Consider the following 72,089-nt stretch of genomic DNA (forward strand, 5'->3'; position numbering starts at 1 on the left):
ACCATTTTGACACTTTTTTTTAATCAATTTCAATATTTTCTTCATGATTCAATAGAAACAACTCTGGTGGATTCACTCGTGGATTTAGGTCTCTTGAGAGACTGAACCACGTTATCTATCATACTCTACCATAAAGAGTATACCACTTAGAATCAATCATTCTAAGATTTTTTTTTCCCGGCACATGTCGAACATATCCACTGAAAATTATGGTGCAATTCTCATGCTTGGTTTCCCTAAGAATTCTTCAGCCATGACATAACTTTTCCACACACACCTTGCATTTGACGAGATGTAGTTCAATCAAAGCTCTACAAAGTAAAACTCTTTTTGAACTAATTCATTGTGATATTTGGGGTCCTTTTTCAACTGCTAGTTCTTCAGGTGATTATTATTTTTTAACTATTGTTGACGATTATACTAGATGCACTTGGTTATATTTAATTAAAACAAAACCTAAAATGAAAATGCACCTTTGCTTTTTTATGGTTTAGTTAAAAATTAATTTAATGCTAACATTAAAATGGTGCGTTTTGATAATGGGACTGAATTCCTTGTTAAAGATTTGCAACATTTTTTTATGAATAAAGAAATTATTCATCAAAGAAGTTGTGTAGGGGACAACATACCAAAATAGAGTCGTAGAACATAAGCATTGTCATCTCTTTAAAGTTGCACAAGGTCTATGTTTTCAAACCAATTTGCCCATAAAATTCTCGGGTGAATATGTCCTTACAGCAGTATATTTAATAAATAAATTGTCTAGCAAAGTATTACAAGGTAAATCCCCACGTGAAATACTTTTTGGTGTAGTACCTGATTTATCTAGGTTAAAGGTTTTTCGTTGTTTGTGTTTTGCAAAAAAAATTGCATATTAAGAATAAATTTGATCAATGTGCAAGGGCTGGAATCTTTATTGGGTATCCTTTTAGGCCGAAAGGATATCATATATATGATATTGAATCTAAAACCATTTATGTGTCACATGATGCTATTTTTTTTAGAATATTTTTCCCTATAAGAATGATACATTGTCAAGTATTTCAACACCTTTTACACATGTGGGAGATAATTTATTTTTAGATGATAATTCCTTTTAGTAGTATGATATTTTGCCTGTTAATCCAAGCACTGATCCATTTATTGTTTCTAAAGAAAGTGACCTACAACAGCTAGCCATAGATCAATCCACGGAAAATGCCCATTCCCATTTTATCGAATCCACTTTGGATCCACCAACACAACTTGTACCTTAAACATTAGATGATCTACCGCATGAAACTCAATCAGCCATAGAACCAGAATTACAGCCACCCATAGAGCATTTACGAGAAAGTTGACCTTCAACTCATCTGTAGGACTATTGCACCTCAGCTGCTCATGCTTTTACACCTGCCAATCTTGTTTCTTCCTTACTAGGTAAGAAATATCCTCTCCAAAATTTTCTTTCATATCACAGTTTCATAAAAGCATATAAGTACTTTTAATCTACTATTACCTCTATGATAGAACCCAATTCCTTTTTTAAGGTAGTTAAATTGATAGAACCCAATTCCTTTTTAAGGTAGTTAAATTGATAGAACCCAATTCCTTTTATAAGGTAGTTAAATTACCTGAATGGTGCAAGGCAATAAAGGATGACATACAGGCTCTTGAGAAAATAAACACTTGGACGCTTACTCATTTGCTGATAGGTAAAAAGGCTAGAAGTCGAAGGGTTTACAAGATAAAATATCGAGTAGATGGCAACATTAAGTGCTATAAGACGTGTTTACTAGTCCTATAGCTAAACTTGTGATAGTACGAGCTATGCTTTCTCTCGTTGCTTTTAATGGTTGGATTTTAGAATAATTAGATGTTAGTAATGCTTCTCTGCAAGGTGATTTAAAAGAGGAAGTTTACATGTAAATTCCGCAGGGTTCTTTCAAATAGAGAGAGCATTTGTTTTACAATAAGTCCATTTATGGTTTTAAACAGGCTTCTAGAAGTTGGTTTTCCAAATTCTCAGCTACTATTCAAACACGCAGGTTTCTGTCAATCCAAGCCAAATTACTCTTTATTCATGAAAATCAATGGTGTTTCTGTTAGGGTGCTGTAATTGGAGTCAATCTTGTACTTAACTGGCATAATATTCTTGTGATATTCTCTCTTCCATTCTTGGTATGTAAATCAATTAGTTTAGGAAGGTTGATTGATTATAGGAGGTCTAGCTTGATTTGTGGAGAATACTCGAAATATAATCTTGTATATATATGTATAGGATGGAATAACAGAGCAGGGTTTTTCACACCAAAATTAGTTTGTTCATGGTATCAGAGCTTTGCCATGGAGACCAAATCAGACACATCAAAGGTGAGTGATGAACATGTGAAAAATCAGATTTCACCATATTACCTCTCGGCAAGTGATAATCCTGGGAATATTATCACACAAGTTCAACTAAAGGGAGACAATTACGATGAATGGGCACGAGCGATAAGAACGGCGCTATGAGCTAAAAAGAAATTCGGCTTTGTTGACGGAAGCATGAAAGAACCTGCGAAGGAACCTGAGCTAGACGATTGGTGGACAGTCAATTCCATGATAGTGTCATGGATCTTGAACACAATCGAACCAACCTTGCGCTCCACCATAACCCACATGGAAGTGGCGAAGAAGTTATGGGATGATATAAAAGAGCGGTTCTCGGTTGGAAACAGACCACGTGTTCATCAACTCAAATCTGAACTGGCTGAATGTAAGCAACGAGGAATGACCATCTTGAGTTATTATGGCAAGCTGAAACTAATTTGGGAGGAATTGGCAAATTATGAACAATATCCGATATGTAGCTGTGGAGGATGTACATGTGAATTGGAAGCCAAGCTTAACAAGAAATGTGAAGAAGAGAGGCTTCATCAGTTTTTAATGGGCCTGGACGATACAATATATGGGTCCGTTCGTTCTAATATTTTAAGCACCGATCCCCTACCGCCATTAAACAGAGCATATTCCTTGGTTGTTCAAGAGGAGAGGGTGCAGACCATAACTCGGGGAAAGGAAGGACGTGGAGAACCAGTAGCATTTGCTGTTCAAGGAGGAGTGAAAGGGCAAATAGAGATCAGAGAAAAATCTAGTGTAATCTGTAAACACTGTAGAAAAACGGGGCATGATGCGGATTCGTGCTTCCAATTGATTGGGTATCCAGAATGGTGGGGAGATCGATCACGGACTGGTGGGCGTGGAGCAGGTCGTGGTCAAGGTGGACAACATCAGGGCATAGCACAAGGAGGAAAAGGGAGAGGAAGTCAGATTAAAGCCAATGCAGCCCACGTGACAAGTGAAGGAAGTGGCATACAGGGCCATGTCTTAGATGCAGATAAAACTGGACTCAAGGGGCTGAGTAACGAGCAATGGAGTATGCTTCTTAATCTTTTGAACTCACAGACGGAAAAGAATCAAGAAAAACTAAATGGTAAGTATAATATGAGAGCTTGGATAATTGATACCGGAGCCTCTCATCATATGACAGGGAGCCTCAAATTGCTATGTGACGTGAAGACTGTAATCGCATACCCAGTTGGTCTACCAGATGGGAAAGAAGTAATGGCAGAGAAGAAAGGGAACATTGTCCTTGATGGACGTCTAAAATTAACCAATGTGTTATATGTGCCTAGTTTGAATTGTAATCTGATTTCAGTGTCGCAATTGGTCGAAGAATCAAATTGTATTATCCAGTTCACTAATAAATTTTGTGTTATACAGGACCACACTTCGAGGATGCTGATTGGTGCGGGTGAACAACGCGGGGGGCTCTACTACTTCCGAGAAATTGAATCTACAAGAGCATTGCAGACTGTTGCAAAAGGGACAGTTGATCTTTGGCATCAGAGGTTGGGCCACCCTTCTGAAAAAGTTATTAAATTGTTGCCAATGGTTGATACTACGAAAAATAAGGCATATCCCAAGAATTGTGATGTTTGTTTACGTGCAAAACAATGTCGTAATAAATTTATTTCTAGTAATAATAAAGCTTCTGCTATTCTGGAAATGATTCACTGTGATTTATGGGGTCCATATAGGACGCCAACTTTTTGTGGTGCTTATTATTTTCTGACTATTGTGGATGATTTTTCGAGAGGATTGTGGGTTTATTTGGTAAATAACAAATCAGATGTGGGACGAATCATTCGCAATTTCTTGGTTATGGTGGAAAGACAATTTAATGCTTTTGTGAAAATAGTTCGTAGCGATAATGGCACTGAGTTCACTTGCTTAGATGGATTTTTTGCTACCCATGGGATAATTCATCAAACCTCATGTGTCGGAACACCCCAACAGAATGGAAGAGTTGAACGGAAACATCGTCATATTCTTAATATTGCTAGAGCACTTCGTTTCCAGGCAAACTTGCCACTTGAGTTTTGGGGAGAGTGTATATTGACAGCAAGTTATTTGATAAATAGAACTCCAACTCTTATTTTAGAACGAAAGACACCGTATGAAGTTTTATTTAGGAAGACACCTTCATATGACAATTTGCGAGTGTTTGGTTGTTTGGCTTACGCTCATAACCGTGGGAATAGAGGAGACAAATTCGATAGTCGAAGCCGAAAATGTATCTTTGTTGGGTACCCTTTTGGGAAAAAATGGTGGACCATGTATGACCTGGAGACAAAAGAGTTTTTTGTCTCTCGGGATGTGGTATTTGTGGAGCATGAGTTTCCTTATATGAAGGATGTAATTTGTGATGAAGAAACAAGGAATATGACGGGATCTAATGATGTTTTTGTAGACGATGTAGAATGTAGAGCATATGTAGGTGAGCAACCTGTTAGGGAGGAAAATAGCATAAATGGACAAATAGAGGAAACAAGGGAGGAGCTTGTTGATGGTGTGGCTCCTGAGGCAAGGGGGGTTGCTGGTACAGAACCACAATTGGGACGAGGACATCGACAACGCCAATTGTCTACAAGGCTGAAGGACTATGTGATCCACACCACACAGGTGTTGCACCCCTCTATTCGGCCCCCTGCATGTTCACTTGGCCATATGCAATCCTCAGGTAGCCTCTATCCCATAGCACGTTATGTGAACTGTGATAAATTTTCTTTGCGACATTGTGCTTTCTTGGCAGCTATAACTGCAGGTGTTGAACCCAACTCATTTGCTGAGGCAGTCAAAGATAAGAAATGGAGGGAAGCAATGCAACAGGAGATACATGCACTAGAAAATAATGGCACATGGATAATGGAACCATTGCCAGTTGGGAAACGAGCTATTGGGTGTAAATGGGTGTTTAAGATCAAGTATCAAGCTGATGGGACGGTTGAACGTTACAAGGCTCGTTTGGTGATACTTGGCAACAAGCAAGTTGAGGGAATTGATTATAAGGAGATGTTTGCACCCGTGGCCAAATTGGTGACTGTTCGAACCTTCCTCGCAGTAGCTGCAGCTCGAAAATGGGAACTTCATCAAATGGATGTACATAATGCTTTCTTACATGGTGATTTGAATGAAGAGGTGTACATGCGTATGCCTCCTGGCTTTCATTCTCAGCAACGAGGAATGGTGTGTCGCTTACGAAAGTCATTATATGGTCTTAGACAAGCTCCTCGATGTTGGTTCGCTAAGTTAGCTGCTGCGCTGAAAAATTATGGCTTTTCACAATCATATTCCGACTACTCTCTCTTTACTCTTCGTCAGCATGAGCGGCAGATTCATGTTCTTGTCTACGTTGATGATATCATTGTAACGGGAAATGATCATGCTATTATTCAGAACTTTAAAACATACTTGAGTGATTGTTTTCATATGAAGGATTTGGGGGTGCTGAAATATTTTCTTGGGATTGAGGTGGCTCGAGGTCCAGATGGGATTTTTCTCTGTCAACGCAAATATGCTTTAGACATCATTACTGAAACTGGTTTGCTCGGGGCAAAACCTGTTTCCTTTCCATTAGAGCAAAATCACAATCTCGCTTTGACAGATGGACCTTTTCTTGATGATCCTGAGCGCTACCGGCGTCTGGTGGGTAGGTTGATTTATCTTTCAGCAACTCATCCGGAATTGTCCTATGTTGTGCATGTGTTGGCTCAATTCATGCAACAGCCACGAGAAGCTCACTGGGATGCCGCATTACGGGTTGTACGGTATTTAAAAGGAAATCCTGGGCAAGGTATTTTGTTAAGGACTGATTGTGACTTGACCTTGTATGGTTGGTGTGACTCAGATTGGGCGAGCTGTCCGTTGACACGTCGATCCTTGACTGGATGGCTTGTTATGCTTGGTCATTCTCCTATCTCCTGGAAGACTAAGAAACAACACACTGTCTCCCGGTCATTAGCAGAAGCGGAGTATCGTTCTATGGCTACCACTACATGTGAGTTAAAGTGGTTGAAAGGATTGTTAATGTCGTTGGGTGTGCATCATACCACTCCAATGAGACTTTATTGTGATAGTCATGCAGCCTTGCATCTTGCTGCCAATCCCGTGTTCCATGAGCGAACAAAGCACATAGAAGTTGATTGTCATTTTGTTCGCGATGAGATTCAAAATGATTCCGTTCGCCCATCCTATGTTCCTACTCAATCTCAATTGGCCGACATCTTCACTAAAGCATTGGGTGGTCGACACTTTGATTCATTTCTTCGCAAGTTAGGCATACGAAACTTGCATGCTCCAACTTGAGGGGGGGTGTTAGGGTGCTGTAATTGGAGTCAATCTTGTACTTAACTGGCATAATATTCTTGTGATATTCTCTCTTCCATTCTTGGTATGTAAATCAATTAGTTTAGGAAGGTTGATTGATTATAGGAGGTCTAGCTTGATTTGTGGAGAATACTCGAAATATAATCTTGTATATATATGTATAGGATGGAATAACAGAGCAGGGTTTTTCACACCAAAATCAGTTTGTTCAGTTTCTTCCACTTTTGTATTTGTTTGTGTAGATAACATTGTTGTAGATGGGAATGATTCAGTTGAAGTTAGCAATGTTAAAGTTTTCCTAGCACAAAAATTCTACATCAAAGCTTTAGGCACTCTTAAATATTTTTTGGGTATTGAAGTGGCACTGTCATTTCATGCGATATTCTTATGTCAAACAAAATATGCCTTGGGGATTTTGAAAGATGCTTGACTACTTGACTTTCATCCTGCGCCATTTCGATAGCACAACAATTGTGTCTTTGGCCTCTAGATGGGGATTCTTTACCTAATCCTTTGAGTTACTGACACCTTGTTGGGAGGTTGACCTATCTAACCATTACAAGACCTGATATAGTTATTTCTGTGCATGTGTTAAGTTGTTTTATGCATGAACCATGCACATTGCATATGGATGCAGCATTAAGGGTGCTTCGATATTTAAAAGGATCACCAGGAAAAGGTATCTTGTTGTCTTCCACTAGTGATTTGCGTATCTGATTGGGGTACTTGTCCTATTACTCGTCGATCTGAATATTGTACTTTTCTTGGAAACAGTTCTATTTCTTGGAAAACAAAGAAATCGAATGTTGTTTCTCGCTCTACAGCTGAAGCTAATTATTGTTCCATGGCCGACCTTTCATGTGAGTTACAATGGCTTAAGGTTTTGTTCGCTGATCTTTGGTTATCTCATGCTGCTCTTATGTATGTTTATTGTGAAAATCAATCAGCATTATACATTGCTGAGAATCCAGTCTTTCATAAGCATACAAAACATATTGAGTTAGATTGTCATTTTGTGTGGGAACGAGTGCAATCCAAATTGTTGCTGCCCTTGCACATTAACACTTTATGTAGATTGTAGACATCTTCACCAAACCACTTGGTAATGATCTTTCTCTTCATCATGTGCGCAAGTTGGGCGTTGTTGTTCTTCACGCTCTAACTTAAGGGGGAGTACTAACGATCATATCTTTTTCCATATGTAGATAAATATAGATTCTTCTTTTTTTAGTTTTGATACTCCTTTTTCCAGAAGTTTTGTGTTTGTATATATAAGTACCATTGTTAATGCCAATGCCCATTGATTATAGAATTTGCTGGGGTTTCTTCCATCTAATGTGAGTCTAATTTCACGAAATGTTTATGGTACATGTGCTTTTAGCTTAGGGTTTGTATTTTCTTATATAAATTTTATTTTTATTTAATTTATTTTTAAAAAATATACAAATTCGGACATCTGATTTTCAACATGCACATGAATCCTAATTCATGTGGATCTTCAATTTCTACGTTTAGATCCTTTTTTTTTTATATATTATGATTCAGATTTTTTCAATCTGAATTTTTCAAATCTCTGCGGATGCAGTCCGGATTTGGATTTATTTGCCATCTCTAGATCTGCTTAGTTGGGGATTAGAAATTCTCTCAATTTATTTTTTCAACACTATATCAAATTGTTGCCTGTCGTAGATCCCCATTACAGCAACTAAATTCACAAGGTTTCAGCTTCTAAATATCAATGTAGTATTAATATTATTGCACGAAGATGTAATACAAAAACCCTTGTATCTTATGAGAGCCTTTAAATGAGAATAATTTGCAAACCCCAAACTCAGAAAGTCTTGCAACTTTAATCAGCCACCACTTATTTTTTCAAACCTGTGTGTGTAAGTGTTCACAGCCAAGGAGAATTGAAAATGGGAGTCACAACGGACTTGACCTGCAGATAGTTATGTAGAGATTCCAGTCCACAGTCTCTACCAAATCCACTCATCTTGTATCCTCCGTAAGGGCAGTCGCTGTCAAAAGCAAAATAACAATTGATCCATATAATGCCTGCTCGAATTGATCTAGAGACGGTATTAGCCACATTCAAGTCCTTTGTCATAATGCCTGCTGCTAGGCCATATCTGGTATTATTTGCACTCTTAATTGCCTCCTCAACAGTCCTGCAATCGCTCGTCAAGAAATGTTCATGATATCCTATTTTCTGTTTTTGAGAAGACGGTCATGTAAATACGTATGTGGAAGAAGAAAAGACTAGCGACTGATACTCACTTGAATTTCATCAATGCCATCACAGGTCCGAAAATTTCATTCTTTGCTATCAGCATGTCTTCCTGTAAAAGTTGTAAGATTAATAACCAAAGAAAAAAAAATTCAACTATGACAATGCAATCAAGATTCTCCAATACTTGTTAGAAAGGTTTACCGTAACATTTGTGAAAATTGTAGGCTCAATATAATACCCCTTCTTGCCGATAGGCTTACCCCCTGTTAACAATGTGGCTCCTTCCCTCTTGCCATGCTCAATGTACGAAAGAATTCTATCGAACTGCTTCTTATCGACCTGTTTCATATGGTCGAATCGATATAGAGATTATGTTCTACACGACTAGTTCTTTGTTTTCACAAAGTTGATTACAAATGACTTTTGAATGTTTGTGAGGCATTGCATTTATGGTGTTCTACTGACTTATTTTGAGGTTCATTTTGACATTGAGGTGTTTGAAACTTAAAACTGTTGTGAAAAAAAGAAAAAATCAATAAAGTTGATAGTGTGTGGTGACTATGATTTTTATATAATAAATTTAACAAAAATATAGTGATATTATGGGATTTTAATAGTATAAATATGGGAAAAATCAACTTAACCTTTAAACTAATAAAAATTATTTGCCAAACACATTAGCATGGTAGCAAACTATACTTTTTCAATCCCAATATCAAAGAGGGTCAAAGACCAAAGTCTTAAGCTTTAACAAATTAATACCTGGGGTCCTTGACGAACTGCAGGATCAAAAGGATCACCAACTACCCAAGCTTTTGCCTTTTCGACCAACTTCTTTTCAAATTCATCATAAATTCCTTCCTGGACAAAACACGAGAACTTGCCACACAAATTTCTCCCTGAAAATTAGCATAAAGAATGTTAGAACATACTGGATTATGGATCCAAATAGTTAATCGTAAGAATTGAACCACGAAAAAAAAAAGTGATATTTCACCTTGTTAAACAGGATGCCCAGAAGCGCCATGTCTGCAGCTGTGTTTACATCAACATCATCAAAAATCAAGAGAGGTGACTTGCCACCTAATTCTAGTGAAACTGGCTTCAAGTTGCTTGTTGCTGCGGCCTGCATCACTTGACGTCCGACATCCGTAGACCCTGTAAAACTAACCTGAAAAAGCCCAAGACCGCAGAATTGGACATCCAATAGTCACATGAACTTATTGAAGCTAGCAGTTTGTGCAATATACTCTTTTTAATTGGATGTTACTTTATCAATGTCCATATGGGAGGCGATGGCAGCACCAGCAGTTGGTCCAAATCCAGGTACAACATTAAGCACTCCATCAGGTACTCCAGCCTGAGTGATATGATTAGCCATAAGTGTCAATGGCATTTAGAGTTTATTGATCAATGTATCTGAATGAATCGAAGGCACTTACCAGCTTGGCAAGATGGGCAAAATAAAGAGCAATAAGGGGAGTTTGCTCAGCAGGCTTGACAATCATTGTGCACCCAGCGGCTAACGCAGGGCTAACCTTCATGAAAAACATGGTGGTAGGAAAATTCCAGGGAATGATGTGTCCAACAACGCCAATTGGCTCACGCAACGTGTAGCCCTGTAACGCCCGAGACATTTTTAGAACCTCTCCGTGTATTTTATCAGCTGCACCAGCATAGTAACGAAGGGTATTAGCAGCTCCTGGAATGTCGCCCATTTTGGCCCAACTGTGCAATTTGCCAGCATCAAGAGCTTCCAGCACCGCTAATACCTCTGCGTGTTCTTCAATTAAGTCCGCAAACTTCAACATTATCCCTCTCCTTTCCTGATCAATATTATGAAGTGGGTATAAATTAACTAATAAGCATGCAGTGGCATTGTTCTAACAGCAATTTTGAAATTGTTGAACAATAGAAAGTACTCACGGCTCCAGAAAAACGTGGCCATGGACCGTGATCAAACGCCTGACGTGCTGCCTTGACGGCAAGATCAACATCCTCCTTGTCTCCTTCAGCAATTCTTGCTATTGCTTCTCCTGTCCTTGGATCAATTGTTTCAAACGTTTTCCCTATTTGAAAAATAGAAATTAATTGTTTGCACCTCAAAATTATTTGTTTATAATTTAGAAATAATTAAATCAAGCAAAATAAAATATGTAAATATATATTTGAATGATGATGACGTATTTATTACATATGGTGTGTCAATTCATCCATATTTATAATCTAGTCAATTATTATCACGCATGCATTCATTTTGAAATCGTCAAAGAAAACTGCCAGTGACCTTTCAATAAGTAGAATATAGCATTATTTTTTATGAATAGTGCTTTTCTTGACCCCGACGGCAGAGCAATTAAGCAATTACTATTACCTAGAAGGACAATGATCAAGTGTTGATTTTTTGTCCAGCGCTGAACCAATAATTTTTAGCCGAGAAAAATGAAAAATTTTAAATAAAAATCAAATCATGATTATCGATTTAGTATTCAGTACAAAATTAGCTCAATATTTGATTGTAATACTATTTAAATTGGGTTAGTTCACTCAAAAATATAATTTTTACATTTAAACTCACTCAAAAGTGCGATTTTTACATTTAGACGTCATAAATCTAACATTATTCAAGAAAAAGATGTATGAGAAAGTGAATTGCAGTGAAACCCATTTTTTTTAAAGAATAATTCTTTTATAAAATAAAGAAGTTAAATCTTACATATATACTATTAATAAAAAAATAAATGACAAGAGATATTTAAAAGTTTAGTAGATGTCAGAGAGAATCTGATTGACTTAAAACATAAAATCATACAAATAATTCATGAAAGTCAAATAGTATGTTTTCCGGATAAATAGTGGAAGCTAAAACACAAATAAAATGTTGAAGGCACTAATTGCATTTGCAAAATATAATTAAAATTTTGAAAAAATCAAAAGGGAACAATTATGAAAGCTGATTTTCCAACTTAAATTTTTTCTAAAAATATTTTAAGAAATTTTTTTTTTTTTTTTGAAATCCTAAGTGGCTTCCTCCGTCTAATAGGGTAGGGGTTGATACTTTTTGTTACAAACATGGATAATGCAAATATATATCTCTCGAGTATTAGTACAATAAATATAACTTAATACAAAAACGGAAACCTAAATTATATCGTAATAGAATTAATTTAAGCTAATCCCTAAGTACTATAAATTATAAATATCTGTAGATCTTGATTGTGATATTGGCACTAAAAAAATACAAAGACAGTTCTCGGGCTTAGATGGGCTTTCCCTTGAAAAGACCAAAAAGGCAAATGCGTTAATTGAAAAAAGTTAAAGCTATAGGCCCTTTCATGATTGGGAAAAAAACAAAAAAAAAAAAAGAGAAAGAAAACAGAAAAGAAAAGAGTTGTGAGCCAAAATTGCGTCCTACAATTTAACTCCTAAAGATGTGACAGACTGACAGGTGACCCTGATTGTGATTTGCGAGGTCGTGTAGAAATGAGGTCAATATAAGTAAATAATCTCCAGGAATTCCGACAATTATCGTTTTAATTATTGAAGCAAGGGAAAATAAATAAATAAAGAGCGAATGAGCAAAGAGAGAGAGAGAGAGAGCAGTTGAGCTGAAAATTCCAAATGGACGAACGTCTTAGGAAACCGTCTTTTTCTTTCCATTCAAACAGTAATAGTAACAGAAACATAACGCGCAGGCAGTAAAAGAATCCAAAGAAAAAAAGGCGTTCTAGTCGTAAATAATAATGCTATATTTTTTAAGTAATATCCCTAAGAGATCTACAACTAATAGGGGGATTCCACTAATTAAATTAATTAAATATCCAATGAATAAATGAAAATTTCGAACTGATGATTTCTTAAAAGTTGTAGCCTTGTTCATGTCAATTTTTTTATGGATTTATTTTTTATTATAGAAAACTACGTCTCAATAATAAAACGATCAAATTTTTTTATATGCAACAACCAATAAGGTACAAACTGAGCTAACAACTCATTGTTTAAAAATTTAAAGTAAGAGTAATGCTACACATTCTAAATTTTTTATTTTAAAAAATTGTCTCAAATGATGTGTTATTTATCAATTAATTAGTGAGATAATATAATTAATTTACTTATATCTTATAAAAAAATTATCAATCACTCAATTAATGACACATCATTTAAGATAATTTTTTAAGATAAAAAATTTGAGATGTGTACCACTACTGTTGAAGTAATTATAACAACAATTATGTTGACCATGTATTACTTTTCTCCAACTTATTTCTTCATGTCAGGTATGCAGCAGACTCAATACATGCAAGGGTATTTTGTACAACTGTTTACGCTTGTATTATTATTGTTGTAGAAGATTATCTAATTAGTCAAGTGGGAAGAGTTGATTTAGATGAAGCAAAAAGAGGGGAAAAAAATATTATAAAATATCTTCTAGAACAGTAATGATAATTCCCAAGTCCAGAGAAGCCGGCAGGGGACCGGCCTTATAAACTCCCCACAAACTTTATGTTGCACTCACAAACTTGTAAACAGTAATTAAAAATTTAAAAAATCAAAAAAAAAAAAGAGAGAGAGATCGTAACAGGGGAGTTAATGCAGACAGACGCTGCTAAAAGTGAAGATGACAGTGCCTGTAATTTTTTATTTGGGTTTATCGCTCAAATAATGAGTGAATGTAAAAAAGAAACCCGACAGATGTGTATATATATATATATATATGTGTGTGTGTGTGTGTATTCGTGGCACATGTGAAAGCTACAAATTGATATTGATATTGATATTACTAACAAAATATCTCCGAACTAGACGACTGTGGCGGTCGGCCCGGCGGCGGTGGTTGCGGAAGGAAAATAATTTAAATCAAACTAAGCAAATTAAGTGAAGCTATGGAACAAACGATTAATAAATTAAGAGTTGAATATGGAACAAAAGATTAATAAATTAAGAGTTCAAGATGAGTGAGAAGTTAAAAACCTGAAACAGAATCAACAAATTCTCCGTTAATGAACAGCTTCGTGAACTTGATCTCCGGCATCTTGAATAAAGACTTGCAGCTTCCATTGCTAAGACTGCCCTCCATCTCTCTCTATCTTTCTCTATCTTTGTGGTATTATCTAAACTCTCTGGGTCCTTATGCTTTGTCTTTTATGTGTGTGTATCTGTGTCTCTATATATATATGTATGGAAAAACGATGACTAGACCTTTACGATGTGGGAAAATAATCACGAAAGTTGTTAAATTTTTAATAAAAGAAATTAAGAATTCTCTTTTTATCACAATACTTCTTTATTCTGCTAACTCAAAAACATTGACTCTAATACTTTATAAATAAATAAAAATATAATATTCAAATAAATAGAATAACATAAACATTTTAAAAATAATTTTAATATTTAAAAAATATTGTACTTGTTACAATTTATTAGACATATTTTTAAAGTAAATGTAATAATAAATAGAAACATAACATTGAAATAAATATATTAAAATTTAAATTATTTTGAATATTAAATAAAATAATAATTTTAATAGTAGTAATACGTGAGATATTGTGTTAAGTGTGAAATTTATTTAACCGAAAGATTTATTTAAAGTCTTTATAATAAATACAAATATATTATTAAAATAAATACAATAATGTACGTATTTAAAATTATTCAATATTATTTGTCCAATAGGCGTATTATATTATTTGTATGATATTTGTATTTATTAAAAAAATTTAAACTTAGTTTTTTATTTATTATATTTAAAGGATATTATGATAAAACTTGGGAGTTTACTTGACAATTTCTCTAAATTTTAGGGGTATGTGTGTGTTTGTGTATATATATATATATATATATATATGAGCTAAAAGAAAAACAAAAGTATATTTCAATGCAGTGCATTTTGTCTTCTAATGTATTAAAATATGCGTGTTCTTTTAGCTCATCTATAACTTTAATATGATCAAAGATCCTTGATTGAAAGCCCACTTTGTATATATATATATAATAATTCTCAGGTGCGGGTGCTTGAATATAGATTTCACGTAAATTCACTATTGCACTATATAGTGTTATAATGTTTTTATTTAATTAATCATAACACCATATGATGTAGTAGCGAATATGCACAAAATTCACATTTTGTCATCCACACTTGTGAAGCATTATATTTACAATGAAGATTTTTCAACTCGGAAATTATGGGCTTTATTAAAGTATAGGAGGTGTATTAGTAAAATTAAAAAAATATATATATAGTTTGCAATGTTATAAATACGTGCAAGACTTTTTTGAAGCTGACTTTAGGACAGAAGTGCCTTTAAATATACATATATATTGTTAAATACTAGAGCAGTAGTTTCTCGGTGAGATTTAAAAAGTTATTATGATAATTATATATTTCTTGTCTCCGAGTCATAGTTGAGGATGATTTCCATAAACGACATTTTATATATGTATCATTGTATGTAATTATTATATAAGTGAGTGTGTGTGTGTGTACATATAGGTAATTAAATTTTATCAGTACATTTTTATCAATGCACGCGAAGAAGAAGATAATAAAAAAATAAATCAAAAAATTATTTTATATATATATAATAATTTTCAATAAGAGATAGTTAAAAGACAAACTTACATAAACTCCAATACAATGTATTTTATCTTATAATGTAGTGAAATATGTATTATTTTCTTATTTTTTAGCTCATCCATAATTTAAATATGATTAAGGATCTTTGATTAGAAGCCCACTTTATAAATATATAATAATTCCTAAGCGGGGATGACTAGATTCAGATTTCATGTGAATTCGCTATTATACTGTATAGTGTTATTGTTGTGCAAATTTTAATGTACTCGCAAGCGCACGAATCTATTGTAGTGTAGATCAATGGTGACGAGTGTCGATCCCACGAGGAGGTGGATTTTAATTATATGTAGAATTAATTTTGTAAATGGGTGGTTGGAATTGTGGTGGAAGTGATTTAAATTATTCTAAAATTGGAATTGAAATGGCGATAATAAATTCTAAAATTTGACTTGCAATGGCGAGAATAGATTGAAGATAATTCTATTGAAATGACGTACTTGGGTATTCGGATCCGCATCAACATGCATCATGGGCTAAATATTCCTTATTCTTCCCCTCTAGTTTTTGTGGATGTTTTGACTTCTCGTCGACAAATAATACTAATCTTGTCTAGTACCGCCTTGGTTTCACCGGCCAACCTTATACTAGAGGGCCGGTGAAACCAAGGCGGTACTAGACAAGATTAGTATTATTTGTCGACGAGAAGTCAAAACATTCCCCCCTCATGATTTAATTGGCATTAATAAGGAATATTTAGCCCATGACACATGTTGAGACTTCACCTTCAACCCAAGCTTGAAAGAAAATTAGCCACTCATAATTGAACTAGGGGCAAAAAGGGAATTTATTAAAATACAAAGAAAATACAAGATGGAGAAGGAATTACAGAAAATGGATCCCAAAAATGGATTCAGAGATATCAAATTAGGGGGGGAGGCCCCCTTTTTATAGATACATGGAGTAAATCATGGCCATCGGATTAAAAACAGTTTGGACGCTCAGGATTGCGCCACGTCATCAGTCAACAGTCCACGGTTTGACCACGCGGATGAACAGTAACACGGTTTGACCCGACTTTGAACAGTAACGCGGTTTGACCCGGATGAACAGTAACGCGGTTTGGTTGAAAATAATCCTGTGTGATGCATGCACCGTACGCGAGATTTTTCGTCCACTGATATGCTGCCACGTCACCATCAACAGTACATAAGAATTTTAGTCCAACAGGATCGTGACACCTCATCAGTCAATGCCACATCATCGGTCAATGCCACATCATCATCCGTCTATGTGAACAGTGTCGTGAACAGTAACGTATACAGTACCGTACACGTGAATAGTACCGTACATGTGAATAGTGCTATTTTTCCTTTTATGCTCCTCCTAAGGTTTTCGACCGTCCTGAGTTCAAAAGTGATGTCCGTTTTGCCGTCTGATCTCTCCTTTATTGTGAAATGACTATAATGCCCCTAAAATACATAAAATACTTAATTAAAATAAAACACATGTAATTAAATCACAAGAAGGTTAAATATATAAAAGTAAGGGTTGTTAGTAAGACTTAAAATGTAAAAAGACGGTTTTCTCCTTTATAAATATGCATTTTCTAATACTCAACACATCCCCCAACCAGCTTATTGCTAGTCCCTAGCAAATAAAGCGAAAACAAAATTCAAATTCAAAATAATTTTTTTTTTGTTTTAATAGAAACACTCGTATTTATTCCATCAGATTAATGATAACACTCAAATAAAAGTATAAGCATTATCTCCAGTCTAAAGCAACATCACACCCACATCAACCATCCACATGAATCAATCCAGTAGACGTTGTTATAGCTACTTTCAAGAATGACATGTCAAACCCCAAAATCTCACTGGAAGTAGTGACACTCTTACAAAGAAATTAAACCCAATAAAAATAGTCACTCCAATGAATGGTAATTGAGAGAAAATAATGAAGAAGTGATATCACATGCTCTCACCAAGATGAAATAAATATGCCCTCAGCTTAAAAATAATACGATCTCAAGTCAAATAAAAACTGTTAGTCAACCCAATTTATTTATTTATTTTTTTATATGCACCACTACATCTTTTTAGCCCATATAACTAGCTTCTACTTCAGATTATAGTTCCTTAAAATCAGGAAGGACTTTTATTAGGATGTAACGTAGGCTAGGGACATGGTTAACAAAGAAAGGAAATAGAGAAAACAAAGTGTATGTTTGAGAAAAATGCAGAGAATTTTTTTTTTTTTTTTAGAAGTTGCAAGGTGGATTTCACCTATTATTGTTATTTTAATTCTTTTGAAACAACAACTTTTGTTTTTTTTTTTTTTTATTTTTTGGCATAACTTCACTGAACAACATAATTATTTACATTTTCTCAAACATAAATAGGTGATGGAACTTATAAGACATCGGGTAATACTCCAAATCGGAGTGGGTCAAGATGATAAGTTGACAAAGAAAATGTTTTTTTTTTTTTTTTAAAGGCTCAAAAGGGTTAACTATGGATATTTAATAAAAGGGATGGCTAGAAAGGCTCAAACGGATCAAAGATGGTCTTTCCATCGTCTTTTAGGGCTCTGAATAACCTTCCATATCTACTAGTTAGATGGGCCTCCAAATGTAGCAACACACATTTTTTTTCTTTTTTTTTTTTTTTACCATTTTTTTTAAAGGGTTAACTCAAAAGAAATGTAGAGATCGTGTATAAAATAATAAACTGCTAAGCTGTATAGAGAATGGGCAAAAGGGTTACTCTCCAAGAAAATGATAGGCTCAACAACTCACTTGGCACTTATTTATGACATGTTCATTCCTTCAAGCAACTCATATTTGTCTCCGACATCAACATGTAAAGTAGCAAACATAGCGTAACATCACTTAAGACCAAAGATAATACAAATAATAAAATTTGAAATTAATCATGTCATCCAATGTTAAAACAAATAACACAAATTTTTTTTAACAACATTCTACCCCCCAACCTATTCTAAACATGAAAGAAAAATATGCATGCAGAAATGTGAAAATGATGTAGAAAAATTTATTAGAAAAAGAAATTTTTTTTTTTTTTTAACTAAGAAGATGCGTTTCTAGAGGCACGACACTCCATATTCAGCCATCTTCGACTCAAAAATTGGAAAATATATATTTATAAAGGAGAAAGAGGAAGAAAACAATTTTTTTTTTTTTAAAACGATGAAGATGCGTTTCTAGAGTAACTACACTCCATATTCAGCCATCTTCAACACAAAACGTTAGCAACAGTTAGTTTCTACAACAAAAAAAATAGTAAAAACTTAACCAAGATTCCACAATTGTCGACTATTCCCTCCCCCCAACCAGAACGAAACATTGTCCTCAATGTTTTAAAGGAAAGAAGTAGAGTTTAGAAGACATCACCTGGGTGGTGCAACACAGAAGAAAATATTTACAGGCGGAGAGTTAAATCTAATTTGTACTTCTTACTGCGGCTACTGTTACCATCATTATTTGGTCGCTCCAACACAAAGGTCCAGGGGTCTGGCTCCGGTTTATAAGCTTGTAACATATCAAGTAGCTCATTAGCAGTGTGAGCACAAATAAAGAGTTTTTTCACATTAGCGGGAATGAAATAGTTTTTTATTGCATGGTTAAGAAATGCGATAAAGCTATCATAAAAGTTATTGACATTAACAAACCGATGGGTTTCTGGTGGATGTGCAGATGGGCCCAAGATGCTAGTGTCATAAGTGCCTCTAGTGTTGCAAGATCTCCTGGAAGGAAAACAAAAGCATCAGCATAATTAAGCATTTCAGTTATTCTTTCTTGCATACCTGAGACGACTAACTCTTCTCCAGTTGATGAATCAGACGAACTGCCCAATGGTTTTAGGACTCTTGGGATGATGCCTAACACTTGACTTCCTCTGATAAAAGCTGCTTCTGAGACCATTTTTGATAACCCTCGATTACCTCCTCCATACACCAAGTGTAAATTTCTCGCTGCTATGCTTCGACCAAGATCTATGGCTGCCTCAACGAACTCTTTATGTTTGCCATAGGTAAATCCAGAAAGCACACAAATGTTCTTGAATTGTCTATTGGGAGTAGCTGCCATTGGAATATTTCTCAAAAACAATTTGTGAGTGTTTGACAAAAGAAATCACATTTAAGAGTCTTGGTGATAGTGGGTCACAGCTGTGAATGAGGTAACATGTTAGTGTCAAATAACGCATGAAGCACATGGCTCGCGAGTCAAAAAGAAAACAGTAAAAAGGAAAAAGCAAACAGTAATAAAATTATAAAAGACAATAATGCAAACAATAAAACAACAGTAAAATAAAATAAAATAACAGTAAAGTAAAAGGATATTTACACGTAGTTGCGACTGTGGCTCACATCTTCCTCTGGTTTTACGTCCAGAAACGGCTTGAACGCCCTCTATGGGTCGAGGATAGGCTTCCCATCCAGTTTTCTTATAAACAGGCAAACAGGGTCGTTTATAGTCAGATTCCCGAGACTATATCGTGCATGCTCTTTCTGGAATAATGGCCATAACTGGAGAATCGCTCCTTGCACATATCCACTGGGATGCGTTTCAAGAGACAAAAGGATATCATCCAATGACTCCTTATTCAAGCCATCCCTAATGAATTGAATCTTATCTTCCCTGTTATCAGACATCATTCCTAAAGAACATGGGTTTTTATTGCAACTCATTCTGGCACACTTATGACAAGCAACAGAAATTCTTCGAGCTCGTCGTTTTCTTGCATAATTTCCTTTACCACAACCAGGCATGTATGCAATAAATTTTAGAGGTAACTCACCTGCCGATCGTACTTTAGCCTCGATTAACCAACGGATGTCAGCAGGTATGTTATTCCTCATGAGTAATCGCATGCGTTCGGACCGAGCTTTATAGATCGTAAGGAGGGCATTCTGAGGAAGTGAAGGGAATCGCTTGTGAAGCTTTGCTAGAATCTCGTTTCTGTCCATACCTTCGCCTCAGAATATCAGTTATTATGGGAAACTGAAGTAACCGACTTGATTGTCACGGAGTACCGTTATCCGCCACTTCACCGGGGTAACAAACTAAAGCACACAAACAGAAAAACAAATTAAAACACACAAAGAAAATTAAAATCGTCCTCTTATTGAATTTACCTCAAGCTCCAACTGGATGTCGTAAACACTTCTCTCAATGTCTCTGAGTTGGCTTTCTAAACCCTCAACACAGGCTACTAACTCTGGTGGTTGTAGAGTCCAAATGCGTTGTGTTTTACAAAATTGAATCTGTCTTTTGAGATGAGTTTTGACACGTTGAAGTGGTTTAAGAATGTTCAGGAGGAACGGTCTAAGTATGAGACTCATGATTAAAAATGATAAGAGAAAACTTAATGGTAAAATAAACACACTTATGCAAAAACAATTTCAATTAGCAAAAGAATAATAATAAAAAGAAAGAAAGAAAAATCAAATCAACGAAAAGAAAAAAAAAATCAATTCAAATTTGGTGGGTCACTCAAATTTATTTCGGTGTCTTCTTCATGTGGTTGGTACTCTAGATATGGCTTTAATCTTTGACCATTAACTTTAAACGTGACACCGTTCTTTGGGTCCTTAATTTCAATTGCCCCATGTGGAAAAACAGTATGAACAATAAATGGGCCAGACCAACGAGAGCGTAACTTACCTGGGAATAGGTGCAAGCGAGAATTGAACAAAAGCACTTTCTGACCTGGAGTGAACGATTTTCTCATAATTTGCTTATCATGGAAGACTTTCATTCGTTGCTTGTAAATCTTGGCATTTTCGTATGCATCATTGCGAATTTCTTCAAGTTCTGCCAGTTGTAATCGTCTTTCTGAGCTGGCATGCTGCATGTCAAAATTGAATTTCTTGATGGCCCAATATGCACGATGCTCGAGTTCCACAGGTAGGTGGCAAGCTTTTCCATACACTAGCCTGTAGGGTGACATCCCAATCGGGGTCTTGAAAGCCGTTCTATATGCCCATAAGGCATCATCAAGTCTTAATGACCAATCTTTTCTGTCCGGCCTCACCGTTTTTTCTAATATGTGCTTTATTTCTCGATTGGAGATCTCAACTTGGCCACTGGTTTGCGGATGATACGGGGTCGCCACTTTGTGTGTGATTGAATACTTTGTCAAAAGAGTTTTGAATGCTTTGTTACAAAAGTGGGCACCACCATCACTGATTATCGCTCGTGGGAATCCAAAGCGTGAAACAATGTTGCTTTTCAAAAATGCTATCACCACCTTGTGATCATTGGTCCTACATGGAATTGCTTCTACCCATTTTGAGACGTAGTCAACACCAACCAATATGTATTGATGGCCAAAAGAAGGGGGAAAGGGTCCCATGAAGTCGATACCCCATACGTCAAAAATCTCAACCACTAAAATTGGATTTAGTGGCATCATGTTCCTTCGTGTAATGCTCCCCATTCGTTGACACCTATCACATGAAGAACAGAAAGTGTAAGCGTCTCGAAATATAGATGGCCAATAGAAACCACATTGTAAAACTTTAGTCGCTGTTTTCTTAGCACTGAAATGGCCTCCACAAGCTTGTTCATGGCAGAATGAAAGGATATTCTGAATTTCATTTTCTGGGACACATCGTCTAACAATTTGGTCTGCACAATACTTGAACAAATACGGGTCATCCCAAAAGAAATTCTTTATTTCCGCAAAGAATTTGATCTTGTCTTGCTTGGTCCAATGCTCTGGAAGTTTACCTGTAACAAGATAATTAACTATATCAGCATACCAAGGTAATACTTCCACACTCATTAATTGTTCATCTGGAAATGACTCATTCAATGGTAATGATTCTGTAATTGTGTCAAAATGGAGACGAGAGAGGTGGTCCGCCACAACATTTTCTGTCCCTTTTTTATCTTTGAATTCCAAGTCAAATTCCTGCAAAAGTAACACCCAACGAATTAGTCTGGCTTTTGCATCTTTCTTTGTGAGAAGATATTTAAGAGCAGCATGATCTGTGAATATAATTATTTTACAACCAATGAGATAAGATCGAAATTTTTCTAATGCAAACACTACTGCTAGCATTTCTTTTTCAGTAGTTGAATAGTTCAACTGTGCATCATTTAATGTCATACTAGCATAATAAATAACATGGGGAATTCGATCAACTCTTTGTCCTAATACTGCTCCTACTGCATAATCAGATGCATCACACATTAGCTCAAATGGTAAGCTCCAGTTTGGGGCCTGAATGATGGGTGATGATGTCAACAATTGTTTTAATTTTTCAAACGCCATGAGACATGAATTATTAAAGATAAAAGGTACATCCTTAGCAAGTAAATTGCATAAGGGTCTAGAAACTTTGCTAAAATCTTTAATGAAACGTCTATAGAAACCAGCATGCCCAAGGAAAGATCTTACTTCTCTGACTGTTTTGGGTGGAGGAAGATTAGAAATGAGATCCACCTTGGCTTTGTCAACCTCAATACCTTTGCTCGAAATGATGTGACCGAGAACAATACCTTGTTTTACCATAAAATGACATTTCTCCCAATTTAAGATCAAGTTCTTCTCGATACATCTCTGCAGAACTAGTGTTAGATGATGTAAACATTGATCAAACGAGTTGCCAAAGACAGAAAAGTCATCCATAAAGACTTCAAGGAATCGTTCAACCATATCAGAAAAAATGCTCAACATGCATCGTTGAAATGTAGCAGGTGCATTGCATAATCCAAATGGCATTCTCTTATATGCAAATGTGCCAAAAGGGCAAGTGAAAGTAGTTTTCTCCTGATCTTTTGGTGCTATGGGGATCTGATTGTATCCTGAGTAGCCATCTAGAAAGCAATAAAATTCATGACCTGCTAATCTATCAAGCATTTGATCAATAAATGGTAAAGGGAAATGGTCTTTACGTGTGACAGAATTCAACTTCCTATAATCAATGCATACACGCCATCCTGTAGTCACTCTAGTGGGTATCAATTCATTATCGGCATTGGTAACTACAGTGACTCCTGACTTTTTGGGGACAACTTGTACAGGACTGACCCATGAACTATCAGAAATTGGGTAAATGATACCTGCATCTAATAGCTTAAGGACCTCAGTTCTAACAACTTCTTTCATGTTAGGATTTAACCGACGTTGCATCTCCCTAGTAGTTTTAGCATTTTCATCAAGGTGAATGTAATGCATGCAATCTACTGGGTTTATACCTTTAATATCTGCTATGGTCCATCCTAATGCTTCTTTGTGCTCTTTTAAAACATCCAACAACTTACCTTTTTGTTCGTCATTTAGGGATGATGAGATGATTACCGGCAGAGTACTTTCTTCTCCCAAAAACGCATATTCCAAAGTGTTGGGCAATGGTTTGAGCTCGAGTTTCGGTGGTGATTCTGATGATGGGATGAGTTTCTTCTCTGATGGTGCTAGTTGTTCAACTCTTGACTTCCATTTATTAGTGTCCATAGATGGTGCTGAGTCAAGTAGGGCATTGACCTCTTCGACCGATCTGTCAATATCAAAATCAAAACCAAAGTGAGTTAAACATGTTTGTAAAGGATCATCACTAAGGTTTGAAAGAAAAGTGTCATCAACTAATGCTTCGATTAAATCCACATCAACAATTCCATCATCTGCACTGTGAGGTTGTTTGGCAATGTTGAAGATGTTCAACTCCATAGTCATGTTGCCGAAGGACAATTGCATATTTCCGGTCCTACATTGAATGTGAGCATCCGCAGTTGCCAAGAAAGGTCGGCCTAGAATAATGGGGATGTGCTTCCTTGAATCCTGTATTGGTTGAGTGTCAATTACAATGAAATCAACAGGAAAATAAAACTTGTCTACCTGGATAAGCACGTCCTCCACAATACCACGAGGTATTTTCGTGGACCGATCTGCAAGTTGTAACACCACTGGAGTTGGGTGTAATTCTCCCAGTCCAAGTTTCACAAACACAGAGTAAGGCAATAAATTTACACTAGCTCCTAAATCCAACAAAGCATTCTCAATTGTGTGGTTCCCTATACTACATGAGATAGTGGGGGAGCCTGGGTCTTTGCATTTTAAAGGAATTTTATGTTGGAGTATAGAACTAACGTTTTCTGTTAAAAATGCCTTCTTTTGAACATGCATGTTTCTCTTTTTAGTACATAAATCTTTAAGAAACTTGGCATAAGATGGAACTTGCTTTATAGCATCAAGTAAAGGGATGTTAACACTTACCTGTTTGAAGATTTCGAGAATCTCACCTGTAGATTTTCCCTTTTTTCCTTTCGCTAACCTCTGAGGAAATGGAGCTTTGGGAACGTATTCTCGTGGGTTGGCTTCTTCTCTCTCCTCCGGTGGTGAGTCCTCAACGTTCACAGGTACAATTTGATTTTCCTTTGTCACCGGCATCTCCACTTTGTTGTCGATTTCTTTTCCTTTTCGCAAGGTCATAACTGCTTTGACCTCTCCATGCTGCTGTGGTGAACTGGTACTTGCTTCATGTACTCCTTTAGGATTAGGCACTGATTGACTTGGAAACTTGCCTTTCTCAACAGTCATTGCCAAGGTCTGAACTGAAGAAGCAAGTTGTCCCACCATCTTCTCGAGGCTTGAAACCGATTGAGCTTGTGAGTTGAAGCCTGCTCTCAACTCATTTCGTAGTCCATCAATGGTGCGGTTCTGTTGCTCAATCGTGGAGTGAGTAACATTCCTGAAATTCTGGAATGCATCCTCCCATGGTCTAGGTTGAGAGTGGTTCTGGTTTTGATTGAATGGTCTAAATGGGGGCTGAGAGGCTTGAGGATTTTGTGGAATTGGTGGAGCTGGAGCTGTTGGTCCATTCTGTTGGAATCCTTGAGACCATGAAAAATTGGGGTGGTCTCTCCATCCAGGGTTATATGTGTTGGAGTATGGGTTGTAATTTGATGGCTTTCTCATTACACCTATGGCATTGGCTTGATCTGAGTATGAGTCATGGTCATGTGGCTCTGTTGATTTAGCAGTCGATAATGATGCTATTTGTCGAGAGAGACCTTCAATTATCGCTTTGACTTCTTTAATTTCTGAACTTGATTCGCCAATGTGAACCTCATTCACTCCTTTAATCCTTCTAGTATTCCTGAGTGATCGACTCCGTTGTTGGGAATTGTCCGCTTGTCGCTGGAAGAATTCCCAAATTTCTGACGCACTTTTTGACATTAGCTCTCCTCCACTTGTTGCCATTAGCCATTCTTGCACATTTGGTAGTAATCCCTCCAAAAAGTATTGGCATTGGTGCCATTTCTCGTACCCATGATGTGGACACTTCAAGAGTAGCCCATTGAATCGCTCCCATGTTTCGAAAAATTGCTCGTCCTCTCTCTGGGTAAACTCTGAGATTTCCCTGCGAATAGCATTGGTTTTATGCACTGGAAAATATTTATTTAAAAATTTTGTAACCATTTGTTCCCATGATGAAATGCTATTAGCAGGTAAAGTATTTAACCATGAACGAGCTCTATCTTTTAAAGAAAATGGGAATAATCTGAGTTTAACATCATCGTCTGAAAAATTCTCATATTTAAATGTTTGACAAATGGCATGAAAATCATTCAGATGATTATATGGGTCCTCATTTTCTAAGCCATAGAATGTGGGGAGACAATTTAGCACACTAGGTTTTAGTTCAAAGCTCCTAGCAGCTACATTTGGGTATCTTATGCATGACGTGCTCAAATTAGCTAAGGGACTAAAATAGTCCTTAAATGGCCTCTCTTGTGGTGCTTGTAAATCCATTTTATTTTTAACGTGTTTGTGTGTGCGAAGTGTTTTTTCTAATTCAAGGTCTATAGGTTCAAGATTAGGTAATAATGACCTACGACCATGCATACAAAACAAATAAAATAAAAATAAAGATGCAAACAAAACAAAAAATAAATATGGGAACAAAACAAATAAAAAATAAAGATAAGGGAGAAATTATGATACTAACCTTATTGCGCTATTACAACCTTACTATAAAAATACACAAAAACAAATACGTGAAATTAACTAAAAATTAAATTAATAAAATAAACAAAAATTACAAAGAAAAAATAAATTGAAAATTAAATTACAGAATTTTAAAGAAGAGAAAAAGAAAAGAAATACTAACCTTTAAATGTAGATTTACTCTCTTTTTTTTTTTAATAAGAAAAAAAAATACAAGAAAACAAATAAAAGAAATTATTCACAAAAATTAATTCTATGAATTAAAATTACTTACCTCCCCGGCAACGGCGCCAAAAACTTGTTGTGCAAATTTTAATGTACTCGCAAGCGCACGAATCTATTGTAGTGTAGATCAATGGTGACGAGTGTCGATCCCACGAGGAGGTGGATTTTAATTATATGTAGAATTAATTTTGTAAATGGGTGGTTGGAATTGTGGTGGAAGTGATTTAAATTATTCTAAAATTGGAATTGAAATGGCGATAATAAATTCTAAAATTTGACTTGCAATGGCGAGAATAGATTGAAGATAATTCTATTGAAATGACGTACTTGGGTATTCGGATCCGCATCAACATGCATCATGGGCTAAATATTCCTTATTAATGCCAATTAAATCATGAGGGGGGAATCCACACCTCATGAACCACGCTCTAATCAATATGGTGCTAAGGGCTTATCGTGCCAAATAATAATAACCTTATACTAGAGGGCCGGTGAAACCAAGGCGGTACTAGACAAGATTAGTATTATTTGTCGACGAGAAGTCAAAACATCCACAAAAACTAGAGGGGAAGAGAAAATAAATTTACCAAATTAAGCCCATGACACATGTTGAGACTTCACCTTCAACCCAAGCTTGAAAGAAAATTAGCCACTCATAATTGAACTAGGGGCAAAAAGGGAATTTATTAAAATACAAAGAAAATACAAGATGGAGAAGGAATTACAGAAAATGGATCCCAAAAATGGATTCAGAGATATCAAATTAGGGGGGGGAGGCCCCCTTTTTATAGATACATGGAGTAAATCATGGCCATCGGATTAAAAACAGTTTGGACGCTCAGGATTGCGCCACGTCATCAGTCAACAGTCCACGGTTTGACCACGCGGATGAACAGTAACACGGTTTGACCCGACTTTGAACAGTAACGCGGTTTGACCCGGATGAACAGTAACGCGGTTTGGTTGAAAATAATCCTGTGTGATGCATGCACCGTACGCGAGATTTTTCGTCCACTGATATGCTGCCACGTCACCATCAACAGTACATAAGAATTTTAGTCCAACAGGATCGTGACACCTCATCAGTCAATGCCACATCATCGGTCAATGCCACGTCATCATCCGTCTATGTGAACAGTGTCGTGAACAGTAACGTATACAGTACCGTACACGTGAATAGTACCGTACATGTGAATAGTGCTATTTTTCCTTTTATGCTCCTCCTAAGGTTTTCGACCGTCCTGAGTTCAAAAGTGATGTCCGTTTTGCCGTCTGATCTCTCCTTTATTGTGAAATGACTATAATGCCCCTAAAATACATAAAATACTTAATTAAAATAAAACACATGTAATTAAATCACAAGAAGGTTAAATATATAAAAGTAAGGGTTGTTAGTAAGACTTAAAATGTAAAAAGACGGTTTTCTCCTTTATAAATATGCATTTTCTAATACTCAACAGTTATAATGTTTTTGCTTAATTAATTATACCATACAGTGTAATAGTAATAATATCGAATCTTTGCGAAATTCATATTTAGGCATCCAAACTTAAAAAGCTCTCCCTCTCTATATATAGAGGATACAATGAAAATTTTTCAATTCGGAAAACCTGGACTTTATTAAAGTACAAGAGGTGTATTAAGAAAAAAATTAATAGTTTACAACGTTATAAATATGTCCTAGATTTAAATCCGGGGAGCTGACTTTAGGACACAACACAATATGCCTTTAAATACACATATGGCGATATTTAAAACGTTCTCATAATATGTATATATTTCTTGTCTCTTCGTCATAGTTGAATATAATTTAGATAAACGATATCATATAACAGTGTGTGTGTGTGTGTGTATAATTAAATTTTAGGAATACATTATTATCAACGCATGCAAAGAAGAAGGCAAAGAAGAAGATTATTTAAAAATAAATAAATAAATATTATTGGATACAAATTCGGGATTTAAATATTCAAAGGTCGTTTTTGAGTTGCGTGAATTACGATAACTGCTATTTAATGGGAATTATTTTTATTTTTATTTTTTGTGGTCAACTGAGGCGGAGATCATCAGATGTTTTATAATTCCATTTATTTTCAAAGTTTTTAAATGCAATGAAAATGAAAGCCCCTGCGGCCATTGGAATAACGTAGACCAACTTTGCAATTCGTTGATTGACTAAATTTTTTTTTAATTATATGAGATACAACATATTATATGATATTCTAATTAAATTTATAATTACATAATTATTGAAATTAATTTATATCAAATCTTATCTATAATTGATATTTTTATTTTTTGTGGTCAACTGAGGCGAATATCACGAGATGTTCTATAATTTTATTTATTTTCAAAGTTTTTCAATGCAATGAAAATGAAAAAACCCCGCTGCCTTTGGAATAACGGGAGCAACTTTTTAAGGTAGTATTTACATTTTGAATTGGAGTAGAAATCTTGAAGAGTGAGAATCCTAAAATTAGGAATGTGGAATGAGAGTGGGAGTATGTTGTTTACTTACACTAAAGTTGGAGTATGAAATTATTTTGGATTAGAAGTAAATGGTTTTAAATTATAATTTTATCCTTATTTAAAGAATTATAATTTTTAATTACAAAATTAATAAAAAATATATTTAAAAAATAAAATATTTATTTTATTATATTTATAAATTATAAATTATAAATTATTATTATTCTTAATTATGTAAATCATAATTTTTTATTAATTTTAATTTGAATTATGTAAATAAAAAATTATTAATAATAGCAACACAAATGAAACATTATTATTGATAATATAGTACAAAATTAATATTTTCTTAAAATAAAATATTTATTATTATTAATTAAATAAATATAATAATATTATATTTTCAAATAAATATATAATATAGTAATATTATTAATTCTCTATGAGTATGATAATATTATTTTTAAGTAATTTTAACTTAAAATCAATGTAAATTATTATTTTTAACTAAATATAATAATATTATATTTAAATATGTTTAATATTATTATTTTAATAAATTTAATTTATAAAATAACATACTAATATTTTTTAAATATATATATTATTATTTATTTTATTTTATTAAATTTAATAAAATAAGTATGTTTATTATTATTTTTTTAATAAATGTAATTTATAATATAATATAATAATATTATTTAAATAAATATGATATTTTTATTTTATTTTATTAAACATTATTTATTTTATTTTAAATATAAAAGTAAAAAAAAAAAGAGGTGGAGTGGATTGATAGTTTTTATCTTTTGACTGACTTGATTGATTTCGATAAAAGCCTTCTTGATGTGGTCAGATCATGTCATGGCCTTTCCAGTTTCCAGCTAAGCTAATAGGCAATAACAGAACCAAATTATTTAAAAGTTCATTACTTCAAAAAAAAAATGAATAAATATTTAAGTTCATTACTACATGTTATATTAAGAAAAACAAAAATCAATTTGACAACAAGCTTTAATAAATTCGGGATCTACGAAATTAATTAACATAACTTCAATTAATGGGAATTGGCTAGGTTGAGAAATTTTTAATCAGTAGGCAACCAGAGGTTGAAGGGCATCCGCACATTTTTTTCCATACGTGTAAGTAAGGTTCGTATGCTCCTTCATTAATAAGCTGCCTCCAAAATCCAAATGATAAAAGACTTGGCAGGGGACCTGTTGGATTCTGGGTCATATCTTGTCCAGTCTAATTAATTTCTATTTTGCTTTTACTATTTAGGATTATATACTCCACAAGGTTCTTAAGGCTACGACACCTCAGGATCAATAATTGAACCCGTGCATCGATTCCTCTTCTTTTTTTTTTAGTAATAACTCTTTTTTTTATTATTGTAAATATAACTTCTGAAGGGAAAAAAAAAACTGAACTTGCTATAAATAATATAAAGTTAAGTGCACATGAAGCACCGCAACAAGACGCAGGAACATGTTAAAAAAAATAATTTTCATTGGTAAGAGATGACTTTAAAAAATGAATGGAAAGCAACATGACCTGGAAATGGAAAGAATAAAGAAAAAAAAAATTGATTGTGCATAAAAAGACAGAAGTGCCAGAACGCAAATGGTTGTCCACATTTTTCTACCACGTGAATTTTCTTTTAGATCCAGGTGTCTCGCCAAAAGTGATGTTGGCGTTTTTATTCCTCTATCTTTCAATATTTGAACACTATTAACATATTATTAAAAATAGAGAAAATAATATTCAATTTATATTACAGGGATCCGGCTATATTATAACTGTAATATCATACTACAGTTGCAATCAATCAATAAATCCACTTAAATAAAAGGTGCAATATTATATTCAAATGGATTCAATAATTGGTTGCTTTATACACATAACCAAGTCCTGCAAACACATCAAAAGACTATTATTCATGCTATTACCTTATGTAATGATGATATTTTGTTTGTAACATCATTTTTCTTTTACAATTGTCGTCCCATAAGCAAGTGGAAACCCAAAATATCATGCATCATAATTTGCCTTTTAGTACAAACAAGATGGACCGTGAACGAGTTGACTACTTCGGTTATTGTATCGTTCGACTTCGTGCTGCATCCCTATACTCCTTTTTTTTATTTACAATTTCTTTATTAATATCCCAATTACTTTCTAGTTACGCATGTATGTAATATGTTATTAGCAGTAATATTTTATACTTTAATATTTATTATAAAAACTTAATATTTGTTTTAAAATTTATCAATAAAAGTAAAATGCTCTGAGCCTGAGGGGACCACCACCACCCACTATCGGGCACGTGATCACTGTAGTATTTTGGTATTTGCCAACATTAAGTTTGGTACTACCAGAATCCTAGTCATTGACTCAAGTACAAATATCACTAAAAATAGAAGTTCAAATTTTTTAAAGTTAGAAACTTTGCTCCATTGGTTGATAATGGGAATTTCAACAATACTAAATTTGCGTTTGGCTGCCAAAATCACCATGCTAGATGACGCGATGAGTGGCTGGCAGTGGCAGAAGATTGTTGAGATATTTGCTGGTGACGAGGAATATCAATTTTATTTTAGGAAATTCAATTCGAAGAGGCATCTGTAACAAAAGAGTTCAATTTTTCTATTTTAATAAATGCGGGTAGAAATTTATCCTGTGTTCAAGTAATGGATAAGAGTTTGATAAAATATTATCTAAATAATATCGGAACCTGATCCCTTTTGAGTATAAAGAAGTATATTTGTACTACATTCCGTGTAATTTAAACCTAAGAAATTTTTTCTTAATTTAATCAATTAAACCAATTAAGCTATCAAATAAAAGTTTACGCCATCTTTTTTTCCATTTTTCTTTCCAGCGTGCATCCTCCAATGGCCATCGTAAAATCATCTGAAGATTATTAATATTCTAACTTCTTATGTACGAATATGATGTTAATTAACGAATGGAATGGAACTAGATATAAAATTAAAAAAAAATGATAACTGAGAAAAAAGATGGGCAAGGGAGTGCGAAATAAAAAGGAGAACAATTTTCATTCTTTTGATTGAAGGTCAGTACTACGTTATGTTAATCGTAACATACACCACACACAATAATAATAATAAATCTCATTATGGATACCGTTATTGTGTGGATGTATGTTACGATTAACGTAGCGAAAGGGTTCTTTGATTGAATCAATCAAGAATCAAAGTTTGTAGTTGATGTGTGGATAAAAATTGTTTTTGTGGAGCCATATCTGTCAAAATTTGTTCAACACGCAATGCTACATCATAGGAACATTGGGAAAGTACATAACTGTAACCATATATATACAAAATGTCAGCAACCGACATCTTCCTTCTTTTTCATGACCTTCCTCGCGTATTATAAGGTCGTTTACTTTTGAGTTGCGTGAATTATGATAACTGCTGTTTAATGGGAATTATTTTTATTTTTATTTTTTATGGTCCAGCGGGGGCGAAGATCATGAGATGTTTTATAATTCTATTTATTTTCAAAGTTTTTAAATGCAACGAAAATGAAAGCCCCGCTGCCTTTAGAATAACGTAGACCAACTTTGCAAGTCTTCGACTGACTGGAATTGATTTCGATAAAAGTATTCTTCATCTGGTCAGATCATATCACGGCCTTTCCAGTTTCCAGCTAAGCTAGTAGGCAATAATAACACAACCAAATTATTTAAGTTAATTATTTCAAAAAAAAAATATTATTTAAGTTCACTTCCATTTTTCTGGTGTGCTCAGCTGTTCTACATGTTATACCAAGAAAAACAAATATCAATTTGATAACAAGCTTTGATAAATTCAGGATCTGCGAAATTTAATCAACATAACTTTAATTAATGGAATTTGCTAGGTTGAGAAATTTTTAATTAGCAAGCAACAAGTGGTTGAAGGGCATCCGCACATTTTTCATATGGGAGTCCCTATGTTACATTGAATGTACCATACACAACTCACAAGAACCACATAAATTATGGGACCCACATAATTGTGTGGTTCTTATTGATTGTGTATGGTACATTCAATGTAACATAGCAAAATCCTTTTCATATACGTGTAAGTAGGATTTGCATGCTTCATTAACGATTAATTGTATTATCTTTATTATTATTATTTTTTTATTATTTAGGATTAAATACTCCGCAAGTTTCTTGGTGCTACTACGGCACCTCCTGATCAGTAACTGAACCGTGCATCGACCCCTCATATATATTTTTTTTGGTTATTAGTAATAATTTATTCATTATTAACTAGTAACATTTTTTATTGTAAATATAACTTTTGCTTTCGTTCAATTTATGTTACGAAACAAATAATAATAGTTATTATTATTATATTACTATTAAAAAAAGTTAAATTTATTATAAATAATATAAGATAGTGGTTATTGTGGAATTACTCCACCAAATAACACTAGTGATGGTCTTTATATTATAATAATAAATTTAATTAGATTTAATATTTATTTTTATAATTATACGGTCATCATTAATATTCTATTGTAAAATAATTCTACTATAATCGGACCCATAATATAAAGTTAAGTGCAGATGACGCACGGTAACAAGATGCAGGAATATGTTAAAAAAATTAATTTTCATTAGTAACAGACGACTCATATTAGCGCCTGCCAAGAAAAAATATCGAGCATAAGAAGACAGAGTTGCCAGAACCCATATTGATATTGCTTGTCCAGATCTTTCCACCACGTGAATTTTCTTTTAGATCCAATTTCCTCGCCAGAAATGATGTTGACGTTTTTTTGCAATATTTGAACGCTATCAAGTAGGGATGGCAAATTGCGGGTTTGGGCCGGGCTTTTCAAAGCCCAGGCCCAAGCTCACATTAGTTAAACAATGTCCAGGCTCTTCAAAAGTCCGTCTAAGTTGGACGGGCCGAACTCGGGCTGGGCCTAGGCGGGCCTGGACCGGGCTCGGATTTTTTAAATTAATTATAAAATATTTAACTTAAAGATAATAATATAATATATAAATAGAATAATAGTCAAATACATTAAATATTAGTAATACAACCTAATAAAATAATAAATACTAATATAAAAAATTAAACTAATTTAATATTTTGATTTTTTTTCTTTTTTATTTAAATTAAATTTATTTTTTATTCATAAATTTAGAAAGCCTGGGCCAAGTCCAGGTTTTTTTGCTAAGTCCTTGTCCAGGCCCAACATATGCAGGTTTTATAATTTTTAGGCCCATATCCAGGCCCACCCCCTGCGGGCCGGGCTTTAGGCCCGCGGGCCTGTACTGGGCTGGGCTTGGTCGGGCCTGGGCTGGGCTTGGTCGGGCCTGGGCTGGGCTTGGTCGGGCCTGGGCCGGCCCAGGCTTTTTTGCCACCCCTACTATCAAGGTACAATTACTAAAACAGAAAATAAGGTATTATTTATATTGCAATATCATTGTAACACATAAAAGACAATATTATTCATATTACAATACAATTATTTTTTTTGTCTTGATGACATTTTGTTAGTAATATCATTTTTCTTTTTCAACTTCAGTCCTTTAATGCCTATGCGTATGGAAACCCATAATTTCATAAATCAAATTTTGTCTTTTAGTACACACAAGATCGACGGGAACGAGTTGACGATTTCGGTTTTATTATGTCACTAAACTTCGTGCTGCATCCCGATGCTCTTTTTTTATTTACATTATCTTTAAGTATGTAATATGTTATTATTAGCAAATATAAAAATGTATATAGTTGTGGATCCAGCTACGGTACCACAGTGGTACCGTACCACTACTTTCATCTTTTGTACCAGCACTATTGTAAATTTTCATATAATCTCTTTCACTTATTTTTATTTAAATTTTTTTTTATAAATATTAAGTTAATTTCTACTGCATCCACATGAATATTTTAGTTGGCACCTTATATTATTTATTATTTATAAATTTTTATTCTATATTGCACTTGTATCACAATACAAAATAAACCCCAAAACTCTTCTCTCTCAAAAGCTCTCTCTTCTTGAGAAAGCTTAGAGAGTAGGAGCGTAGCTGAGCCTGAATGGCTCATTAACTCACTCTTATTGAGTGTTTTGTTAATCTTTTCTAAAGTTCCTTTAAAGCTTAAGTCTTCATTACAGTAGTTCGAATGTCATAATTGCATTAAAAAAAGGTGGGTGAGCATTCTGGTCTATTAAAATGGAGACCGAGGAATTAATTCGAAGATGCAAGTCAATATCTTTAGAGGAAGCAGAAGAAAATAAGTTCTCTTTTAAAGGAAAAATTAAAGAAAAGGGAATAGAAGTAGCAGCGGGCTGCTTAATTGGAAAAGTTCTGCAAACAAGAGAAATAAACACAGAGGGGTTGAGAATTGCTCTAACTCTATTTTGTTTGTTTATTTTATAATGGTTTTAGTGGAATAAATTAAATTATCTTCTTAACTCTATTTTTTTAGGTTTTATTTTTGAAACTTTGAGGATCTTTTTATTATTATTATTATTATTATTGTTGTTGTTGTTGTTGTTGTTGTTGTTGTTGTTGAACTTCAAGAATTAAAGATGGAATGAATTTTGAACATTTTTATATTTTGTTGAGTATTGAAATTATCATAAAAAATTCACTTAAGGCCCATATATTTTAAAGCCGGCCCTATTACCAATGATAGATGACGCGGTGAGTGGCTAATAGTGGCAGAAGGTTGTTTGAGATATTTGTTGGCAACTAGGGATGTCAATTTTATTCTTGGATATCCAATCTGAATAGGTATCCACAATAAACGAGTTTCAATTTTTATTGTTTTAATGGATGAGGGTAAAAATTTATCCTCTGTTTAATTAATGTGTATGGGTTTGGTAAAATGTTCCATTATCTGTATAACATCTGAATCAGAAGAAGTTCTACAATACATCATACATCAAGGTAGCACAACCAATTAAATACATGTATGATATGTGTTTTTGAATTTTATATAACTACCAATTGCATACACATTCTTAAAATAAATGCACACATGTAATAATATTTTTTATTTGTTGCATGACTGACATGATACCTTAAAAATATTCTAGAATTTCTCCCGAACTAGATATCTTTTTGAGTATAAAAACATATATTTGTACTACATTTAGTATAATTTAAATCAAAGAATTGTTTTTAATTTAATCAATTAAACCAACTAAGCTATCAAATAAAAGTTTATATTTTTCCAAGACTACCCTTACTGCAATTTCTTTCCAGCACACATTCTCCAATGATCATCATAAAATTATTTGAAGATTGTTAATATTCTAATTTCTTATGTACGAGTATGATGTTAATTTAATGAACGGAATGGAACTATATATAAAATAAAAACAACCGATGGGTAAGGGGAGGGGAGTGCCCTGGAGAAGCTATGCAAGCATACGAAGCTGTAGCTTGACATGCTAAGGATGCAAAGATCTTTGTTTATCTACATATTCCTTAGTGTACAAATGACAATATGTGGATATCGAACGTTTACGAACCTCCTCGTTTTTTCCCTTTTTCTTGGATAGAAGAAGATGCAGTAAAGTTGGCAGTAGGATATTAATCGTTATTACTATCAATTTGCTTCGACTTTCAGTATATCTAGACTCTGAAAATAAGTACCAAATCAGCCAGGGTTCATTTGAAAATTGACCGAGAAAATGACGGTGATCGAAGGATGATAGATAACAGAGGCGCCCAGCTTTGCTTTTTAAATAGGAAAGTACAGCGTCTGGGGGTATTTTGGTCAGAGCAAATCAATTTACGTTGATATATATAAGAATTTGAATTTTGAAACAAAATCGGCTAATGCTGGGCGGGGCAGAGGAGTTGCGTCTGGTGTGAGTATGAATTTCTCCTCTTCCTCTTAAGCTGACTGTAATCAACGACTTCAATTGATTATCATCGTCAATTCACTGAGATTGAATAAAGAGTGGTTGAGTGAGGAGAGGACTGAGGCTGAGCTCAACGCCAGGAACACACTCGCTAGCCTTCAGAGCAATGAGGCCTCCACTTTGCGTAGACCCCACCGATCTCTTCGTCGGCGAGGACATCTTCGACTATCCAATCGCCGCTTCAACCTCCCTCCACTCATATCTAGCCACGTCAACACTAATAAATCCTCCGATCTCACCGGGTTTTTTATTTAAATATCATCAATTTACCCTTAAATGCTAAATTTATACCCTATTACATACATATACCTCATGAAGATAGGAAAAGTAAAAAATAACCTTAAAAAAACTAAGAATTCACATCTTTCTTCCCTCCATGGCTTCTCTTTTTTGGGCTTCTCTCACCATTCTCTATTTTTCTTCTCAAAATTTCCCTCTTTATTTTCTTCTCTTATCACCATTTTTCCTCTTTTATAGCTTCCTTCTATCTCTCCATTTCATTATTTGACAGTTTCCTTACTTGACTTTAGCTCCAATACAAAGGTTTTTGATAAAAATAAACAATTAAGAAGGTACATTATCAAGGTATGTTTGAAATACATTCTATTTATATGGTTAGGTTTTGATTTCATTTCATTATAAGTGTACTTGCTAATGATTTATGAATTTTAGTAGTACATTATTCATTTTTTGTGCTTGTACACACACACTATTTCATAGAATGTAGGGATTTAATACTACATTTAAGTTATGAGTGATTGAAGAATCAGTGCAGGAAGAAGTCGGGTACGAAGTCGGGTAAATCGAGAATTTAGTCGAGTAAGAATTGGAGATAAGTAAGTCGAGTATGGTCGGGTAAGAAGTCGAGTATGAATATTAAATGAGTCGAGTAAGCATATTAAATAAGTTGAGTATATGGTCGGGTAAGAAGTCGAGTAAGAATATTAAATGAGTCGAGTAAGAATATTAAATAAGTCGAGTAAGCATATTAAATAAGTCGAGTATATAGTCGGGTAAGAAGTCGAGTAAGAATATTAAATGAGTCGAGTAAGCATATTAAATAAGTCGAGTATTAAGGGTCAAATAATAAGTAAAAGTCAAGTAAATTTTTTGAACAAGTAGAGTAAGATTTATGTAATTTTTAAAGAGGTCGAGTATTAAGTCGGGTAAGTTTATTGAGTCGAGTATTAATATTTTTAAAGAAGTCGAGTGTGGAGTCTGGTAAGTTGAGCATTCAGTTGAGTAAGAAGTGAAAGCAATTGAATAAGTCGAGTATCTAGTCGAGTATAAAGTCGGGTATGAAGTCTGGTAAGTTGAGCATTTAGTCGAGTAAGAAGTGAAGGCAATTGAATAAGTCGAGTATCTAGTCGAGTACAAAGTCAGATATGAAGTCTGGTAAGTTGAGCATTCAGTCGAGCAAAAAGTAAATGCATTGAATAAGTCGAGTATTAAGTTAAGTAATGTTTTAAATAAGTCAGGTAAATGTCAAGTAAGTTTTTGAACACGTCGGGTAACAGCTACGTAATAATGTTGAGTAAAAATTCACGTAATAAAGTCAAGTAAGTGTATTTAATAAGTCAAATATTAAGTCCAGTAAATGTCAAGTAAGTTATTTAACACATTGGGTAAGAGGTGAGTAATAATGTTCAACAAAAAGTCACTTGATCAAGTTGAATATATCAAGTATTAAGTTGAGTAATATTTATAACAAATCAAGTAAAAGTTGAGTAATTTATTACAATTAAAGTAAAAGTTATGTAAATTTTTAAAGAAGTCGAGTTAGAAGTCGGGTTAGTCGAGTATTTTGATGAGTAAAAAATGAGTTGAGTAAGTCAAGTAAGAAGTCGAGTTAGTGTGTTGAATGTCGAGTATTAAGTCGAGTAATTTTTAAAAATAAGTCGAGTAAACGTCAAGTTATGAACAAGTCGAGTAATAAGGTCGAGTAAGTCACTTAATCCATATTTTTTTTACTAAATTTTCTCTAATGATGGCAGTGTCTTCACTCGTTAATGACAACTGTACGTGTTCCTATATTGTATAATGGTGAATGGACTCAGGAAAATGGTGAATATAGATTTACCGGTACTCAGATACGGGGTATTAAAGTGCCACATTTAACTACACTTGAGCAACTTGCCGAAAAAGTGGCAGAAGTGATTTCTATTGACCTTTCTAAATTTGTTATTAGCATGAAGTTCAAGTTCAAAACATCGTCAGAGCCTTTCCCATCTATGGAAATTTTGAATGATTGTGATGTAGAATTTTTTTTTGAAGAAGCTAATAGCGGTTTCAGAAATCTTCTTTGCATCACTTATGAACGTAGGGTAAATATTATCGAGCCTAATGGCGATATAAGGGCAGAGAATAGTCCACCTGCAAGACACCTTTCTTGGGAGGAGAGTCACTATTATCCAACTGTTGATTTATCAGCTTCCCAACTTGAAGTTGACAGAGTTAGAATATAAGATGATAGTTTTATTCCTCATCCAACTGAGGTCCATCTTGATGTCGAAGACAGAATGGTACCGGATATTGAAGCACGAATTGTCCATCTTGATGCCGAAGACATGACACTACCGAATATTAAAGTAAGAACTGATAGTCCACCGGTGTTGACCATAATTCAGCCACGGTGTAGTAACAACTATTTGCCGAGACTTGGTTTGCTGGCTAGTAATAATTCAATAAGCACAAATGATTCGTTCCTTAGTGTTGATAATTTAGTATCAAATGAAGTTGGTGATGATAGCGATGGATTTATGGAAAGACAACAATTTTCCTCCAAAGAAGTCTTGCAAGGCAAGCTCAGTGCATATGCTATAACAAGAAATTTTGAATATAAAACATTTAAGTCTGGTAAGAATCTACTTGTTGTCACTTGCGTGGATAAAAACTGTAAATGGCGTCTTCGTGCTGTTAAGGTCAATAATTGTGGTATGTTCGAAATTAGGAAGTATTTCCATGTACATTCTTGTTCCCATGATGTCTCGAAGAAAGATCATCGCCAAGCTTTTGCGAAACTAATTGCCCAAAATATTCAGTTTAAGTATGATGGTTCATCTTCTTCATATAGGGCTGTAGACATTAGACAGGATTTTCAGCAACAATATGGTTACGATATAAGTTATCACAAAGCATGGAGAGCAAGGGAATGTGCAATACAAATTGTTCGAGGTTCACCTGAAGAGTCTTACAAATTGCTTCCACAATATATGACAATGTTGTAGATAATAAACAATAGTTATTATATGCATTGTTTAACATATTCATTAAAGTACCTAACAAAAATTATTACTGCGCTAGATATCCATGATCTTGGTTTGCATAATAGACGGAAGAAGTCTTTATCTGCGTCGTGGACGGGCCACCTTATTGTCAAATTACCATAAAAAATAAGAAATATTATTACATAGCAACTTGAATAAATATAATTAATCCTAAAATAAAAATAAAAGAAGAAATAAATATAATTAACCCTAAAATAAAAAGAATAAAAGAAACTTATGGCTCCATATTGCCATCACGCATCCAATCATCAAAGTTTATTGGACCTTTTGCTTCAGTTACTGCATCCTTTCGTGACTTCTTATAAGGGTCAGTGTAAGGTGTGCTAACATATACTGATTTTTTTCTCTTTTTTCTCAGATAATGTTGTTCTAATGGAACACAATCTTGTTCTTTGCATCCTTTTTTGTCGTGAGATTTGCTAAAAATTTCATCAGTAATGTTAATTACACCATGTACAGGTGGCTGTATTACAGGTAAATAAAACAAAATTTAGAATTTTGTATATAATTGCTAGTAACTAATTTCAACATGAACTAAATTTAAATTTACCAACCTCAACATCAATTTTATCGGCATCTACATGAGCAGCCCCTGTGGTTTGATGATCATGTGCAAATGGCTGTATTACCGATAAATACAATCAAATTTAGAATTTTGTACATAATTGTTAGTAACTAAATTCAACACGAACTAAATTTAAATTTACCAACCTCAACATCAATTTTATCGGCATTTACATGAGCAATCTCTGCGGTTTGGTGATCATGTGCAAGTGGCTGTATTATGGATAAATACAATCAAATTTAGAATTTTGTTTAACATTGTTGTAACTGTGTTCTTCAAGCTTAACATTGTTGCCTCGAATGACAAGCGACCCCATGGATAATTATTAAATTCTTTAAAGTTGTCTAATAAACGAATATGGAGGTCATCAATCTTATTCTTGGGCTCCTTTCCTAGCAACACAGACTCCAAGAAATATAGCATGGCGAACTTGACCATCAAGGTATCATCATTGGACTGGGCTGTTGAAAAAGCTTTCTATAATTATTTTTGAGTAAATTCATGATTGCCCCCCATGAACACATCACATATATTATCAGCATTGTCTTTCTCATGTACTAGAAGATCATGTTCTTTATGGCATTTCAATCTCGTAATTAAGGCAAACGCAAGCATAGAAAATCTGCACTCTTTTTGTCCTATTTTGAAGTACATTGCCTTATCAGTTGATCTCAGATACCGTAATAATAATGCATGAACAATTTGGCCAGCGAATTTTAGATCTTGAAGGTACACAAAATGACCAAAGCATGTTTCCTTAAATACTTCATATTGTTGCTCTGTGAGACGTTGCTTTATAAGTGAAAGTGCCTTTAATGATGACATATTAGACACTTTTACTAAAACCGCATTCTGATCGTCGTTATCTAAATTATCATCGGATGGCATGGTTTTTTTTTGTATATAGTCCAGAACCTATAGGATCAAGCAAAAAGTTTTATCTAGAGGTTAAATGGGTTATAAACTAATCATACGAAGCTTGATAGTAAACAATTCAAATGTTATTAGGCTAATAACATGCCAACAACTATTTTCCAGCTCATAATTGAACTCTAACCCTGATTTTAGAACACAACACATATAGATTCTTACACTACAATCCTTAATTTCACAAATTTCCAGAACAATATGTTTAAAACAAAATTCAAAACAATAATCAATAAAAGGCAGATCCAATGAACACAATCAAATAACCTTTAAAATTGAATCATAATGTTTCAAAACTAAACACATCCTTTCTCCAACCGCAAAGCAAAAATTGGGAAAACTAACTCACATGATTCTTTAATCAACTTTTCTTTAACCACATTGTTGCACTCAAACAAAAATAAGAATACAAAATCCATAGAGGAAATAAAATAAATTTGAAGTTCTTCAAATAAAAATATATTGTCTGACATTTGTTTTTGTATGTCTCTTCGTGATATATTGTATTACATTGTTCATGTTATACTTCTAATTCTTTCCATTTTCAGTAATTCCATAAATTATACCCAATTCACTAAATCACTTACTATTTTCAGCAAAAACCCTAAAAGTTTTCTTTGAATATTTGTAGGAGAAAGAAGAAAATGAAAATTACTTACCTAGTAACCAATGACGGAGGCAAGACAAGGTGGTGGTGACACGGTTGAGGCGGTGGTGATAGCTGAAGTGCAGAATGGGTAGGGAGCCACTTGTTCTTCAAGGAGTTTTCTCTCTTGTTTTTGTTTACTCGACTTTGTGATTTTGGGTGGGAATCGATTCTGTTTTGTTGGCTTTTATTAAGGTTATTTTTGTATTTTCCCTGATCTTTTTAAGTATATATGTGTAAAGTTAGCGATTTTAATAGATGGAAGTATATTTTGGGTATTTTGAGGGAAACCAGGTATATCCCACGCAATTCGCTCGATCTCACCTATCGCTCTAGATTCCCCCTCCACGACTCCGCTGATTCCATCGGCCTCTCCGGCCTCCTCGTCCTCCCCGGCTCCCCCAAGCCTTCGGGTCCCTATTCTCTTTTTCTTTTTCTTTCCTAATTTTCTTTATTTAAAAAATAAAAATTATAATTATTCGTTTTCCTTTTTGTTAAATTAACAATTGTTATTTGGGAGAGACGTTTTGTAGCTACATTAGTATCAACAACAGTTCTACTTTAGAAGTCAGAGATGTTGTTCTTAGGGTAAGTGTTTTTTTTTTTCCCCAAATAATTTCATTTCAAATGAAGGACATGTTTAGCTTAAATTAAAAAAAATAAAAAATTAATTATTTCCGTTAAATAGGCAGAAATTCAAACGGATAGGCAGAGGATCCTCCTATCCTTTAAGGTGAGAATAATTTCATTTCTAATAATTTCATTTTTAGAGGCATGCTTTGAGAATCATACAAAATTAAATCTTTATATGGACCAAGTTGAGTTTGAGCCTGCCCAGAATTGGAGTGCAACAATGTTTAAAGCTGATGGACCCCATTCTGATTACAATGCTCAAAGTAGGTATGTCCAGATAAATTATACTGGGTATTTTGAATTGAAGATTGTGTTCTGTGTTTCTTTTCATTATTAAATATTTTTTAATCCAAATTTTCATGTACATTTGTTATTTACAAAATCCGATCTCTCGTGCTTTTCTTTTTATTGATTTATCATATTCTGGCAGAGAGACATCTATGGTACCAGTACTCATCAGATCTGGTAGAGGGATTCACAACTATCTATATCAGTTAAAAATGTTGTCACATGGTTCTTCTTCACAAGTGAAAGTTCAAGAAAGTAACGTTCTTGGTAAACTTCAAATAACATGGCGTACAAATTTGGGTGAACCTGGTCGCCTATAGACACAGCAAATTCTTGGCACCGTAAGTGTATTCTTTAATAATTGAAGAAAAAGAAAGCTTAAAAATTGTTCAGATGAGATTATTGAAGATAAAGCTATAATAAAACAAAGCTACAATTCTTACAGAAAAAAATAAAAATCAGTCTTGAGTCTAATAAACGAGATATTTATAAAATTACAGATGTAATAAACTCAGCAGATTAAGACTCAGATAGCAATGAAATTTAAAAAATGATTAATAATGTGTTTGAATTCTATAAAAAAAGAGTGCAAAAGAGACGTTACATGGAATTTGATTGAGTGCTGTGTAATTGAATTTGAATTTTAAAGGTTTCAGAAATGTTAACTCATATGCAACACATTTCTCTGCAATCTCGGTATGTATGGCATATGGAAGCGCTCTTATCTGGTAGATGTTGTTCTAAGTGTCTTGAAACTTCCATTTACAACCCATCACTAGCAAGAAGATTGAGCTGAATGTTGTGGACGTTCCTTCTGTAGTTGGCATAGATTAACCATTCCTGGTAATTAGTGTTTCAATTTCATAGCATTTTGCTTATGAACTCCTGTATACCCTCTTCAGTAAATATCATTCATTTCTAATGTTCATTCATATGGTATCCTCTTTGGATTTGAACTCAACTTTCCTTTTATGTGGCCTATGCTTTTAAGTCCATATGGTATCCTCTTTGGATTATTTTCTTCAATTGTTAGTGCTGCACCAAGCTAGTGATGGTTTGGAAGTTAAACTGTAGTCAGTGCTTGATGCAGTTAAAGTTGAAGCTCACAGACCAGACGGACAAGGAACAGAGCCCCTTTGAAATTTGGCTATCACAAAATGATTCAGATGAGGAGAAAGCTGTTATAATTAACGGTCTTCGGGTAATGGTAACACAATTTGAGGGTTATCCAAGATCGTTTGAGGTCCATGGCAAAAGCTGAGAATCCAAACTTCTGTCCTGTGCAGATTCAAGCTTAAAAGCAACAATTGTCTAGGGCGGTGAGGTCACACTGGTCAGTTTGACAGTTCTATTTGATAAACACATGGAATACCAAAGTGTTGAAAAAAAATAGAGGTATTGTGTACATTGATTAATTGCTCTGTAAAAGTTTGTCCACTATGATAAAGTCAAAAATTGTTGTTTGAATATGGGGTGTGGATTTTGAACCGGGACTGTTTCGGATCTGAATAAATGGAAGCAGCAATAACATTGACGTAAATATGCATATGGTGTACATTGATCAATTAATGACAATTTTAACGGGGAAAATGAAACATAGCTTATAGTTCATACTAGTTCATACAACATACATCACAAAAGGTCAAATATTTGTTGATGCCAATGTTAAAATGAGCAAAATTGTGGTAATCATATCAGCAAGCAAAATACCATAATAATATACTGTTTCTGGCAAGGAAACACCTTGAATCAAATAAACCTAAGAGAAAGAAGCCATGTGCCATGAGAGATCAAATGAATTAACACAAGTTTCATGTGCCAAAGAAAAGATTACTCATCTTCTTTCATTTATTATGAATTTATAAATTTTCAGAGTAAAAAAACACAATAGATGGCAGAAAAACATCCATCATAGTTCTGCTACATTTATTGGAGTGTACAGGGTAAACAAGAACAATAAAGAATGAAAACAGAACAGGGGCAGTATGACTATAGTTAAGTTCTGACTATAGTTAAGAGAACACAAGAGTGAAGTAATGAGACAATTAACCAGAAGACTAGATTACTCTATTGTCAGGAACCACCAAAAGAAGTCACCATAGTTAAGTTCTGACATGCAAGACGACAACGCTTCTCTTACTTGGAAATTGTCAGAGTTCATGTGAAGTTCTTCATGTAGTCCCCTAGCCTGCTGCAGAAACTTCACCTTCTCTTTACTATTTCTTGGCCGTAAACAAGATCTTTGCTGCAACGCCACAGCCCATCTGAACAGAGCTGTAACCGATAAACGTTTAAATGTCAACTGGAATTTCATACCTCAACAGTTATATTCATTCAAGATGTAAACAGGGAATAAATATGGAAAAGGAACTGATAGCATAACAATTATACACTTCATATAGAAACTTTAGTACTTGTTTCTGATAGACAGAGAAAGAAATTAAACATACCATCGGGTGCATAAATATTTCCTTTCAACATCATAGCATCAAAATTATCAATTGCAGCCAAGAATATTTTGTCAGCATCAAAAGCTGTTTCCTGAAATTTGAAAGATTAGAAATGAGTTCAAATGTATCTTAACTACTTTCCAATCCACTCAAAGAAGCTTTATATCAACCAAATTATGAGATAGATATTAAATTATCTTTTCAAATCAATGACAAAAATAGACCCTGAAATCTTTAAGCCACTGAGCCCAAAATTGCTAGAAGTTCACTTGACGGGCACTGAAAGCAAAAGAAAATTCTGTGGCCTAAACTGAGTGCACTGAATAGAAGAAACTTCTATAGAGATGATATAAACAATCTGAGTACATTGGGTTGGATGCTTACTGGTCCAATATCCAATTAGTTGCACAAGGAAGAAGAGTGCAAGACCCCAGTTATATAGGGCTCTCACGTCATTCCCATCAATCGACAGAGCCAACATATATTTTCTACCTGCCTTCACAAGGAGTTCTTCACACTCTTCACAAGCATCGACAAGAAGCTTATCTTTATTCACAAACTGATAATCTAACCCCTTGAGTATTCTTTTCTGTTCCTCAACAGATAAGACATCACCTTCCAAAAGGAGTCTTCTCAGCTTGCAGCTAAAATGTAGCTTTAGTTCTCCACGAACAAGATATGCGTTGCTCAATTGGTCCACAGCTAACAAACTCGTGCTGCATAGCTATGGGCTGAGAGAGTAACCTGGCAGACTTGTGCCATATCATCTCTGCACACTCCTCATCCCAACCACTCCTCATACACTCTTTTGCGTGTTTCAGAAGATCACTGGCTTCCCTGAGATACCTATCAAACATCACATCATCAATAAATTTAGAAGACGAAGAGGAACTGATCTCACTCTCACGAGCACGCAAGTGATCAGTCAGATGGGAATCATCCTCAGGATTCACCTTGTCTTCTCTTAACATGGAACCGTAAATCTGATTCTCATCCTTCTCTCAGTTGCAGGAAGACCTATAAACTATACTTTCTGAGTATGTGCTCTTGTACAAAGGAATCTTCACTTTCCATATGGTTCCAACTGACTCTAAAACCTACAGAGTCAAGCAAATTATCACCAGATTCCCATGTTTCACTTACATTTGTATGACCCATATATACAGAGTCATGGTGATTATTTGTGAATTGCAATCTTTTATTCTGGTAACTATACTCATTGGTCTCCATAAATTCTTTGTCACCTGAACCCATCACCCTCATTCTTTCATCCAGCAAATCCAGCTTTATTCCTGTATCCCTGTCTTGATTCAAAGAAAACTTATTTAGAGAATCTCGAGAAAACTGCGAATTGCCAATGCCTTCATCATCAGAAAGAAACCTTTGCTCATCTCCAGGACTTGAATTATTTACTTGACTTTGATCATTCTCATGCTTTATATTATCTTTAACTCTGTTAGGCTTTGAATTAACAACTTTTTCTCCAGACAAGACCCCAATAAATTGCACCCAATCTAAACCAACATCCCCAATTTCTTTCCTCTTTTTACCTGATTTTTGGTAATCAGGTAACACATTATTACAATTCCCCACGTTAACAACACAAACCTCAATGGCATTTCTAGCATTTGAAGCTGATACGTTTATTGATCCTATTACATTGAAATACTTTTCCAAATCACCAACTGTAACTTTACAACAACCAATAGCTCTTTGTATATCACTCTCAAGTTACAACTTTACCTTCAAAACGTTCAAAGTAATCCAATAAATTCCTCAATTTCTCACTATTAGGCCTAAAAATTCCCTCTTTCAATCTTCTCTTACTTGCACATACTTCACTGAAGCTGCTACCATGAACGAACCCAAATGAAAAACCCAATTGCAAAAGCCAAAACTGTAGCTGGAAACACAATTATAGACGACACCCTGACCCTAGAAATGGAAAAGGCACATAGAAGCCCTAAAATAAACATAAAGACATACTTTCTATCATCTATTCCAATGGAAATTAAAAAATCACGCAACGGAGTTGACTCACCCGTGTCACTGAGTCTCAAATCCTCCAACCCACCCTAACTCATGGACTCGGGCGATGCAACAGCTTTGATGGGAGATAAATCTAGAGTTTTGGGATCGTAAAAACATTTCGAGCGGGAAAAGGGAAGGAGTGTTTTATTTTTTCGAGAAAATAATCGAAAATGAGTGAGAAAATTCGGAGATGAAATAATCAATGGATTTGTGTAATTGCCAATTGAGTTTACAAAAATTAAGGTTTTCATTTGGAAATGAAGAGTGATCGGAAGGCCGCTTTGTTTGTTCAGTTACGTGACTTAGGATGGTAATTGTGCCCGCAAACCCGTTTAAATCCGTCTGTTAAAATCTGTCCGTTATAGATAATTTTACTGGTTACGAGTGAATTTAATATTATAAATTAAAATCTACATTTAGATGTAGGTATGTTTGGTATTAACTTAATATTTAGTAAATATTCACATAGATATTCATTAGACCTGTAATATTTTTTTTAAATATTTTTAATTTAATTTTAATTAAAAAAATTTAAATTTAAAAAATATATAAAGAAAATAATGTAATTATGTAAAATGTCAAATAACCAAAATATTTTTGTGTGATCTATTTTCTTTTAACTTAATGCATGAATTATTTTATTATTATGATTTTTTGGATTAATATTTGAAAGTATTATTCTTTGAAAAATATTAATCGTAATCATTATTGTAGACAACATGTTGGATGGGTGCTAATGATGGTGAATGCAATGAAAAGCTTCTCTTTGATCTTATGTTGAATGGTAATTTGAAATATAATTATTATTTTTAAATACTACTTTGTGTTTTTTTAAGGATTTGTATATTTTATTTTTAAATTTGAGAGTTTGTATTGAATTTATGTTGAAATTTTAATTTTTCATTTATATTGGTTAAATTTAAAATTGAATATGTTATGTGGAATTCGAGGTTATTATTATAGATTTATATATTGAATATTTGTGATTTTAAATATACAAACAAGCAAAAAATCCGTCGAATATCATTGCGAATGTGGCAATTGTCAAAACCTACAGCAAGTGAGTTTTCTTAAAAAAATTAAAACTTGTTGTGGATTGCGGGTGAGTTTAATAATTTAAATTTTGTGCGAGTTTAAGTTTGATAATAATAAATCCATTGCGGACGGTACCCATTTGCCATCCCTAATTACGTGGCAACTGGCAAGTGCAACAACGGTTTTTCACGTGTTACGTTTGTTATCTGAAAGACTAAAACACTAACTTTCAATCACAAGGACAATTTCATCAATTCCTAAAATTGTCTCGATATATTCATCTATTGATGCGTAGAGATCCACGTTTTCTCGCGCTCTGGACGACTGGACCCAATTAAAGCCTATTTAAAACGATTGGGTTGGCCGGTATGAAAAATTGAGCCCACATTTTTTGACACCCCTAAAAACTCATATAAAACCCAAATCTCATTCAAATTATCAAAACAACCGAGCAGATTTGATTCGATTCCAATTTTTTGTACAGAAATTAAGTTAAACACTGAAATTAATTATTTTTTAATAAATATTTCACATCTACCCTATTTTATAATGTATACTTAAATTTTAATAAAAATAGCTTTTTAAAAAAAATTAGAGTTATGAACTATATAATAGGAAAAAAATATTTTAAGATTTTAAGTTTTGAATATAATTTACGAATAAAAACTTAAAAAATAATTTTTTAGAGTAAAGAACTTTATAGAAATATGATTAATTTTATTATATAAATTTATATTTTAAAAACTAAAAGGAGGTATTTTAGAAAATAAAATTTAAAATAAATGTTGTCAGGATTTTGAGGGGGGGTCAAAAGCAAAAGCTCCCTCCCTAACGCAATTGCAAGTAGTCACTACTAGTACAATTCAACACAAAAGATCTATTAAAATCACACACCTCTTATGGTATAAATCATTTTTTTTTTATATCAAAATGGTACAATCAAATTCGATTTTAATCTTTACTACAATGGAAATTGCATATAATAGACAAGTAACTGTGAGTATGTTAAATTTATTACAACTCATTATTATTACTATTATTGTTATTATTACTACTACTACTATTATTATTATTATGATTTATTACTAAGAAGGATCATAACGTTGCCAAAATAGATAATACCGAAGAAAGAAAAAATGTTTTCACTCTTTAACAGTCATGTTGTGTTTACTTGAGGGTTTAAGTAATGAGAATGAAACTCATGTTTACTTAGCAAAATGTAATTTGAGAATGAGAATAAAATGTATGGGCCCAACACAATTTGAGAATAAGGAATGAGAATCTCATTCCCATGGGGGGTTGGGAATGAGAATTCCCATTCCCTGAACCGACCTTTGTATCCTTATAATTTTTTTTTATATTTTTTGAATTACCCTTGTTCAAATCACAATTAATTTTATTATTTTAAATGTCATAATTATTATTATTATTATTAAATTTATTATTTTAGTTATTATTAATTATTATTAATATTATTTTTATTAATATTATCATTATTAACATTTGTTATTATTAATTTTATTTCTTAATTAATATCATTTTTATAATAATATTTATACATGTATCTAGTTAATGAAAATTACATTATTTAATACTATAAGTATTTTGGTAAATTGATTCTCATTCCCATTTCTCATTTTCATTTATTTTGCTAAGTAAACACATCAATGACATTCCAGCACATTCTCATTCCCATTTATTTTTGCCAAGTGAACATTAGAATTTTATTCCCATTCCAACTCATTCCCAGCCCATTCATATTTCACCCCATTCTCATTCCATTAAGTAAACTGTTGGAAAAATAGCATAACATGCTATTTTGAGGGCACACTTTGAGTGGGTCCCACTCAACGAAAGTGGAAAATATTGTGAGGTTCGTATTCTACTCCATTGATACTTCAAGAGTATAATCTTATTTTCTCAAAATGGTGCTTGGGTGAATGAGAAATTATCTCTCAAAGTTCACCCTTGAAGTTAGAAATTTGAAAGGAAATGAGGCTTATCCCACATGGGAAAAAGAAGCCTAGGAATTAGTGTATATATATAAACACTTAACCATGCATGGGTAAGGATTATAAGGATAGAGGCTCTCTCCACATGCGCGTGCGCGGGGGGGGGGGGGGGGTGCAAATCTAAGACCGATGTGGTTGAACTCGTGTGCGCCCGCACATCCTGCGTACGCGAATGTTAGGCCAAAATCATCCATGCAAGCTTGGCACGTTTTTAATTTCCTTTTTAATTTTTTATTGTAACAGTTTGGTGTTTTGAATTCAAAGAATGTGTAACAGATTTTACAATTATTTTTTACTGTTGTTCACATTTTTTAATTCAATTTTGAAATCAATTCATTGAATTGATTTAGCTGTTATAGCAATTAAATAAAACATATTGAATTCGGAAATTCAATACACATCAGCTGTTACATCCTAACATGATTATAAAAATGTTGTGGTTCTTTCATCCTTCTTCGTCTTTCTCTGATCGAGTTACTTGTTGTGGTTCGCCAGAATTTCCAGCTTGTGCTTGACTGGAAATTCGTACCCGTTGTATCCTAGGAAACAGATACTAGCAGACCTTAAGCACTCCGAAGAGGTGGTAAATCTGTTTTAAGGAAACTGTCTTGTGCAGGCCTCAGGTTTATATTTCTTATTCCGTTTTCATTTCTCTTCTGTTCTTCATTTGCTGTTTCCGATTGCTGGTTTATATTTTGTTTTAATTAATTGCAATTTAAATTGTCAACTCACTCTGTGTTTGTTTTTTCTAACATAAACGCACCATCAACTCTTGAATTGATTTTCTATTCCAAATAAAATATCATCAACAATTGCACCATTCTCATCATAAAAGCAGTTAATAATTGCAAAAATAATAAATATGATGAGAAAATCAAAGTAAAGTCTTGAAGGCTGTATTGGATGACATGTTTCAGTGTGAAAAATCCAAAGCCTAAAGCGAAGGCAAAGACGAAGATAGGCACAAAGACAAATCATCAACTTCAGTGACATCTTCACCGATTCATGATAGCTGTTATAGTGCTACGAACTCTTATTATCGCTGTGAGGATCTAAAAGCGATCATTTTCTATTGCAAGAACTCACAGGGGCTGGGGAATAAAAAATGAATTACAATAGCATTGTAAAAGACGATGAATCCTTTTGCTCAAAAATTAAAAAAAATGCTCAATTACAGTAGCTGCGAATGTCTGATTGTGATGGACAAACATATATATTTTTTAAAAAAAGAAAAATTAGCAGAAAGTGAGAGGTTAGGTAGGACCCCTACTTGTAATATAAATATAAAAAATTGAAATGAATACGTAAAGAGGGGAACATAGATCAAAACCTTCAAAAGAAAATGAAAATACACATGAAGAGCCAAGAAAGAATAAAAGAAAAGAAAACCATCAATGCTAACACTTGACATGAGGAACAAACTGAGCATCCAAATGAAGAATACTAAATAAGCCAGCGGGAAGATCCTGGGAACAAGAGAAGCGCCTATTGACATAGTGAGAACATGCCTAATTAGCCAAAAAATCAGCAGCAGAGGTAGCCTCACAAAACACATGACTGACCAGAATAAGCGAAGATGATGTGAAAGAACACATCCGACGCAGAAAGTAAGTATAATCTCAATTACCAGGACCCCGAGAATGTATCCAAGAAATGACCATAGCTGAATCCAACTCCACCTAAAGCATAGGATAACCAAGCTGAGCAGCAAGCTCCAAGCTCTCGCACACAACCATGAGCTCAGCGTAAAGTATCGGTTAGCGGCCAAGAAAGGATCCAAAAGTAGCCAAAAACACACCTCGATGATCTTGTATAATACTATTATTGTTATTATTACTACTACTATAATTATTATAACATTGCTAATGAGGGGCAACAGTGGTATTACACGATGGAGTGGTAGTAGATTAGGTGTTGCATGGTGGGGTGGCAGTGGAGCTAGTGTCGCGTGGTAGGTGGGTGTCACGCAATGAGGTGACAATGGAGTTAGCGTCGCACGTTAAAGGCAAATGGCGTGGTGGTGGAGCGTTAAGTAGTTAGCGTTTGTTGAACCACTGCATAGAGAGAATGATGGAAAGAACTGCTTGAGCCAATCTAAGAACGAGGGTGAGAATGAAAGGCAAAAAATAATTTTTTTTTTATCACAAAACAGTTACAAAACTTGCGTAAACCCGACCCTTCGTTGAGTTTAGTTTATGCAGATTCGACTGCATAAGATTTTGTGTTGACCACATTATGATACTATGTGGTGCAATTGATGAACATTGGTATTATAATACTTTAATATAATGAGGAGTTCTAACACTATAACCAAATAAAGTTGTTCAAGTCAAGTAAAAAAAAAAAAAAATTAAAGGCCGACTTACAAAATTGAATTTTGGTCAAATCGATACAAATTTTTACAAAAAAACTTGCCATCAAAATTCTATAAACTTCCATTATTCATATTTCAGTCATATTAAGTTGAATTAAAGATTAAATATACAGAGAAGATAAGACAACAATTTCCACCTTTCGTATTTTCTAGTGTACAATCGTACATCATCCCTCAATGTAGGGATTGGATGACTTTTCATGGACTTCAGCCCCGCCTTCGTTTATTTTAGGTAGAAAGAATCTTTGATTTCTTATTTTTCCATCTGGTTTGCAATGAATCTGGAAAATGCCTATAGTAGCTTCAATGCAGCTATGAATCGGGCAAGAAAATCTCCAAATTATGACAACCCTACCATGCAATGATCCCAAGCAACACATGGTTTGTCATCCTTTTTGTTCAGTAAGTTCTGCATGGCCAAGAAAACATATCATTCTACTTGTTTTGACCACGAAGGAACTCTCTTATGTGTATGTGAATTTCTGCCTTAACAACTAGACGCATTTCTTTGAATCCTCCCATTGCAAACCACTTTGATCTCTTGCATAATCACAAGCAGCCTCAAAGACATCCTACAAGATTTATGACATAACTTTAAAATGTAATCCTTGAAAGATGTGAGATAAGAAATCAATCCAATTGAAATGCTCAGACTACCCTCGAGGGAAACTCATCATAATAATGCGGTCGGGTCATTTCATCCCTATTAAAATTTGATTCCCACAATCTTATCTGTCAAGGAAATAGCAGAATTTGAAACATTAGAAAATAAATAATCATCTTCGTTAATTGAAATATATTATGTAGAAAATATCGAGAAATTTACTATGGAAGGTCAGGAAGCATTGATACATGCGATACATCTGAATGCAGGAAAGAATTATGACCCGATCACAGATGTTTTCTGGTACAGACAGTATTCTGTCATCAACCCGAGGATGTGCATTTTGCTGAAGAAAACTAAGGATCTGCAAAACAAACAATCATGGAGTTAGATGAGTCAGAATGACTACAAAAGTAATTGAAAAAAAAACGCGACTTTGAAAGAAAAAACTATTTTGGCTGCAAGAATATCAGAAATAGTATGTAAGCTATGCAAAAAACCTTCTTCACCCAAAAAAAAAAAAATTCTAGGTTGATGTAAAAAGCATGTTGAGATGAGGATGGCTGGGAGTCTGGGACTTAAAAAGAGGTGTAAGGGGGCAAATTATTAAGAATGTCAGAAGTTACTTGCATATGCATGCATATCAATTGACCACATCGGACATTTTTTTATGGAAAAACAGATCACCAGATCAACTAAATACCGAACTTACCTTATCAGCTGTAACGCCATTCTCAAAAGCATTATACAAACTCTCTTCCACTGGGACTAACATAAATAAGTTATTTTTAATTGCTGGAAATATATGTGTTCTTATCTATTTTTTTAAGCTAATAAAAGTAAGATATTATTAAAAGTTCAATTTATAATAATTTAATTAGTCGCTAAAATTATGTTCAAGCTTTTAGTTAGGCAAAACCCATGCACTTAGGATCTTTATCTTGCTCTGAACTTTACCACAAAAATGTACTTTCGGTATTACTCATCTATTTTTCAAACCAATTTATTCTTTATTAGCAAGGGTAATTTGCTCTTGAAAAAGCTAATTGTTTTTTTTTTGCAAGACATATTTGGTGTTACTCAACCCCATTTCATTCCTGTTTAGCTCGCTCTGATGAGCCACCTCTAATAAAAAAAGCTAATCGCTTTTTAATGTATATATCTGACGACTCTTCCTTGCCTTTATAAAAAGTAATTATTACCGAAGGTAAATGAAGCCCTTCGAATATCTAGTCGGTAATGCTGTTGTTTGTTGTAGTGGGGAATGATATGCGGTCATTATGAATATGCATGGGAATTGCATGCATGTCTTCACAGCACGAGAGGAAGAGTGGAAGATTTGATCATCATTAAGACTTGGTCAACTTTGTTAATACTCTCTTAGTTGAGGCAGGAGAGGGAGAGTGGAAGATTTGATCATCATTAAGACTTGGTCAACTTTGTTAATACTTTCTTAGTTGAGGACCTTAGTGGTTTCTATTGAATAAGCTTTGGGTGCTGAAAATCAGCACAACTTAGTTATTTCCCAGATAATTTTGCTGTTATCGTTCTATTTTCTAGCTTAATACGTTAAGTCTAGAGACTATTTATGTAGTCCGGAATGAATGGAATAAAGTCGTGGAAAGTTAAAGCTTACTGCAATATTTCTTCTCTGTTCTCCTCTTCCATCTTGGTTCACTTTTTGTTACAAATTCTCATATCATATAATTTTTATTGATCTGCCAATATCTGAAGAGAAATGAACCATGTCAATACCCACTTGGAAAAACGTGCCTGTGTCCACTTCATCATTTATTTATGAAATATTCTTATTAAATGGGGTAAAGTCCATATAATACAATAACTTTCATTTGCCCAACATTTGGAATACAGATGCTTTGTTTCTTTAGTTATATATATATATATATTTATTTACTTGATATAACTAATAAGTAAACTCATAACTCTTTCTATCACCTCCTTTTTTGTTGTTGAGAGAATTGGTAAAACCAACTCTACAATGCTGCCTCTTTGCCATAAAAGCTGCATTTTTACGGCATGTGTATTAAATTGAAAAAAAGTGAATATTACATCAATTGTTTATTGTGACATTTTCTTCCTTAAGGAAATATATGCGCAGAAAGCAACATCATTATTGTGATTTCAATGCAGCATCATCCATCAATTTCATATAAGCTTTAGAAGGCCAGATACTGAAGCACAACCAGTTTTGTTGTTGCATTTCTCACAACAAGACTGCAACAACTTAATGACTTTTTGGTACTTTTGAAGGTTTGCAGTCACCTGTGTAATTTTATTGTTGTTCAAGTCCATCAATATTAATCACTAGCTTGTCTAGTAAAAGTAAAAACAACACCAAAACTTTATGATTTTCGCACCGACTACCGATCGTGTTTCGAAATTCTGTCCCGGATGTTATGGGAGTCGGAATTAATCTTCTAAAATTGATTTGAAATTGGTCAAAATTTTGGACAAAATTTTATCCCGATTAATGATACGGAACCGGATCGTCGAGAAAGTTTATAAAGATTGAAGAAGTTGTTGGCAATCACAGGCTTAGGTTAAAATACTTTTACTTCCTTCTCTTTTCTTTTATGTTACATGATATGAACAACAATAATGATCGAAGCCATTAAACCGAAACACTTGTGTGTGCATTGTGCATGTGTTTTGGTTAGTTCAAGTAGCGCTCAATAATCGATGGAAGTCGTTGGACACTGGTAATTGAGTCATTGTAGTGGAGATTTTCCAGAAAGAAATATTAAGGATGAGAAATAATTAATAATCTTTTTAATAAAAAAAAACAAAGCTTCTGCACATCTTCGACTCAAATTAATTTTTCTTTTAAATGTCTATTGTCTAATTGTTTTTAAAAATTATATAACTTTTTTTTAAAGAAATGTGCAGTAAGATTAGGCCAATCATAAATGTCCAAATAAAGGCCTAAAAGCCACATGTCTCCCCCCTTCCCCCCCTACCCAAAAGCCTTAAACGACATTAATGGCCTCTCCGGCTGCCGGTGATGGCAACCAGCCATCATTGGTCTACACCCTCTCTGCAGAAGAACGAATTATCAGGAGTTTGAATCCTCCTAAGAAATCTTTTTGATGACACCCAAAATTCACCCATGACCCATTGCCAGACATCCAGTTGCCATCACCACGAATCAAACCAAACCACTCTCATTCAGACCCTCCATCTCAAATCCAACCCCATGCAAACCAACCACCAACGTCCACTGCCGTTATCCTCTCGAAACTTTAGCAACCTTCAATCCCACCTAATGCCGTAAATAAACAAAAAGAAATTGGCATCAATGACTATGATTGCTGCCATGAGGTAACAAAATCACCCCTCCATTCACTAGAAGAAGGGGAAGAAAGTAGTGCTCGAAACAAGCCGGTTCTCATCTCACCGGTTGACGATAATGGCAACCAGCACCACCGGCTCCTCCCATCATTTCTAAAAATGAACATCCTTTTTTTAGAACGTCCCAACGGCAAACTCGCTCAAAATACAAGAGTCAATCGCCAGCCCAACCCCAACAACCCCCAAATTCCGTAAATACACCACCATCGTCATCCCTTCAACAACTAACTCCAACCGCCATTGTCATCCCTTCAACAGCCAACTCCAAGCTTTCATCACCAGACTTGGTGAATGGGTTTTCATCTCAAGCCAACCAGTCACTAGCCTCTAGCCCGCAACCAACACAAACCACACACCATTCGGGAGATCATCCTGCTGTCACAGCCCATATGCACCATCAAAACCAGCCCACACCCCATGGCCATTTGTCTCAAGATTTGGTTCAAGATACAACCACCTGCCAGCCACAATCACCACATACACAAACAACTCCTTCACGACAAAAACTCTCATGCAAACCACAAGCTAGCACATGGGAAAATGCTCACAACCAGCTGTATACAACCATCACCGAACACAGCCAAGGTCAACAAACATCCAACACCAGCCAACCACAATCACCACCTACACAAACAACTCCCTCACGAAAAAAAGTCCCATCCAAATCACAAGCAAGCACACGGGAAAGTGCTCACGACCAGCTGCAGCTGTCAACCGTAAAACAATTGCATGCAACTATCACCGAACCCAGCCAAGGTCAAAAAACATCCAGCCAACACCAGCTCAAAAGTCTGCACGCGTGTGGAAATTCCCATGCTCATGAGACACTTTCGGCAGCACATGATTTGTGTTCCCCATGTGTGTCTCCCACTAGCACCTCCTATACCCCACTAGCTTTTCCCACTAGTCAAACGCAAGTCCAATCCATTTCCTAAATAAATCCCAACACCCAGCCCTCTCGAATGCCCTCTACACTTTTATTAAATAACCCCCTAAAAGATCTGTTAATCCAAAATACCACTCAGCCCACGTCCGCACAATTTTTTACGCCTTGGTGTTGAAATTTGTCCCAAATCTAAATTAAAATAAACCCACTAAAAAATCTTTGGTGGATATTATGAATGGCTCAACCAGCTCAACGATTCCGATCAAGACCGTCACTTTGTTCGAGGGAAAGCCTAACGTGCAATTTTCCACTGCGGAAATTCAAGCGATAGCCATTCCTTTCAAGCTGACATTAGTAGGTAAATTTTCTTACAATAGACCCAGTATAGAATTAATTCGTAAATTTTTTAATACTTTGCGATTGAAGGAAACTTCCAAGGTGTCCCTTTTAGATAATCGACATGTGTTAATTCAATTGGATGTTGAGGAGGACTACTCACGCCTATGGGTTAGGCAGACATGGTACATCAATGGGAGTGCCATGATAATTTTTAAATGGACCACCTATTTTCGATGTTCCGAGGAGTCTCTTATAGTTCCAGTATGGATTTCATTTCCTTACTTGCCTGTCCACTTCATGCATTGTAAGGAAGCATTATTTTCTATTGCATCAGCTATTGGTAAACCGTTATGAATTGACCAAGCTACTGCCTCTTTAGATCACCTTTCTATAGGTAGGGTGTTAGTGGAGTATGATGTCACTCAACCTCTACTGCCCCGGATACGAATCGGTGTGGGAGATTATGGATTTTGGCAAAGTGTAATTTTTGAGAAAATCCCACTCTACTGTGCTTCCTGCAAGCACCTTGGCCATACCATTGAGACGTGTTACGTGGCCAATCTAGGGCTTCGTCCCCAGCGGCCTAATGGGAATTGACAGACCAGATTAGATAATAAGCAGTCAGAAGTTCTGCCGTCAGATACTCCACAACCCCTAGATACTCCACAACCCCTAGATACTCCACAACCTGACCTTTCCATCATTAAGCAGATTGTAGATGCGGGGTCTCCGATTGTCTTATCTACGGAGAACCGAGCTAACGCTACAAAATCTACTCCCATTCAGGAGCCAATTGGCTAGGATGTCACGACTCATGATTCTAGGATCCGAGAACCTGGTGAGTATAATCCACATCTTCATCGAGCATCCAACACAAAATTTAGGCATTGCAATTCTCATACTAATAATGATGATAGTTCTGATGAACATTTGGCGAATAATGATCATTTTCTGTCTGCTCCTGAGAATTCTAAAGAATTGACTATAGCCCTGATTTTAGTATTGTCGGTCATTCGAAAAAGAGCATTAAATTACTTGCCGGCCGCAACTATCGTAAGAGATATTATCACCATTTGCATTAGTCTTTTTCCTCTCATATTAGGCTATGCCTAAATCATATCTTTTACTGTTATATTTATTTATCTTGATTCAAGGTTTTAGTTTATGTCCTCCTCCTCATATAATTTTCTTTATATGTTCTAAATGACAGGTAGGGGTCCCGTCTAACCCCCCACCATTAGAGTGGTATTCGCATAAAAAAAAAAAAACAAAATTTTGACAAGGAGGACAAAGCTACATTATGGGTGAAAAATGATGATTGCTCGGGACTTACAAGTGAAGAATGTGCGATCAAGGAGTATAACGATCATTATAATGATCACTACCTCTTATTTCGTGGAGATCTTGACAATGGCCATCCACGATCCCCGTGAATTTGTTAAATGGTTATTTCTGTTATGTCATATCAATACTTTTGCAATAACCATCAATTGGAGAAATCGATGCTATATTTTAATAAAAGAAGGAATTAATCCATTATGAGCATGTGATATGTTGTGTGTGTTATATGGCACTAATTTATTATAAAAGTACTTTATTGATTGTTGATGACGATCGAGCGATTATAATTACTTTTTTAGGACTGTTTGTCCTGTTTTTATTTTTTTATCTATTGCTTATGAGGGATGAGGTATTTGCGCTCTTTAAAAATACTTTTAAATCCATCTTTTATCATTTTCAAAAAATTTTACACTGTATTTTAATCTTTTTTTATTTTTTATTCTAAAATTGAAGAGGTAGGTGTAATTTGTCTATATTAGTAATTTAATTTAAGGACATTGTGTAATAAAATATTTTATGAAAGGTTTCATAGAAATTTTAGGGTGCATAAATCAAAATCCTTTGATGATGTGACAAAAATAAATAAACAAATGAATAAATTAAAAAAAAGTATTAACATCAAACCAACAAACAATTACAATGATTTAAAAAATTTTTTTAAAAATGGTACAATTGCAAGTAGGTTGCTAATCTCAAATTGATGAAATATAATAAACATTGGTGGAGGGAAATTAGGAAATTGATGTAAAAGTGGTGCTCTCAATATAGTGACATTGGTGACGAGAAGTTAGGAATTTTATTAATTTCTTTATATGGTCTGGATTTCAACATCGGACTATTATTATAATTTTAATTTCTTTATAACTGATTTTTTTTTTGGTGGAGAACTGTTTCGGAATTTAATTAACTATATCTTGCAGGTAACTGAGTGCTATTCGTAAAACGTACGAGGAAGTTGACTGAGGAATTCTCGAAATTGATTGGTGATGCTTAGTTAACTACAACCCAGGCAATACAATTATCAGGTGTCAAATGAAATTTACTAAAATGTGAGAAGGAAACATATTCATATGTTATTATTAGGAATTGGGCCCAGTGTTTATGAAATAATAAATTTATTTGTTTGTTTAATGAGATATTTTCATAAAAAAATGGTTTTATGAGGAATTTAAAGAGGTATAAAAAATCCAACTCTTTTTTTTTCTTTTTACTAATTATATTTTAGAGCTAGCTTTAACAAATCAGTATATTAAAATTAATCAATTTCAATAAAACTTCACCTTAAAACTATTTTTCTATTTTTTTAGAATACATATGAATCTTAAAATCTTAATTTATTTTCTTCTTATTATATATTTTTATTTTTATAACTCCAAACTTTTATAATTTTTTAAAAGTAAAAATTTAACTAAAATTTATAATATAAACATAAATGATGAAATGAAGCGGGTGTAAAAAAGTTATTAATGTCGTCTCTAGCCGATCAAAGCCACGAGCCTTTTGATGTTCAGCGGATTAGCCAACCCACATAAATAAAACATGGGATCAAGTTTTTGGTTGGGCAAGAGCTGTTTGGGTCAACATCACACCGTACATTATAACATTACCAACCTCCAAGGTCTCTATTTCTTTTCAGAATTTTCAATTTTTTTGCGCCTTTTCCTTTGCATAATATAGTGTCACCCTAATTGTGAAGTGACTGGAAGATACAAAGAAAAATATAAATATTTACATTTATTTAAATAAATCTCCAAGATTAATTTAAAACCTAATTTATGAATAAAATAAATCATCTAATTTGAAACCTAATTTATGATTAAAATAAACCATCACTCACAAATATTGTAAATATCATTATAGTCTTTACTAATTCGTCACCCTAGTATTAGCGAAATTATCACAATGCTATTTATAATTCTGCCAATAAATTTACTTTTAGAAATCTATCTTTATTACTTTTCCAAATTTCTTCTTCTCCAAATTTCTCTCTCATACCTCTCACAAAGTTGCAAAAGCAAGAAATTTATCATTCATTTGACTATTAATTCATTGAGTTTGATCAATTTTCTTGTTAATGGAACTTAAATTAAAGGGAGGTTGTCAAATTTTTCCTACTATTTTCATAATGACCAATTATCCTTGCTGTTATTATGTTATAACATTAAGAAGTTGATCAATTTTTGAGTGTTTTTACCCATTCGCCCCTAGTGTCTAAATGATTGGAGATTGGCGCCAATTTTCTTAGCTCTAGTGGATAAAACTACACAATGACGCACATATGTTTTAACTAACATATAACAAAGCGCAATTTTAAAAATGCCCTTACTTTACAGCTACAAAGACTTAATTGCCATTAATATGTGGAATTAAAAATGAATATTAACATGAAGAATAACAATTATTTTCTAATTTCATGAATTAAGCTATATATACCCGTAAAATATAATTGTCGGAAGCTTAATTTTGCGCCACTTCTAGGTTTATCAAGCCACTTTCCCTTGCACAAACATTCCTGAATATTCTATCCTTTCAACAAAATATGAATACTCAATCATCTGAATACTCAATCATTTATTAAAAAAAGAATCCAACAAAATCTTACCACATTGTATATATATATATATATATATATATATATATTAGGGAGTAATTGTTTGATATAGCAATGGCATATAAGATAAATGTAATCATAATATAAGAAGATTCCATCATAGCTAACCAAAAGTAAACACCATATTCGAGTGGGTATAAATTTTGTTGCATATACCCAACAAATGAAGCCACCATTACCCCATGTTGCAATAGCTAACAAAACTAATTAGATACCATATTTTACCGTATACTACATGCAACCACCAAAGCCATCAGGTTTAGAAACTAACGGCTGCGTTGCATTCAACCTATGTTTGTGCTCTAATAAATTCAAGAAGCTCCAGACCCGGTTTCCATCTATACTCATTCCGATAACCATTCCATGACTTTGACATTTTGTTTGTCACATGATCAGTCTTGTAAAACTAGCTGAAATGATGGCATGACCATGTGCTTGGATTATTGTCAACCGTACCAATCACTTGTAAGCGTTTTCATCAATGTTGTTTATCGCTGCTATTGCATTATCGAAGGCAATTGGTGGCTCTTGCCGTTTCCAAGGTGCTCCCTCAAAATCACACTGTACATTATAACATCACGGAGCTCCAAGTCTCCGTTTCTTTTTAAAAATTTCAATTTTTTTGCACCTTTTCCTTTGCTTAATATAATATCACCCTACTTGTAAAGTGACTGGAAGATAAAAAGAAAAATATAAATATTTACATTTATTTAAATGAATCCCCAAGATTAATTTAAATCCTAATTTATGATTAAAATAATCTCCACTCATAAATATTGTAAATATCACTATAGTGTTTACTAATTTGCCACCGTAACATTCATAAAATTATCACAATGCTATTTAAAATTCTGCCAATAAATTTACTTTTAGAAGTCTATCTTTATCACTTTTCCTAATTTTTTCACCTTCAAGTATCTCTCTCATCTCTCTCATCTCTCTCACAAAGTTGTGAAGGCAACAAATTTATCAATTACTTGACTACTAATTCTTGGAATTTGATCAATTTTCTCGTTAAAGGAACTTAAATTAAATGGTATGATTATCTACATTGAAAGAGAATTTATAAACACTGTTGATTCAAATGTGAGTGGCGTATGTGGGTTATGACAACCCCCATACACTTCCATAGTGAGATTTCATTTCCAGAGAGAAAGACTTCTAATTGATTATGTATGCCTAATCTTTCTATTACGTACTAATTAAATGCATCTGGAGTTTTGTAAAGTCCTTTCCAATATTTGCCTAATATATCATTTAAGTGATGCTATTATTCAACTTGTTTGGTTTTCTAGATGCCCCATATTTGATAATAAAGTTACTCTCAATTTATGAAACTAGTGGAATAAATTAAGGTTTCACTTGCAAGCATGGTTGAAACATCATATTTTGGGAGTGAGAAATATATTGGTCGATGCCTCGATGGCTTTGGGATATTTTGTATGAATATCAATGGACAATAATACATAAAAATTGTTTTAAATATTTCATTTTTTTTCTAATTGTTTGTTGATGAAGGTTGGAATTTTATGCAATATACAAAATGCATAGATCTCATTTAAATTTTTTCGATCACATAATTTTGTCGTTAGTTTGACCAAGAAGTTAGACAAGCAAATCAATGATTTCTATAAAAAAAAATGAGAGCAATGATCAATATTCCAAATATCATTTTCATTAATCCTTTAGAATAAAGATAATTGAATATTTAATGAAGCATGGAGGTACATGTCTCATTCCGTGCATGAATTCCTAAAAAGCAAATGAGAGAAAAAGCCGAAGCGAAATGATAAAAAGAGAGAGAATCGGGGGGCTCATAACCTAAGAGCATCTCCAAAAAACTCTTCAAATAAGATTCTACTTCTTATTTGAAGAGTCGTATCAATATTAAACACTCCAAAAGACACGTTAATTTAGATTCTTCAAATAAGATTTGTTTCTCACTCTTCAATATTGCCGAGTGAGTTTCTCTCTCTTCTATTAATATTTTATTATTATTTATTGAAAAGATAAGACTGCAATAATTATTATTTATGTTTCCTTTAAAAAATAAAATGACAATTCAATTTGATAATGGGAAATATTTGATTAAAATAATATTAATTTATTCTTATTTGGTGAGTCTTTTGGAGGGGATTATATTTTTCTATACACTTATTTGCCACATCAGTAAGCAAATTGAAATTTGAAGAGTAAAATTTAAAGATCCTTTTGGAGATGCTCTAACAAATGCGAGGATTAATGAGAATAAAAGTCAATGAAGAGACAGTTATTCAATGCACCCCCCATTGCCAATGCTCAGAATTCTTTAATTTTCATCCTATAATCACACAATATCTTTTGCCAACTTTTGTCCTCAATCCCTTACTCGTTGTCACACAAAAGAGCCTTTATGCATCACAGAGATGAAAAAGAAAACAAAGAACCACAGCTCGTCAGTTGTTTAGTTCCCAAGTAATCAATTAGCATAAAAGCTTAGCTGCTGGCGCGCTGCTACATCTACATATGGTTTTATTCACCTTGCCTCTTTAAAAGCCCTAAACAGTAAACAGCATTGATCTCTTTTGTCAATTTTCCTGGTCACGTTGTCCCAAGATTTGAAATGTAGAAGATATAATTAGTAGAACACGGTTTCTTCAAACTGCATACAGTTGTTATTAGCTAAGAAGTTAACCTGTTCAAAGTACAAAAGATGTTTATTATTAATTTCATTAATCTTTTTTTCTTTTTAATGAAAAATAAGGCTATTTTTGTCCAGAAATGTGACATTAATATGCATGCCATTTGCAGTTGAAGTTGCCAATTTTTTTTTTTTTTATAATTGGAGGTGTCCTTGTTAGATGGCCTTCACATGCTATTTTGATAAATAATTAAACTAAGATGTACCATTATGTCATCTCATAACCAAGCCATTACTTTCGCATTGATTTAATTTAAATGGAAATGATTACATCCAATGGTTAATCCTAAATCAAATTATATAAAGGAATTCATTTATGTTAATTAACATAATACATGTGCAATGTCAAAAATAAATGAAAAGACATCGACATGTAACCTAACCAAGCTATTACTTTCACATTGATTTAATGGAAATGATTACAACCAATGGTTAATTCTAAATCAAATTATATCAAATTCATTTATGTTAATTAACATAATACATGTGCAATGTTAAAAATAAATGAAAAGACATCGACACGTAACCTATTCCTATTTCGGATGAGTGACAATTGATTGATTAGAACAAGCATTAACTAGGATTGCAAAAAGAAATTGTATAGAAGAATTAATTTCCATTTCAACAATTTTTGTTGTTGTCGTAAATGTATATGCATATTTTAATTTGGAGAAAAAATCAAAATGATAAGCATGCAAAAATCAAAACAATAACGTGAAAATTACGGTGTGAGTGGAGCCTGTCGCAAGCCAATGGAGTTAATTAAATGCAGTTTAGTTTTGTCAGGTCGTTTTCCAATACTTGCTTAATTTACCATTTGAATGGTGCTATTATCTAATTTTTTTGGGTTTTCTAGATGCCCGTATTCATAATAAATTTACTCTGAATTTATGAAACTAGTGGAATAAATTAAGGGTTCACTTGCAAGCATCTTGCAGTAGTTCGAACATCACATTTAATTTTGAGAGTAAGACATATACTTATCGATGATGTTGGGATACATGGTATGAATATGAATGGACAATATAATGCATGAGAATTATTTTAAATCCTTCATTTTTTTTTAATTGTTGGTGAAGGTTGGATTTTGTTCAATATATATACAAAATGTATAAATCTCATTTTATATTTGTCGATCACATAATGTCATCGTTGGTTTGACCAAGATATACTTAAAGTTCTAGACAAGCAAATGATTTCCTATCAAAAAAATGAGAGCAATGATCAATATTCCAAATATCATCCTCATTAATTCCAAAAATCATCCTTATTAATCCTTTATAATAAAAATTGATCAATATTTAATGAATCATTCGGCATATGAATCCGACAAAGCAAATGAGAGAAAAAGCCGTAGCAAAAAAAATAGCAAGAGAAAGAATCAGGGGTTCAGGAACCCAAAACAAATACGAGCATTCATGACAATAATACTCAATGAAGAGACAAAATGCCTATAAATACCACAACTTGCAAAATCATGCCAAACATCTGAAAACTTCTCGATATTTTGAAAACTTTTCGACGTCATGGCATTGAAAACGTTCTCTACTTATGCTTTCCTTTGTCTTTCTATTATCTGGCCTTCTTTTTGCACCAAAGAAAATCCCAAATTAGTTCAAGATGAAAATCCCAAATTATTTCAAGCGGAAATAATTTTTGTTCATGGTATCTATGTGATGCATTTATCAATTGGCAGTCCTCCTGTCGATATATATGGTTCAGTTGACACAGGAAGTGACTTAGTATGGACACAGTGTGAGCCTTGCCCACAATCACAGTGTTTCCGGCAAGAGGCTCCACTCTTTGATCCTAAAAAGTCTTCCACATACAATTCTATTTCTTGCTTCTCATTCCAATGTGTCATAGCCGGAACGAATTGCTCCGAAGGAGATTGCATTTACTCCTTGGCATATGGAAGAGGTTTACATGGATCGTTCTCAAGTGGCAATATTGCCACTGAAACTCTCACTTTCGGTTCAACATCCGGACAGCCCCTTGAAATGCCAAAAATAATCTTTGGTTGCGGACACAACAACAGTGAAAGCCCAAACACTCCTTCAAATCGAACCGGCACCATTGGCCTTGGACCCGGCAGTTCTTCATTAATTTCTCAAATGGCAACATCAATTGCTGGTAAATTCTCCTATTGCCTGCCCCATCAAGGTTCAAGCACAATAAACTTTGGTGGAATTGTTGCGGGTGCCGGGGTAGTTTCTACCCCTTTGATTATTAGGGACCATTATTATCTCACCCTTGAAGCAATCAGTGTAGGCAACCAAAGGCTAGAATTTGTGTCCGGTGGAAAATATTTTATTGATGCTGGAAACATTTTTGTTGATACTGGTGTTCAACGTACTTTATTACCACTAGAGTATGACTCAAATTTGAAGTTAGTAATGTCCAACATGATAAGGGCACAACCCATTGAAATCAAAATAGGTGAGCCTGGCCTATCTGATATTCTCTGTTATAATATTAGTTCACAGCCTGAGCTTCCTGAAGTAACAATTCATTTTAAAGGCGCAGATGTGAAATTGAGCCCTTCCAACATTTTTCAGAATTTTTCAGATGATCTCATGTGTTCTGCTTTTAGAGGTGGTGATGCCAATACAATTTACGGGAACATAATGCAGATAAACTTCTTAATCGGCTATGACACTGAGCAAAGGACAGTGTCGTTTAAGTCGACTCATTGCGCCAACAATTAATTAAGTAACTGGAAAGCTTGGGAAGTGTGCTTTTGGTTAATGTTTAAACTGTTTTTTCTTTATTTTAATTGATGTTGTTCTATTTGATTAGAAGTCTTATATCTAAAGCTTTCTCGTCCTTAAGAGTTCTGGTTGATGTTAGTTTTTTATTTAGTCTAAGTTGGATTAGATTAGAAGTCTTTCGTCATTTAAGCTTTGAAGTATTGTAACAGAGGCACTTCCTCTACAGTGGGTTATATTATAAACATCTAGAATTCTTCTCATTTGCGAGTGTTGCCTTTCTGTTTGGTTCGTTCCTCTTCTACTTCATTTGTTTGAATCTGAGTTACCGCAGAATTTATTTTCTGTACTTTGTTTCTTTACACTTTTGTCCTTCTAATAAAGGTTTTCTAATAATATCAGTGTCGGAAAGATCAAACAAAAGAATCGTGGGCCTCAATAACCCACTGCCAATAAATTCTTTATTGTTATCCTATGATCAGAGAACCTTCTACCAATTTTGGTCCTCAATTGGTCGTCAATTCCGCACAATGTCCCTTAATCGTCGTCACTAAAAAGAGTATTTATGCATCAAAGAAACGAATGGGAAACCAAAAAGGCTAACAGCTCCTCAATAGTTTTGATCCCAAGTATGGTTTCGTTCACTTTCTCTCTTTAAAAACCTTAAACAGTAAATACCATTGATCCATTTTGTCAATTTTCTTGGCACTATCGCCGCATTTTTTTTTTTTGGCCCTCAATTGTTCATCAATTCAACACAATGTCCCTTACTCGTCGTTATGCAAAAGAGCCTTTATGCATCACGGAGAAGAAAAATAAACCAAAGAACTACAGCTCCTCAATTGTTTAGTTCCCAAGTAATCATAACCAAGCTATTACTTTCACATTGATTTAATTTAAATGGAAATGATTACAACCAATGGTTAATTCTAAACCAAATTATATCAAGGAAGCATCTTTATTATTTGCGGGGTTCGGGGAAAGAATAGGAAAAGTCATTTCACTATATTTCTGACCAGGAACTAGCATTATCATAAGAATATTTTTTTTAGTGGGTCAATAGGTCTGAAAAGATAGCTTGCCTATCTTTTCTTTCATCTCGGGCGAAATACGATCTGGGGGGGGGGGGGGGGGCTAATTCAAACCCCTCTGGTAAAATAAGAACGGCCCCCACATTCAAAGCCCCCTTTTACCATTAGCAAGAACTTGTTTTAGTTGCATATCATAAGGAATTCTAACAATTGCTTCAAATACAGTATCGGGGAGTACCGCATGTGGAACCTCAATATCCATGGGCTTATTAGCTAAATGGCAATTGGCGCATACAATACAACCAGTTGCTTCTCGTGGATTTTCAAAACCCTGCTGCGCAAAAATGGGATATGCATTTCAAATTGATGCCCGAGTTATTATATATATCATGAAGGATACAGAAATGAATCGAGTAATCTCTCCCTTTAACGAAGAAAAGGTATTTCTAATTGGCATGGTCCAATTGTTGATCCCGAAAATTTCTACAATAAAATTTTGTAGGTCACTAATTTAGTTCACTATCTGCGATTTTGGTATTTCCTGAAATCATTTTACTGGAATATAGGTATAGGATTCCTGGAATTTGGGATGGATCCTCTGGATGGGTAGAAAAAGTAAGGTAAGTACAACTTTGAATGCTTTGCTTATGTACAAAATAAGAAATATTCTAATTGGATCATTGAATTGCTTTTCACTCAGTCATTGAATGATAAATCACTGCAAGTGACAGAGATACACGATTTAAATAAGAAAAAGCCAATGTTTAAAAAATGTATCTAGAACGACTGGAAATAATTTATATTTTGTCGATTGTCGATCACATAATGTCATCGTTGGTTTGACCAAGATGTACTTAAAGTTCTAGACAAGCAAATGATTCCCTATCAAAAAAATGAGAGGAATGACCAATATTCCAATTATCATCCTCATTAATCCCAAATATCATCCTTATTTATTATTTATAATAAAGATTGATCAATATGTAATGAATCATTCGGCATATGAATATGACAAAACAAATGAAAGAAAAAGCCGAAGCAAAAAAATAGCAAGAGAAAGAATCAGGGGTTCGAGACTTATATTACAAACATCTAAAATTCTTCTCATTTGCGAGTGTTGCTTTTCTGTTTGGTTTGTTCTTCTTCTACTTCATTTGTTTGAATCTGGGTTACTGTAAATTTATTTTCAGTACTTTGTTTCCTTACACTTTCGTCCTTCTAAAAAAGGTTTTCTAACAATTTGTTATATTATCCCTGAGTATGAGTAATATCACTTAATAGTGGACCTAGATGATATCTTGTCACAAGTTTTGTTTAATTGTGGACAAATCACGCGATGAATCGAAGAAAGAATAGATGGTTGTAGTTTTGAGATTTGTCGACAAAGATGGTTTTGAGCAAGAACTTTTTTTGGACTTGATGGTGCAAGTAACATGCAGGGTGAGTGGAATTGTTTACAAGCTTTAATTTTGAAAGATTTTCTATACGCTTACTACATTCATTGTTTGGCTCATCGACAGCAATTGGCTTTAGTCACCGTATCTTATGAGATTGTTCCTATTCATCATTTCTTTACTAAACGGACTTCTGTTGTGAATATTGTTGGTGCTTCTTGTAAGCGCAATGATGAACTGAAACTTGCTCAAGCTGCTGATATTGAGTACATGATTTCCATTGATGAGCTTGAGATTGGGAGAAAGTTTAATCAAATTGGCACTTTACGAAGGCCTGGGGATACTCAGTGGAGTTCTCACTTCAGATCAGTCTCCAATTTAATAAAAATGTTCAGTGCAACATATTCTGTTCTACTTAATATCATTGAAGATGGCACTAATGCTTTCTAATGAGGAGATGCTGATGCTGCATATGAGGTAATGACTACTTTTGAGTTTGTCTTTATCTTGCACCTTATGAAAGAAATTATGGCAATCACTGATATACTTTGCCAAGCTTTGCAATCTAAATCTCAAGATGTTTTACATGCTATGCATCTTGTTTCATCAACTAAAGCACTTATTCAGAAATTTAGAGATGATAGGTGGATTAATTTGCTTGATCAAGTGAAATCATTTTGTGAGGCAAGAAATATAGATATTCCATAAATGAATGCTCATTATGTTGCAAGACAAGGTCAAGCTCTGCGTCAAGAAGATAACTTTACTGTTGCTGAACATTATAGGGTAAATTTGTTTTATGCTGTTATAGATTACCAATTACAAGAGTTAAGTGGTCGATTTAATGAACATGCAGTGCAGTTGCTTATACTGAGTTCAACACTTGATCCTCGTAAATGTAGGGAGTCGTTTAGAATTGGTGATGTTTGTCAATTGGTTGACAAGTTTTACCTAGCAGACTTTACAGACGTTGATAAAATGAATTTAAAAATTCAACTTGACCATTATGAGTACAATGTAGTTCAACATCCAAAGTTCAAAAGCTTGTCGACTATTTTTGACTTGAGCCAATGGTTGGTTAGTACTAGAAAAGCAACAATATTGCCCCTTGTCTATAGAATAATTGTTCTTGTGCTAACTCTTCCAGTGTCTACTACAACTACGGAATGATCATTTTCGGCTATGCCTATTGTAACACCCCAACTCAAACTCCGAGGGCAAATCTGACCACAACTCACATATGAATTTAAATAACTCTTTACAACTGATAAAATTCAAGCCTCAAATACAAAAGCCAGTGGAATAACTTAAAAATTTAACTAAACCATCTACCATCCTCAATTCAAATCCATCTTCTCACTTATTCCGAATCAATCCTGACTTTTGTAAACTGAATCATAATAAATTATAATGATATAAGACCCAGTAAGCAAACTTGTTTTTCTTATACCAAAATACATACATACTTATAAATAATGCAAATGGATGATATGGCATGATCTTTTGGAAATACTGTAAACAAATTCATAAAAATCTCTTTTTTTTTTTTTCGCTTTCAAACTTTTTCATTTTCTTTCAATAAAATACATATTCTGCAATTGTGGCTTTTTGCACTGTGCGTGGCACTTTGCACCATGCATGGCACTTTGCGGTGCTCTGGCCCTAAAGAGGTGGCCCCCATATAGTCTTAAGAGGTGGCCCCCACACAACTTCAAGAGATGGCCCCCAATGCAAAATCTTATAAAACAGAAATTCCATTTGCTAAAATTCACTTTCTCATTCATAGAAAACTCAATGCAT

At 34.1% G+C, this 72,089-nt stretch overlaps 2 protein-coding genes, 1 long non-coding RNA gene, 1 other non-coding gene and 1 pseudogene across 4 annotated transcripts; 3 read left to right on the forward strand and 2 right to left on the reverse strand.

Moving 5' to 3' along the window:
- Window positions 1-8,409: 8,409 nt before the first annotated feature.
- LOC18055851 (aldehyde dehydrogenase family 2 member C4) lies at window positions 8,410-14,076 on the reverse strand. The gene is given in 10 exon segments (XM_024177973.1): window positions 8,410-8,858; window positions 8,968-9,029; window positions 9,122-9,259; window positions 9,683-9,792; window positions 9,795-9,819; window positions 9,918-10,091; window positions 10,191-10,280; window positions 10,363-10,746; window positions 10,847-10,989; window positions 13,892-14,076. Coding segments are annotated over 10 exon segments (1,506 nt in total). The 5' UTR covers window positions 13,998-14,076; the 3' UTR covers window positions 8,410-8,584.
- Window positions 14,077-25,793: 11,717 nt separating this feature from the next.
- LOC112095975 lies at window positions 25,794-25,897 on the forward strand. Its single transcript, XR_002904135.1, has one exon. It is a non-coding gene; the product is annotated as a small nucleolar RNA R71 (small nucleolar RNA).
- Window positions 25,898-42,526: 16,629 nt separating this feature from the next.
- Window positions 42,527-44,685, forward strand: LOC18055852 (annotated as a pseudogene).
- Window positions 44,686-45,312: 627 nt separating this feature from the next.
- LOC18055853 lies at window positions 45,313-48,197 on the reverse strand. Its single transcript, XR_002904056.1, has 3 exons — window positions 46,259-48,197; window positions 45,875-45,965; window positions 45,313-45,698 (listed from the first exon to the last, which is right to left on the reverse strand). It is a non-coding gene; the product is annotated as an uncharacterized LOC18055853 (long non-coding RNA).
- An 18,460-nt stretch (window positions 48,198-66,657) lies between these two features.
- Window positions 66,658-67,923, forward strand: LOC18055854 (aspartic proteinase CDR1). The gene has a single exon (XM_006451054.2). The coding sequence runs from the start codon at window positions 66,683-66,685 to the stop codon at window positions 67,862-67,864; it is 1,182 nt and encodes a 393-aa protein (XP_006451117.2). The 5' UTR covers window positions 66,658-66,682; the 3' UTR covers window positions 67,865-67,923.
- The last annotated feature ends 4,166 nt before the right edge of the window (window positions 67,924-72,089 follow it).

Source organism: Citrus clementina, unplaced genomic scaffold (genome assembly GCF_000493195.1).
Source record: "Citrus clementina cultivar Clemenules unplaced genomic scaffold, Citrus_clementina_v1.0 scaffold_1, whole genome shotgun sequence".
Lineage (NCBI taxonomy): Eukaryota > Viridiplantae > Streptophyta > Magnoliopsida > Sapindales > Rutaceae > Citrus > Citrus x clementina.

Coding starts and splice junctions, on each gene's coding strand:
- LOC18055854 (XM_006451054.2), top strand. CDS start 66,683: ATGGCATTGAAAACGTTCTCTACTTATGCTTTCCTTTGTCTTTCTATT.